The following is a 70,162-nucleotide window of genomic DNA, read 5'->3' on the forward strand; positions in this document are numbered from 1 at the left end:
CAACCCCGCCAGCAGAGCTGAGGGCCCCTTTGAAACACAATCTAAGAGCCTTTATCTTAGAGTAATGGTTCACAGGTTTTTGGATTTTATAAGTCTGTACAGTTTTTTAAAAATTGGTAGAAGGCTGACGGAGCATCTTCCACTTCGTTGATGCTCCAAGTGAGGGTGTGAACGAGAAACGCCTGCTGTCTGCTTCCTCATCCAGAAGGACAAGGGGCTTTTCACCCCGGAGACACCGTGGGGAGCACAGTGTCTCCCACTGAAGGCTGGTTCCCCCGTTGAGTGGCTGTCCCTTTCTGATCCCTGATACGCGACTCTCCCTTCCTGAGCCTGGCGAAGCCTGCGGCCCTGCACTCAGCCAGGGCTGAGCCCCGGGGCTCTGTGCCCACTTTTCCTCACGCCAACTGCGAGCAGGTCACACTCTCCTGACACGCGCTGGCTCTGACGGTGCGTCGGGCTGGGTGTGTTTGGAGCAGCTTCGCTGACGAGGAGAAGGGAGGGTCCGTCGAGACTTACAGTTGGAAGCAGCGGTGTTCTTCGCGTGGCGCCGGGACATTTCCCACGTGTCGGCATCTGTCTTCCGTCTCCCAGGAAACCAAGCGCTTTGTTGCTCTAACTGACTCGCTTTGACCTTTTGCGGTTTTGTGTTTTCTCTGAAAGGTGGCCATCGCAGTTTGTAAGCTGATTTAAAAATGTGAGCCAGTCCTGGTCCCTTTAAATTACTGTCGATCCATCTGAGGGGTGAGTCCTTGAAGGTTCTGTGGATCAGCTCTCTAGCCCTCTCGACACCCACGTGATCAGATGTGCTCTAAAGGAGGCTGCTCGCAGGGTCCTTGTATGCGCCCCAGGAGGGCACCTAAATGAATCGTTTTTAACCACCCCCCCCACCGCTGAACGGGGGGCCCTAGCCCCCAGGACCTGGTGGAAGTGAGGAGACGAACATTTATTGAGCACCTGCTCTGTGGTAGGTTCTGGGCTTTGCTGGGATCATCGATCCCATGGAAGCCCGTGAGGTTCTGTCATCGCCCCGTTTGACAGATGAGGACGCCGAGGCTTGGAGAAGTGAAATCCCTGGGAGTCTGGGGGTGGTCGTGCTCCCTCCCGGCCGCCTCCCCAGGGGAGCTCTTGGTCTCCTGGGGGGAGGGGAGTTGAACTGGAACACCAGGTGCTGGTTGCTGCCCTTCAGAGGGAGGGGCTTGCGAGTTTACCGGCTGCTGACCTCCCCGAGGCTGTGAGCGGGAAGGTGCGGGACCCTGGAAACTCCCCAGCTCAGAGCTCGTGGTCATGCCTGGAGCTCTCTCCTGTCTGGTTCTGTCTGCTCCTGGGTCAGACCTGCGGGGGAGCGGTGGGCCTGCTAGTTGTCAGATGCTGGGCCATGGGCCTGGGGCGGAGGCCTCCCTGCAAGCTCAGTACACACCTGAGGTCGAGAAGCGCTGATGGGGCCAGGTGGGTAAATGTCGTTCAGCGTGGTGAGGATGTTAGTCACTGGCTTCTGAGCGCAGGCACACCCCGCATGCCGCTGCCTTAAGGTGAGCGGCAGCGTCGTCACGCAAGCTGAGCCCATTTTGCACAAGGGACTAAAAGTCTTTATTTCTGTGTTTTTCAGCAAAAAATTGAAGGTCTTAGAATCGCTGATTGGAATGATTCAGAAATTCCCTTATGATGACCCTACTTACGATAAACTTCACGAAGACTTAGACAAAATTAGAGGAAAATTTAAGCAGGTTGGTGTCCTGTGTGTTTCTTTTTGCTGGGGCGCCGTTCTCAGACATGGCTGGGCCAGCCCCTGGGGCTCACTTTGCTCATGGTTTTGGGGCTGCATGTGCTGTATGGATGGTCAGTAAAAGCAAGTTGTTTTACATCTTGATGTAAGAAAACCCATGATGGTCTGTGGAACAGGTGTTAGAACTACTTTAAGGGTCAGTGACCTGGACAAGGAAAGCTGCAGCAAGAGAGAGAGTTATGTTCTAGTTCTAAAAACCATCCTTTTGCTTTTGTGTCTTCAGCTTTGTTCATTGCTAAATGTTCAGCCGGACTTTAAAATTAGTGCAGAAGGTTCTGGACTTTCGTTCTGAGGATGACAGATGAACAAAGACGAACATCAAGGAACAGATGTCCGTATGTTAAGTGTTTCAAAATGTGATTAAAGGCAAGACAATGACGGGGTATTCATTGTTTTGCGGGGAGGGTTCCAGCTTGGCCAGTGAAAGGGCTTCCTTCCCCCAGGGTCTGCCTGTGTCGCCTGGGCGCCCCCCACGGGGCCTGTCTGCACAAGCCTGTCCTTTGTTGGGCCCTGTCTGCCCCGTGGTCTGAATGCGGCCCCGGCAGAGCGCTTGCTGGGCTGCTCACTTCTGGTCCGGAGTCCAGCCCGCCGGCCTCAGGGGTTCTTGGCACCTGGCGGCCTGGCTGGACCTAGACTGGGCTTGGCTCTGGACGTGATCACTGCCGGAGCCTCAGGCAGTGCGCAGAAGAACGATTTTAAAACCAAGAGCGGCAGAGTCGACATGAAGTAAGTTACCGGAAGTGGTGGCGAGAAGTGTGACGTCTGGCCAACCCTCACGCGCCGGCGCTGGTGACGTGCTTGCTGCCTGCTGTTCAGTCCTTCAGGACCCCCGAGGTGGGTGTCACTACCGCTTTATAGATGGGGACATCGGGGCCCAAGAGACTGCCTTGCCCGAGGGCGGCGGCAGCAGAGATGGGACTCTGACCCCAGTGCCCGCCTCTCACCACTGTCTGGAGCTGCCTGTTCTGGAAGCCACAAACTTGGGGTCTCTGCCCGCAGGTCCCCGCTGTGCTCCCTGGAGTGTCCCTTGTGGCCAGCTGACAGGGAGAGAGGCCAGCGGGTCCCAAGGGAGCCGGGACATGCTCTTGCTGTCTCCAGGCGGGTGGGGCTTGGCAGCATTGAAAACGGTTGAGGGGAGGATGTTTTAAACTGGACCCTGAACATGGGCTGCAGTCTACCTGCAGAAGCTTTGGGAGCCAGGATGCTGCATTCTCCTGAGTGTGAGTCCTTCTGTCTTCTATCTTCTGCTCGTACTTAAAAGGCGTCATCTCTACACGGTGAGGCACAGGCTGGGGAGCGGGTTTCCCCATCAGGTCAGTCTGTGCTGCCATGATGGGTGCGTGATCATTTCTCTGCACGTGACGGCCCATGTCCAGGCCCCAGGACTCTCCCCATTCACCTGCTCCCAGCCCAGGGAGCAGATCTGGCAGCGATGGGTGAGATTAACGAGGGGTTGCTGTGGATCTGCTCCAGATTGCAGAATCATCGCATCTGAGTGAGCTGTGTTTCCCCGGTGTGCGGCAGGGTCTGAGGCCTGGCTGGTGTCCTCGCCCGGTGCCAAGATAGAAATGGCTTTTAGCTGTTGAAGGACAGGCCCTGGCCTCTGTCCTGCTCAGCGATTTTCCGTGTGGGTTGCTGGATGTCCGGTCTGCGGCTGCACCTCAGTCTTGGGGAGCCCAGGGCTGCGTCCACGGCCTCAGAGGCGCCTTCGTCACAGAGACCGACAGCCTGTGGGATCCGGGGCCTTCTGTTGTGGTTTTCCTTGGTGGGTTTTTGTGTTTTCCAAGCTACCTGTTCTGATAATGTATTCTTTTTATAATTGGAGAAAAAAATAAATAGCGTATTTTAAAGTGAAAGGCTGTCTGGGACCATTTATGATGCCACGTCCCGCGAATTCATTCCTCAGTCGTGGGATTTGGGATTGAGGTACAAGGAGGGCCCTTGGCAGGCCAGCACCAGGCATCCTCCTGTGTGTTTTCTTAGCCCGTGGAGAAACAGCTACTGTGAGAAAGTGATGCCCCTGATGTGCAGGAAAGGCTCAGATCCTGCTCCCCATGGCTGGCGCCCTGCCCGCGTGTATTACTCATCTCTCCTGCCCCAAACCTCGCTCTCTCCCCACCTCTGCCCGCCCCAAGCTCAGCCTCTCCCATGCCAGGTGTTACCAGGAGCAGCCGGCAGCTCCTTTCTCCTCTCCCTGTCACCTGGGACCAGGCTGCCTCCTTGGTCTTCAGGGTCCCTGGACACCGGACTTGACCTGTGCTGGCCCAGCTCCTTCTTGGAGGGCGAGACCCAGTTTCCAGGAACCCTTGGTGGCCTGAGAAGATGTCCTGGGTTACAGTATAGACAGAGCCTGCCTTCCTGTCTCTCCCACGCTGTCCCAGGGAATGCCACCTGTGGCGACGGGGTCAGGAGAGCTTGCTGGCTGATGAGATGATGGAGGAAGTCCTGTATCCTGGGAGCTTCTGGGAAAGGTTGCATGACTCTCTCCTGAGAAGGTATCTCTTTTGGAAGTTGTCCCACAGGGATGTGACACCTGGAGATACGACAGGCACCTTGCAGCTGGCTCAAGACGGAGCCACACCTGGGCATGGCCGAGCCAGGCTGCAGGGCGCCCGGCGGCGATGACGGCGTGGAGCAGCTGTGCTGACCAGCCCCGTGTGTGAGCTGGGGAGTGCGCTGGCTCAGGGCCGCTTGGGTAGGGCGTCCGTTGTGGGCCGCACAGGCCTCCTGCTTGCCCCCTCCCCCAGCCCACTCCCTCCCATCCCTTCCTGTCCACCTGGACCGTCGGGTATAACCTTTTCCAGATGGGCCTGGAGTGCAGGAGCTCGCTGGTTGGGTTTCATCCCTTTTGGGGGGCTCGTGGGTTTCCCAGGGCTTCGGCCTGCTCGCTCTTGCCTGTTGGAAACTCCAGGAGTTTTGTGTCAGGCCAGGCGGTTGTAACAGATGCCACACGCTGGGCGCCTTAAACAGCAGATACTTTCTCACTATTCTGGAGGCTGTGATCCAGGGGTGGGCAGGGCTGGCGCCTCCCTAGGCCTCTCCTCGGCGTGGAGACGGCCATCTCCCCCCGTGACCTCACGTGGTCGTCCCTCGGCGTGTGTCTGTCCTCTTAAGGACCCCGTTCTGTTGGATGAAGGCCCACCCCAACTGCCTCTTCAAAGGCTCCATCTCCAAGTACAGTCTCGTTCTCAGGGCTCCAGTGTGCATTTGTGGGGCGGGGACACAGTTCAGCCCATAGTAGCCGCCCTGTCTGGCTGCCTGGGCAGACTGTTAACTTGGGAGAGAAAAAAGCCATTTCACTTAAAAGTTGAAGTTCATTTTCTTTTTCCTAGAACATTAGTCATTGGGAATAAACAGACTAATCAGCTCTTCACCTAAGCGTCCCACTTTGGGACTGCACTCTCTGGGGCACCGTGGTGGCCGAAGGGAACACCAGCCTCAGGCCAGTTGCAGTCCGGGACACTCACTGTTTTTTATTTTTTTTTAAGTTGAAGTATAGTTGATTTACATTGCTGTGTTAGTTTCTGGTGTACAGTGTAGTGATTCAGATATATATATATATATATATATATATATCCTGTTCCGTTTTCTTTTTCATTGTCAGTTATTACAAGATATTGAATATAGTTCCCTGTGCTGTACAGTAGGACCTTCTTGTTTATTGGACGCTTGCTTTTTATTTATTTTACATTCCGTCCATTGTTTTTCCCCACCCGGTGGTGAGAAAAAAATGAAATGATTTGGAGGAAGAGATAAGAAGCCTTATTTACCGAGTGGCTGCTCAGGGCCGCCTTGACCTCCCTCAGACACTAACCCTGGGAGGCAGGGCTGCTGCCCCCACCTCACAGATGGAGGCTCGGGGCCCCCAGTCGACTTGAGTGACATGCCGACGGTCGAGGGTCGCAGTAAGTGGCTGACCTCAGGCCTCACTAAGCACAGCGGGGGATCTAGCAGTTTGCCTAAATTATCCTTAGCCAGAACAGAGCCTCATTTTTCTGATGATGTGCAGCCTGTCTTTGTGACCAGTCTTGCATCTAGCGGATCGAGGTGGAGACAGATGGATTTATGGGAAGGGCCCCTGGCTGGCTGCAGTAGGAGAGGCAGGGACTGAATGGGCTCACTGAGGGCTGGATGGGGCACCTGGGGAGCCTGGAGGTGTGTGCGTGGTGTGGGGTGCTCAGCTCTGCCTGGGGAAAAAGGGAGTGGGAAGGTGGGTGGGGAGACTTCCTGGAGGAGGTGACCTTGGCATGACTGGCTTTGTGAGCTTTCATCTGAGCTCAGCACCACAGAGGATCTCTCTCCTGCCCTACCTGAAACTCTGTGACTCAGAGAGATCGAAACCTGTAAGTAACAGGTGAGGCCATCCCAGCTCCACAGTTACTCCAGTCCCTGAGGAATGAGGTGAGGAACTGGCCTGCGGCTCAAGAAACTGGAATCACCAAACAAGTACGATCGATCTGAGAAAAGCAGGCAATGTGTTCAAGAGTCTTGCAGTTGCTGGTTAAGCCCCCAGAGGGGTAGAGGCCTGTCCAAGCCGCCAAGACTAGGGGGCTCAGCTGGGGCTTCCCTGTTCCGAGAAGGAAAGTCACTCCTTGCCCGTGAACTTCTCCATCGCTCTTTCTTCGGGGCTGATTGAATTCCGCACCTGACATCCAGGCCCTTGCTGGCCTGTCCCTCGGGGGCCCCCGTGGGGACAGCACTTCGGCCACACCTCCCTGGTGCCCTTCGCCAGGTCAGCAGGGCCTCGGGCCCCTGGGGTTGCAGGGACACTGAATGCGATCTCATTTCCACCCGCTCGGGCGTGTGATGGGCCGGGGGCTCCGAGCGCCCGACAAATGGCCATTGAACTGAAGACTTAGGTGTGTGGGCTGTTTCCATCTTTTCTGCAAGGACTGATCAAGCTTCCGTTGTTGTCAGTGGGTGTGGGCCCTGAAGTCACGGGGCCTCGGGAGCGTGCTCCCTGGCTCTGAGGGTTCAGACACCTTGGGGTGGGGTGCTGATCGTGTCCTCTGAGGGGTCTGATGAAGTCCTGGCCCCTGGTGCTGTGAATGTGTCCTTATTTAGAAATGGAGTATTTGCAGGTGTGGCCCAGGGGCAGTTAAGGGGGGTTGTACTAGCGGTGGGTGGCCCCTCAGCTCGCTGCCCGTGCCCTTGAGGAGGAGAAGGCCACATGAAGACAGGTACACAGGAAACACAGCCATGCTCGGGCAGAGGCCAAGACCAGAGGGACACGGCTCCAAGCCAAGGAATGCCAGGGGTTGCCGGCAGCCAGCAGAGCCGAAGGGGGCAGAGGGCCCTGCCGATGCCTTGCCTTCAGTCTTCTGGCCTCCAGGACTCTGAGAGAATCAATTCCTGTTGTTTTAGCCACCCAGGCAGTGGTCACTTGTTCCGGCACCCCCAGGACACTGATGCGAGGTCTAGGCTGTCATTTGCCCGTCTGCAGAGCGAAGATACTGGACAGGTGATGTCCAGACCCTTCTTCCTCGCCTGACTTGGGGATTGATGTTGGGGCTTCCCCAGGGGATTTGCCTCAGCTTCCTTGTCTCGGGTGCTCTAAGGAGCCAGTGGCAGGTGGCACCCACACCCCAGAAAGACGCTGTTGTCTCAAGGCACAGGAGCCCCCTTGGTTCCATTCCCCTGAGAGGCTGCTGCCTTTGGGGGGGCTCTGATGATTCTGTATGGGGGCTGACATGGGGTCCGCCAGTGAAGGCTGGCTTGAACCTCTCCCCCGGTCTCAGCCCCTGCAGGGCCCCGGACCCCGCTGTTTATATCAGTAAGACGTACTTAACCTAGAAAAGGGAGAAAACCCGCACGCGGTGTAACAGTTAAGAGGCTTTGAAAACCAGATGTCAGGAAGTCTATGTCAAAGGGACTTGAACAGCGAGGAACAGTAATGGCTCCTGGAACAAAAGGGAGGCCTGAGCCAGCAACTTGTCTGGGGGTCTGGTACCCCCCATCTCCTTGCATGACCGGCCTCACACTCAGGCTCCACCCTGTGGCCGTGGCACCCTGGGCGCCCCTCTCAGGACAGCAGAAGAGCCGTGCCAGCCCCCAGGAGTCCTCAGGAACAGAGGGGAATGCTACCTGTTCCAGAAGCTCCAGAAAATACCTCTCCGAATCTCGGTGGCTGTTAGACTTCACATCCACCCTTGAACCTGCCGCTCTGTCCCAGGAGGCGGGTGTGCTGTTGGCTTTGAGCCCATTGGCATCTGTCCTGGAGCTGGGGGTGGGGTCAGTCCCACCCAAGCCACATAGCTGAGAATGGTGGGCTCTGCCGAGCAAAAGCTGGGTGCTGTCAACACCAGGAGAGGGGTTGGCGCTGGCACGGAGTCCAGGATGGCCAGCTCTATGAGCTGGAAGGGGAAAAGGAAGATGGCCTTGATGCCACCACCTGGGGGACCATGTTTGCATGTTGGGGCCTTTTTCTATGCCTGGATGATGCACGAGATGATGGTGCTGGTCCCACTGAAGAGACGGTGACATTGAGTGATAACTGTGTACAGGTGCTGCGTGCTTCATGAACATCAAGCCCCCAGTCCTTCCGTCACCCCAGGAGGCGTTCACTGAGCAGAGGTGGACAGAGCCCCGCTTCCGTGCTGGGCACATCATGGGTACCAGGCTGCCCTCCCTGGAGCTTCTGTTCTTATAGACATGTCTGTCCCCGTTTTATGGGTGAGAAAATTGAGTCTCGGAAGGTGAGTTCCTGGCTGTGGGATCCTGGCTCAGTCACATCACCTCTCTGGGCCCCAGTTTACTCGCCCACAACAGGGGTCAGCTACTTGCCCCCCTCAGCCCGGATCCAGCCCACTGCCCATCTTGGTGGATGAGTCCTGACCAGCGCATGGCTGTGCCCCGTCCTGTCCTGCCCTCTGTGGCCACCCTGGCTCCACACGGTGGAGTCGAGGCGTTGGGTGGAGACTGCTGGGGCCAGCAAAACCCAGAGCACTTGCGATCTGGCCTTTTGTGCTAGAGCCTGCTGGCCCTTGACCTAGAAGAGGAAGATAATTGTACCTGCATGAGCGAACGTGGGCTCCACGAGGCCCTGTCCCCAGGGTGTCCCCTGCCTGTCGCCAACCCCTTGGGTTTGTTTCAGGATCCAGGGAGAAATGGTGTGTTTGACACTTAGCACAAAGCCTGGTACCCTATACGGGCTCCTTGAACTTGAGCTATTATCCTCCTGCTATGGGACGAGGGAGGGCGGGCCTGGGGTCCAGAATGTGGGACGACCCTCCACCCAGGTCAGTGTGCTCTGGAGACCGACCGCCCTGGGGAGGCCATCTCAGCTGCTGGGAGCTGAAACTTGAAAGGATTAGCAGACGCTGCCGTCTTGGTAGGCTCAGGGTTGATGGCAGTCTTCAGCGGAGAGCTTCCCTGTCCCCCGGTGAGCCCCTGTGAGTGGCGGTGACAGCAACCCCCGGATGTGGGCCTCAGGCCTGCGGCCCCAGAGCTGCCCGCCCACCGGCCGCGGCTATTGTCTGCCTGCCGCGGTGTGGCTCAGGGCAGGGGCCTGTGGGCAGGGGGACTGTGGGAACGGATTAGAGGCCAGGGGCTTGCGTCCCCCCTGCATAAACTCCTGATCAAAGGCATTCCTGGGATGACAGAGCCTGTGTGCTGCAGAGGCCAGGCCAGGCCAGGCCAGCCCAGCGTGCAGGACACACGCCCTGCATAGCCGCCCCCCCGGGAGCCCATCCTGCAGTGCCAATGGCTGGGATTGGCCTCGTGGTGGGATGGCTGTCCCCCACCACATGCAGAGCCAGCCGCGGCTTCCAGGAGGGACAGGCTGGGGGGTGGTCGCCCACCTCTGCAAGCGTGCCACTGCCTCTCATCTGTGGACCTGGCAGGGAACTGACTGGCCTTAGCTCCCACGCTGTGTCCTGGGGCCTACTGGGCCCTGTCAGACAATGAGATGCTGCCTGGCCCCCGGGGAGCCTCCCAGTCCCAGATTCCTCACAGCCGAGGGCCCGCCCCCTGCACTCGGGTCAGGCAGGGCCTGGCCTCTGCGACTCACAAAGCCTGGAGTTCCTCCGCACAGCTCCACTCCTGAGCACCCACTGTGCGCAGGCTGGGAGCGGGGGCGGGGAGGGGTGGAGAGCGGGTAGGGGGAGTTGGAGGCTGGCAGAGAAGGATCAGTGAGACTGGCTGTCTTCAAGGGCTTATGAAACACGTGTGATGGTTCCGGGACCACCCGAATCCACCTGTCTGGGGCCAGGGTAGGGACTGCCTGTAGAAGACCTCACGTGAGCCTGAGGGAGAGCAGAGGGGGAGGGACTTCAGGCACCGCACTGGAGGTTGGAAGTGGTCTGGGGTGAGGCTGGGGGAGACAGGCCAGATCCCAGGACCCTGGATGGAGCTGGAGGGAGCTAAAAGCCCCAGGAGGGTCTGGCAGAGGCTGCCTGGGAGGCAGGAAGACCCCGGTGAACCAGCGGGCCCGAGAGGGAACAGGCGTTCAGGCTCCCGGGAGTGGGCAGTGGAGGGTGCTGCTGGAAGCTTTTGTCTCAGAGGTCCCTCAAAAGCCAGCTTTTATATTTGCCGTATGCATGGGGCAGTCCCGTCCCCCCACCCCCGCCACCACGGGACAAGGCCTTGGCTGCCACCCCACAAGGGGACACAGCTGCCCAAGGTAATGTCTGTGGTCTGAGAGGTCAGTGCCCACGGCATAACCAAGAGGCGCCCACTGACCCCTCCTCATGGGGGCTTCACAGGTGGAGAGATGGCCCTGGGGGACTTGGGACCCTCCTCACTCAGCCCAAACCCTCTGTGTACTTACGGCCACGCATCTTATCCCATCCTGGCTTCCTCCCTCTGCACCCCCTGCCCTGCCACCCCTCGTCCCCTCTGCACCCTCACTCCCTCTTCCTTCCCACTGTCTGACCCCCCAGCCTACAAATAGGTCTTCCATCTGAAACATCAGAAACCGTAAAACAGCCCCACGGGCCTGGCCTCCTGTGTGTAGAGCGGGCGGCTCTCCTGCCTCCTCTGCCTGGATTCTTGCTTGAATTTAATACAACCAGAATATTACTCCTGCTCCTCCTGAAACTGCTCCTCAGGGTACCCCGAGGCCACCGCTTGGGCCCTGCTACACGCATGTGGTCTGGGGAGACAGACCATCGATGTCACCGGGCACCCCCGGTTCTCCCCATGATGACACAGATGGTGTGTCCCTGGGACTGCACCGCCGCAATGCTGCAGTCATCGGGGACCTGGCCTTCAGGGCGCCTCCTGCGGCTCCGACTGTCCCCGGTCTCCTGCTGTATGGGACTCCTTTCTGAGCACCCTGCAGGCTCCAGGGCAGGGTCCTGGCCTCACATCCCATCTGCCCTGCCTGGGGCTGGCGCCCTGACCTCATGGGTTCCCCCCAGACAGGTGGCACTTCCTAAAGGCTGGAGTGAACTGACCTGACAAGGAGGGACATCCTTGGCATGTGACCTGGCCCGCCTCCTGGCTCCCGCCTCCTGGCTCCCGAGCTCTCGCTGAATTCTCAGCGAGGGCTGGAGGGTGCATCAGGGAACCCCAGGCCCTGGGAAGAGGCCTCAGCCCCACAGAGCTGGAACCAAGGTTCACTCTCTGCTCCCCACCGCCACCCGGAGTTGGAAATGTGGCAGATGTCCAGAGGTGGGCGTCACAGGTGTCCACTCAGCCTCCCAGGTTGCTGGGTCCGTGTGAAAGGCCACTGGACCACGCCCCGACACTTGAGTTGCTCTCCCTGAGCTTGGGGCACCTCAGGGCCATGATTGCACCAGAAGAGAGTTAACGAATGTAGACTTTATTTTCCTATCTGCAGGTAACCTGGGAGGGTGATCTGGCCAGACGTGGTCTGGTCACCAGGCAATGGTGTGGTCACATTATGGAGGCCAGAAGCCGTTGTCTGAGATGGTCGGGGCTGCCTGCACATGCCTCCCCAGTATCTTCTCAGTGGCCTCCCTCCTGGGGATCCACAGGGCCCTCCCACCACATACCCAGCCGGGAGGGCATCTTATGCTCCTGGTCACCTGGGGACAGCTGGCTATGTCCAGAGACATCTTTGGTTGTCATCTAGTGGGTGGAGGCCAGAGAGGCAGCTAAACACCCCACAGTGCACAGGACAGCCCCCGATGGTGGATGACCTGGCCCTAGATGTCAGCGATGCCAAGGAGGGGCCCCAGCCTGTCCACCACCCCCACCCAAGGAACTGGCAGCTTGGGGCCTCCAGCCCCGACTCCCTGCCCACCCCAGAAACAGGCAGGCACTGCACTGGGGTTTTACCAATTTTATTTCTAGGCTTTTCACGTTTGTCTTGTTTCCTGCTGGAAACGTGCTGGTTACATGTCTGTGCTGGGAAACACCGTGGTGTGCGACGAAAAACACACAGACCCGAAGCACCTGCCTGCCGGGACCCTCAGACTCGCCGGTCACGGGACAGACTCCCTGCGCTCCCGGACCCCCCACCGGCCTTTGAGCACATACATGTCCACCCCCCACCACGGACAGACGGTCCCTCAGAGACCCCCGTTTGGTTCAGACAGAGATGCCGCAGGCAGAATGGTTGAGGTAAGCGGAAGCCGTGTTCCCGCAGGCGCGGGTAGGGTGGGCGGGCCTGCCCATGGCCTTGGCGCTCACGGGCTGGCAGACCAGCCGGTGCAACTCCTTTTGGTTCGGCAGCGTGCTAGGCGGCTCTTGGGGGCACAGCTCTGTGAGCTGGCTCCATGGAGATCTGTAGTCTTTTTAAATTAGCATTTTGCTGTAATGAACAGAACAAGACAGAGAACACTAGTCCGTGATAACAGACTCAACACACCCCGAACAGTAACACCCCGAACAGTAACACATCACAGAAGCTATTCCAATCACCCCAGGGACTGAGTCCTCAAGCACAGCACCACGGTGGCACGTGAAGGCGCACTTGTTACAATAATAATAATAATGATGATGATGCAACTTTTCATAGCTATACGCACAGGACGACACAGGTGTCAAAACCACTATGATGGGACATCCGAGGTCAGACGGAGAGTCCAGCGTAACAGGCACAGGGCAAAGGAAAGGTCACAGCCTGTCTTCCGAGACGCCCGGGGTCCCCGGCTGGGGGACCCACCATGCCCCTTCTTGGGATCGCGTCTGCATGTCTGTTTGCCGAAGCGGGAGGCCGTGGGTCAGCCGGAGCCTGGCCGCCTGGCCTGCACATGGCTAAGTGAAGCATGAGGTACTGTGAAACAGGGACCTTTTTGGAATAGAGCAGTAATCACATTAAGTCAAAACTGATCACATAAAACAAAAAAACAAAAACAAAACCTACCAAAAAAAGGCCTCTGTCATACATTTTTCTATGAGAAAATCAAAACGAGAACATGGTAGTTATCCGACATTGTAAAACAAACAAACCAAAAAAAACAAAAACAAAAACAAAAAACCGATCCTCCAATAGCAGCAAAACAATGTGAAAGAGACACAGAAGCGACATGAATCTGTTTCCAAACCGGTCTGGGAAGTCATCGGTAGCAGCGAATAAGAAAACAAAGACAGCGGAGCTGCAGCCTGTCCCAAGCGTGGTCCCACCCGCCTCCCTCCCCACACTCCTCCCTCACCTCCTCTCTCCCTCCAAACGCCCCCTACATAATAATTACGAAAAGGTACATAGCCAAGATGTGCAAATCGTCTGTCGGTTGCTGTATTTTCCTTTGAAAGGAGGGGACGGGGGCAAGAATGCATTGGAACTGAACTTGTTTCAAGCATCCTAATGGTCCTTGGGACTCCGACGCCCTCGGACTGCGTCACTCCGGGAACGAAAACACGCCAGATCAGCCGAATCAATGTCTGTTTTTTTTTCCCTTGGGACTTAATTTTTTTTTCCTCTCCTATAAAAGGACCTAACTTTTATAAACTGTACTACACCTGCAACATCTAAGGCAGAAAGTGTGTGTGTGTGTGTGTGTGTGTGTGTGTATGTGTGTGTAAATCAAGGGGGAGACTGCATTACTTTATAAAATCATACTGGCCTTACGAACATCCTCTGCAATAAATATTCTTTTTAGCCTTAACTATAAATTATATATTTTAGTGTTTAAAACCCTTCCATTGTAAAACATCTAAAGATAACCCTGAAACTGTTGGCTCTCTAGGTAAACCTTTAAGGCCCCTACTTTCAAACACCAGTTGGCACCAAAGGATTCCTAAAACTTCAACTGCTCTACAGAAAAGGAAAGGAACACACCATCCTGGCAATGTGAGAATGCACATTTTCTTCTTGACCGGAACCTAGCCTTCCAAAACATCCCCCTTTCGCTCACACCATAGTGACATGCACTTGCCCTGTAATCCTGTCTGCACACAAGCACTGGAATATTCCCAAACCATTCCATTAAGAAACTGCTCCGCCCCCCCACCCCCCGCCCCCCTCCACACACGTCAGCAGAGATCGCCTAGAACTACGGGATTGAAAGTGCTTTGAAACGGAACGGTTTTGGAATATTGAGAAGGAAAAAAAAAAAAAAGCTGTGGCTTTCACCTGGACGTGAGCAGGCTGCAGGTCTGTTGGGTGAAAAACCAGCATTTCATAAACAGGTAACTACAAAAATAGGAAGATTATAAAAATAGAATATATTAGGTCACTATCGCGGTTTCTCTCTGCGGTAGCGGACGCTGGGAGTCGGAGGTGGCTTTCCGTCCCTGCTACGCTGGCCGGCGCCCGACAAACCGCTCAGGTGGTCGGTCCACAGGAAGAAAGAGGATTAGCCCTCGAGGATGCTGAACTCTACGCTACGCCAGCCGAGAGGTTACATCAACCATGGGCAAGGGGAAGGTTACACGCCTACCTACGAAATAAAATAAACACGCACAAATGACTTATAAAGTGACTACATGCATAAAAGCAAGATACAGGATGCCTAGAACCGCTTTAAAGCTGTGCTCTGAGGAGAAGCACACAGGTACATTTCTCTATCTAAAACCCTCTTCTACTTTAAAAACGGGCTGTGGACTTTTTTTCTATTTTTTTTTTAAACCGTTTTTATGCTTTTTTTGTTTGTTTCTTTTAAACACATAAAGAATCAAACCTACTCCTCCCCTGTAGACTTGCTCCTTGTGTTAATAATGCCTATCCTTACAACAGAGACACGAACACATTAATATAAAAACTAGTTGATTATGGGGTATAAAATCCTCTATTTTTGTAGCACAACCCCCCTCCTGCCAGCTCAGGGTTACGCAAATACTATTTTTTTCTCTCCTTTTTTTTCTTTAAAGACCGGCTTTCGGGTACTTTTTTTTTTTCTTCTGCTTAAGTCAGAGACGGAAGGGAGAAAGAGGAAAGAGAAAACCAGCAGTGAGGGGCGGGCCGCTCTCCCTCAGGTCGTGGCCAGGACTGAGCGGCTCTGTCCCCGGAGCGAGCACCCTCAAATGTTCACGTCCCGCACGTCGGTGGGCGTGCAGGCCAGGTCGACCTCCTCCTCTTCCTCCTCCTCCTCTGCGGCCTTGGGGTCCAGGTTCTGCTGCTGGGCCTGGCGCAGGCTGGACTCCAGGAGGGCTTCGATCTGCTCCTGGCACGCACGGAGGCAGTCCTGGCGAGATGGGGGTCCTCAGAAGGGGGCCTGCAGTGAGGGGTCCCTCCCTGATGCTAACCTAAAACACCGCCTCCCCCAGACCCAGGGAAGGAAGACATGGAAGCTGCGGCCCAGGCTCCAGGACTGACAGTGTGGGCCCATTTGGCCACCAGCTGTCCCCCGAGGGGACCCCACATCAACCAGGCAGTGGTGAACCCACTCAGGATGGAAGGTCTCCCGAGGACGCAGCTGCTCGCTGCCCGCCTGCCTTGCCTGCCCCGAGTCCCTAGCAGGGCCCAGGCCCCTCGCTGGAATTCCTCCCCAGGGCTCTGCTCTCCAGCTCCAGGTTCCCACCAGCCCCACCGCTGCCCCCAGCCAATTCAGCACCATCTGATCCAGGGCAGGGAGGCCCTCTGAGCCCTGCTTTTCGGACTTAACCTCTGCCACATCAGCCCTCGTGGTGAACCCAGCCGGCCGTGATGAATGGCCGTCAAAAGCGTTTGGCCGTGCATGACCGAGAATGAATGCTGGGTGGCCCCGGGGGGGACCCGGACCCTTTATTCCCCATCCTCTCCTGCTCAGGCCCGCGTCCTGGGAGATGCACTGGCCTTGCACATCTCCCACCCGCTGCAGACTTCCCCCCAAGGCGACCACCCTGCACTTTCAATGGGGAGGCGGAACCACGGAGTCCAGGGGGCTCTCCTGGTCTCACTGGGGGCCGATCTCCCAGCAGCTCGAAGGCGCCTCTTGCAGCCCAGGCAGCCTCGGCTCCCAGGTCTGAATGGGGAGGCCGCCCCAACCGCCGGAAGGCCACCCTCTACTCTACTACACCTCAACTCTAGAACCAGGTAAAGTCTCCTGTGCAGCGTGGGAAACAGACCCACGCCTTTCTCACAGGCATGGGGATCAGCCGCAGGCCCCCACGGGGAAGGGGCTGCTAACTTCCACCTAGCCAGGGCTGGAAACAGGTGGCCCCTAAGAGGTGGAGCCAGGCAGGAGGGCTTCTGAATCCCTGGGGATCTCCTACGTGTACAGGGCTCTGTGCCTTCCAGGTTGGGGGGGGGGGCTTTCCTCTCCACTCTCTGGAAATCCATCATGGCAAATAAGGAAGGCAGGGAAGGTGCAAATGGTCCTTCAGAAGAGGAAAGTGAGGCCCAGGAGGTCTGGTGTGGAACCCAAGACTCCTGATGGGCACCCCAGGCTCTGATCCAAACCCCCACGGCAGCCTCAGGGGAGATGGCTTACTTGCCCCTGGAACTCAGGGGGCTGCGGGGTGGAGCTGAGAGCAGAGAAGGGCAGGAAGGGCCAGCTTATACTTGGGCTCCCTGGCCACGACCTGGGGCCTCCAATGCCTAGGGTTTCCTGCGTCTGAGCTCAGTTGCATCTGTGCTCCAGGCTAATGAATTTTAGCCTCAACCGACTTCTCCTCCACCCATCAGCCGTGAGGCACTTTTGTTTCAGATCTAATTAAAACAATATTCAAATGAGGGTTCACAAGACGATGTCCTACAACTGTCTGTGGACAGCACACTGTTGGTGGCGTTTCCAGGAGGCTGACCTCCGGCAAGGATGCACCATCCCTCAGGTGGCCACAGAGGCCGAGAGGGGAGGCGTCCCGCCTCCAGGAGCTGCCTGCGCCTGTGGACAAGGACGCTTCTGCCTCCGGGGGGGACACACAGGAGGCAGCCAGGTGCCGTCGGCAGAGGACAGGCAGGCCTCCACCTGGCACCTACCTTTCCTTCCTCGAGCCTTCTGGACACTCGAGGGGGGACTACCAGGAGGCGGCCTGAGCCAGAGCTGACCTGGACTGGGGCCAAGGCGGTCACTCGCTCCCACCCTGCACACCAGCGGGGTCGCTGCTGACCTGTCTCCCCCTCACCCCCGAAACCTCGCTGGTCTAATTCGGTAAATGCCGCGAACCCTTGTAATTCTTATTTTAATTCTTTAAGAAAAAAAGACTTGGGAATAAGACAATGGCATTTTTAAGAAGAAAAGATACAACCGACTGTGGCTTTAACTGCCGCGGCCCCTCACAGGGCCGTAAAGACGAGCCGCCCGAGCTGGGACGGCTGCGGGCTGCAGACCTCGCGGGGCCCTTGTAACGCGCCCACTTACTGGGCATCCACGTTGTCGCCGGACAACGTGAGACCGTGCCCCGCCCCGCCCACCGTTAGGGCGTAGGTCATTGACCCAGACTGCCTTGTGGCCCCTCTTCCTGGAGGGCTCCCCCTGGGAGGGGTTCATGCTCCTGGGAGCCCTGGGGACACCCAGAGTCTGTGAGGACCCGCCCGCCCCCAGACAGCCTGGGCGGAGCCGTGGCCGGGTCTCTGCCTCTGCATGCAGGTGGCTGCCTGTCCCCACGTGGCCCTGGCCCCTGCCGTTTCCCTCCAGCCACCTGCAGCTTCCCAGCCCGCCAACCCCAGGGCACTCGATGCTTCCAGTACCCAGAGCTGGCAGGTCCCCCCACCCCCAGCCAGTGCGAGAGCAGTCACTTACCGGGTCACACCTGATCACTTTGGAAAGGAACCGCGTGAGGCGGTGGTAAGACAGGAAGCTGCTGGAGCCTCCCAGGTGCAGGCCTTGCACCGCGGCCACCACACTCCCAGCAGCCACCATGGAGGGCGGGTTGGAAATGAACTTCACGTCTACAGCAGAGGGAGAGAGGCAGAGGGGTTGTGAGTGGGATGCTGCGGGATCCCAGTGATCTGGGAACCCCTGAGCCCCTGGTCTGCAAACAGCCGATTTCGAGGGGGCCGTCAGGAAGTGGGCGAGGCTCCCCACACCCCAGCCTCAGTTGGTCATCATCCTGGGCACCAGTGAGGGCAGAAGCCAGGCTCGGACGAGAGCTTGTGATGCTCAATTAAAAACAGCAGACGAGCGAACGAGAAACAGCCGTGGGAAGACACAATGGGCGGAGGCCTCCGGGTGGGTGGGGGGTGTCCTTCCCTTCCTCCCTCTAGCCCAAGAGTTCTTACAAAAATAAAAGCCCGGAGAAAAACGGGGAGGAGAACTCAGAAGGAAGCAGGAGTCCCCTCTACAGCACTGACCCCAAGTCCCTGCACAGCCAGGTCATAGGGACTTAGCCTACAGGCCTCACCCCGGGGCAAAGCTACTCCCCAGACCCCTCGGGCGCACCGGGGTGGCCCCTCGCTGCAGCGAGCTGCGCGCCCCCACTTTACCTGCCTCCAGGGAGGCCGTAAGGGTGTAGTGATACCCCATTACTTTCGTCCACCCCCGTCAGCACCTCTTCAACTGCAGTGAAACCCTCCACCTCCAGGGGGGCCCTGGTTCCCTGGGTGGCGCCAGGCCAGGGCCACCTCCTGGCAGTTCCCTGACATGGGAACGTTTTGCCTCCTGCGGGAAGCCTGTGGCCCCTCCACACCCGTTATGGAGATGGGGAAGCCATAAGGACACTGAAGTGGCCACACAGCGCCCATGGGCTGCCTTTCTCTTGCTCCCAGTGAGGAAGCAGCATCTGAACCAGGGGACCTGTTGGCCTGGAGCCCTACCCCATAAGGGCCAAGCGTGGCACCTGGCATCTGTCAGCCCCCATCACCTCCTCCTGCGCCACTGAGCACCCAGAAAAGGGGCCAGTGAGGTGAATGGGAGGTGATCAGGCACAGAGTGGGTGGGGCCCCCTCGGGCTGAGATGTCATCCCGGAATCAACAGCCTGGGCCTTGTTAAAGGGGGCGGGTGCCATTGGTGGGGCTGAAGAAGAAAGGCAGCCACCCCGATGGGGTGGAAAAGCAGCTGCTGGGCGCTCCGACTGCTTAAAAGGAAGCTCTTCCCAAGGCCACCTCTCCCCTTCAGATGAGAGCCACGAATGGAAGCTCTCCATCGAGGCCAACCAGGCCTGCACAGAAATGGCCAGAGCACAGGTTCTGACCTGCTGCACCTCCAGACCCCAGTCTAACTGGGGCGGAGCGGCAGGAGCGGGCTGTGTGCCCACGCGCCTTGGGGGGCTCGTCTGCTTACACCAGGCGCGTGTAGATTTCAACGCCAAAGCTCCAGCAGGGGTTCCTACTCGCTGCCCCGCTGCTCAGCCCAGTGGGCCACAGTCAGAGCGGGCATCGGAGCCGCGTGGCTTTGCTGCCCACACTCAGACCCACTCATTAAGCTTGGTCCATGCCAGCTTCAAAAAGCACTGTTAATTCTTCGCCTCGCCCGCTGCAACAGGAGGCTCTACTGCGGGTACACGTACGCACGCGTGCTAAAAGAGCAAAACCCAGCCAAGTGTGTGGGTGACATGCCCCCCGCCGCCCCGTGCACATTCGTGAACCCAGGTCTGCAGGGTGCACAGAGTGGGGAAGCAGAGCCTGCCCCCGACAGCCCCTTTAAAAGGGACCCTTGCCATGTGGAGGGCAAAATATCTCCCAGGACTTTTGCTCACGCCTCCACTTCACAAAACCGGTTTGTTTCTAGGCTGTAATATGTCACTCTCATCCTGAGGCCCCGTGGTGACTAAGGACACAGCTGCATGTCAGCTGCGTTCAAACGGTGCAGGACCAGGACCTGGGGGGCGGGTGTTGCTCCCCTCCCCTGATCTGCCTGTCCCCCGATGGGGCCCCACTCTGGAGTAAATGCATGCGAAAAGCTGGGGTTGCCCCCAGCCATCCCTCCACCTTCACCCCAGGTGTGCCCAGGTGTCGATTCCTCGGGCCGCAGCCCCAGGCCAGGAGTGCTTGCTGGGCCCAGGCTTAGCTGCTGGAGCTGGCACCAAGCACATTAACAGCCTCTGCACCAGGCTTCTGAGCTGCCAGCACCCCATGAAGGCTACACAACCCGCTCCCCAGGGGCCCTGGGAGACGGGGAGCTCCGGGCCGCCCTGGGGGGAGGCTGTGCAAGAACTGTTCCTCGCATTATCTACAGGAAACTTCGCTGTTTCTCTGCACAGCTTTCAGCTCCATAAAAGGCTGCCTGGAAGTCTCCGGAGGCCTCTCTTCTCGGAGGCGTCCCAGCCAGAGAATGCCTCCCTGCCCGCTTGCTGGGCTGGCCCCTGGAGGCCGAAGGGACGTGGGTGAGAGGCTCCCCACCCCCGCCCAAGGGCCTGTGCTGCGGGGCAGGAAAGCCTGGGGAGAGGGCGCCCTGAGCCCTCAGACCCAAAGAGGCCAAAGAAGTTTTTGGTCTCTTGTCTGCCCCTCCCCCAAAATGGCTCACTTGGAGGGACCCAGAGAAGGGGTTCGTGCCTTGAGCAGCAGAAGAGGGTAGAGGGGCCAGCAGAATCTTCCCAAGACTTCTGACCCATAAGTACCAGCCCCCCAGAGCTCTCGCGTATTAGGAAGGCACAACAAGATGTCAGGCTGGGGGGGGGGGTCTGTCCCTTCTGGGGAGGAGGTAGATGTCAACCCCCCTCTTTGGTGCTGTGGGGCCCTCAGGTCGCCCAGAGTGAGCCCCAAACAGATTTGACAGGCTGAGGCCTGACCAGGGTGGCGGTGGCCCACAGCAGGGCTGGCGGGATGGGGGCATGGGCCCTCTGGTCAGGGTCTCCAGGTGTCCTGGGCCTGGCTCATTGGATCAGAGGGGAGGACGAGGTTGCAGGGGGGTCAGAGGCAGGGCTGGCAGAAGCAGGAAGCAACACTGTGGTCTGCGCTGGGTTCTGAAGACTGGTTGCCTGGGGGGCTGGGGACAGGGCAGAGCCAGGGAGGGGCCCCCAGGGACAGTCCAGAGCAGTGCCCGGGAAGGGAGGGAGGAACCCCTGCCGCCAACCGCAGCAGCCCCAGCCCAGGCCCCTCTGGAGCCACTCCCAGGGCAGTGAGCGGAGCGGGCCTGCGGCGCCCCTGGCGGGGCCTCAGGCGGCCCAGCGCCTCTGTTGGCCGCCCCCGCACAAGGGCCGCTGCCGGCCGCCCAGAGCACGTGGTGCAGGCCCTGCCGGAGGCGCTCCCCACCCCTGTAGGCGCCCCTGGCAGGTGGCCCAGCCCGGGAGAGGCCAGGAGGGGGCCCCCGCAGCTCAGGCTCCTTGAGGACATGGGAAGGACTTGGTGGGGGCAGGAGGCAGGCTGACCGGCCAAGGTAAACGCCTTTCAGCATGGAGTGACCCCCGCCTGGTGTAGGGAGCAGAAGCCACAACATGGCTGGACACAGGCAGGCCACTGGCCACCCCTATCCCCATGGTGGCAGTGGCCAGGCTCAGCTGCCCCGCCCTAGGAGACAACACCCCCCGCCCTCCCCGGAGCCCCAAAGAACAGCCCAGATCTCTGCTACCCAGAAAGGGACAGAGGAGCACTTTTGAGAGTGGGAGGCGCCAGGGGCCAGCTCCTCAGATGGGGAAACCGAGGCAGAGGGCCAGAAGCTGCTTCCGGGGCGCAGGGGCGCGCGGGAGGCGGGGCCAGCACCCTACCTGTGGCACAAAGGGCGACGAAGGTCTGCGCGTGTTTGCGGATGATCTGTTTGTTCTCCTCAGCCACCGGCATTTTGGAGAGGAAGTGCTCGATGAAGTCGTGCGGGGTCATGGCCGCCAGGTTCCACTTGAGTTTGTTCACCAGGAGCAACTCCATTTGCTGCGGAAATCGGGGGCCAAGCATAAAGAGGCGCACGCAGGCGCAGCTCGCAGACGACCCCAGTGGGACCGGGTTGGGGGAGAAGGGACAGGGGTGTTGAGGGTCCTGGAAGTGGCGGCCAACGCGCGATCCCACATCAAAACTGAGAGGGTGCCGCTTAGTCTCCCGCTCTGAATTAAGCCGATCCTTCGCCAGTGGAGACCACAAGACCGCCCACACCTGGAACGCGAGGGCTGGTAATTCGTGCGGGCCCCGCGCGGCCGCCGCTAGAGGGCGCGCGCCGCCTACTTTTCGCGGCGCCAGGGGCGTAGAGGTGGTGGGAGTCGGAAAGAAAGTGTGAGGTGAGGCAGCGGGGATGGGGGACGGCGGGGGTCCTGCCCGCTCCTCGAGAGGGGCCCCACCAGTGTGGCCGCCCTCCCTGGGGCCATAAGGTCTGTCGGCGGCCCGCCGGGCCTCCTTGCTCTCTGCACCTCCCCCACTCCCGGGGTCCTGCGACTAATGGGGCGTCCGGGGGCGGTGGGGGTCCCGGGGTTACCAGCAGCTCGTCGGGCCGGATGGAGTTGTCAGTGTAGATGCACAACTTCTCGGCCGTCAGGGGGATGGTCTCCTTCATCTTCGAGGCCACGAACATGCAGGTGGCCCCCAGCAGCTGCAGGCGGCTCTTTTTCACGGGCTCCAGCGACAGGAAGCGGTCCAGGTAGTTCATGGCCAGCGGGAAGACCTCCTCCTCGCACTTCTGCTCCTCGCAGACCTGCCGGGGCACCGGGGGCCGTGACCGCCGCCGCCGCCGGGAGTGCCGAGCCCCCTCTGCGGAGACCTCGCGCCCCCCACCCGGATCCCGCCAGGGCTGCGGGTCCCCGAGCGCGTGGAGAATCGGGAAAGGGGGCTGGCAGGAGCTTCTGCTGATGCGACCCCTCCGAGAGCCCCCAATACCCACCCACCCCGAAACTGAAAGGGAAAGTCCCTGCGAGGCTGGCACAGTGGGGGCGGGAGCCGGCACGGCTGGGCGGCGTGCCGCGCGCGGGCTGCGGACCCTGGAGACCCCGGCCCGCGTGGGTGCTTCGAGACCCGCCAGGCCTGGGGTCGGCACCAAATGGGGTGCACGGCCACGGGGCGGGCCGCGGGGCTGGGCGCCGCGCTCACAGAGCCTGCGAGACACAAAGGTGGCGTCCCAGGCCGCCGCGCCGCATTTCCCCAGACGTCATCTTTTCAAAAAATATTTAAAAATATAAAAAAATTAACTAGGTACATAAAAAACCCCTGAAAATGACCCTCAGGCGGCCCTTTACCCAGCCTGGGGGTCAGGAGCTCGTTAAGGGCTCAGGGGAGAGCCCCAGGAAATCAAACTCGGGGGCCCCCCTTCCCCCTGGGCGCGGGCGCCGTTTCCCTCTCGCAAGGGCACCACGCCGCACTTTCAAAAATTATTTTAAAATACTTGCGGTGCCCCCAGGATCCCACTGAAGACCTGAAAAAGTGCCCCGGGTCCCCGACTCGCTCTAGACAGGTTCCCCAAGCTGAGACCCTGCAGATGAGGGTCAATCCCCAGCGTCTTGGGGGCCACGCGACCTTGCAGCCCGGCGTGCTGTCCGGCCCAAGCTGGCCGTGCGGGGCGCCCCGGGACTCACTGCTTGAACAAAGGGGCCCCCTTTCCCGAGCGGGGTCCCCCAAAACTGCCTGAGCTCTATCCCCGCGCCCCTCCCGCCGGTTCCCGGTGGCCGCGCGGCCCCTCGCGGCGGCCCCAAGCGCCTCGCCGGCCGCTCCCCGCCCCCACCCTGCCCCCAATTATTAATAAACACTTTTGCTTTGCAATAAAAGAACAAAGATGGCGCATAATACTGGCACGAGCGGCCCTTGCATACGTGTCCATGGATATTAATTTAAAAATCAAATCTATGCCCCCTCCCCCTGGAGCTGGCGGCTCAGCGGCCGCGCGGCCGGGAGAGGAGGCGCAGCGGGCTCGGGCGCAGGCGGGGGCTGCGCGGTGGCGGTCCAGGCGGGGGCCACAAAGGGCGCTCAGCCTGCCGGCCTGCACCCTGAAACCAGTTGGGGTGCTCCTGGCAATGGCTTTCCCCGGAGGTATCCTTCCTCGACCGCCCCCCCCCAAGGGAATGTCTAATGACCCCACCCCCACCCCCTCCTCGTTCAAAAAATACCCGCAATATCTATATATTTTGGTATTACGATTCCCAGCAACACTCCTGCAAACTTCAAAGTTGGGGTGGGAGAGAAGGGAGGGAGATGAGTGGCAAAGAAATGTGGGTTTGCGCAACAAGTCGCAGCAAAGTGTTAACAGAGCCGCCCGAAGCCCCGCACCTCCAGCATCCAGGTGGCCACGATCTTCCGCATGGACGGCAGGATCTCCTTCTGCACACACTTGAAGTAGGACACGGAGGGCGCACAGGTCTCCTCCGCCTTGAGCATGGCCCGCAGCACCCGGTCGTTGAGGAGGTTGGCATCGGGGTACGCCCGGCGGATGGTCTCCACTTCGCAGCACAGGAGCTGGTGTGCCATGGCTGGGGCTCTGCGAGGCGACCTGGGGCGGCGTGGGTCCGGGGCTGGGTCCGCGCTCGGCTCTAGCTCCTGCTGCCCCGCGCTCCCTCGAGCTCTTCTGCCCCTCGCCGGAGCGCGCGGACGCTGCTGCTCGCTGCTACTGCGCCGACAGCCCTCTGGAGGCTCTAGGACTTTGCAACTTCCAACAAAACTCCCCTGTAGTCCGTGTGACGTTACTGTTGTTAAGCAGAGATCAAAGCGGGGCAGAGAATGGGAGCGGGAAGGGGGGGGGCGGGCGCAGGGGGAGGGGGCGCGGGCGCCGAGCGCCGGGGAGCGGCGAGGGGCAGAGCCCAAAAGCCATCCCGGAGGCGCCGCGCAGAGCAGGCGCGGATTTGCCCCCGAAGCCCGGTTTTCATAGAAATGCAAATCGCCCCGAGGCTGCCTTTCTCCCCGCCGGCGAAGAGGGGTGCAGGGGGGCCTGTGCTCCCCGAGTGGGTCTCTCAGGATTTGGGGGGTTGGGTGAAGGTGGCTGTGCAGAGGGGGACAGCTAGGAGGGCGGGCAGGCCACACGCAGCCAGGGGAGACCGCCTGGAGGGGGGAATCTGGAGTTCGGTGACACCCTGTATCTGAACCGGGAGAATGGGCGCATTTCCGAGAACGCCACGAGGGCACCCACGGGCGGAGAGGCAGCCAAGGAATCTTAGCTTCTACATCTTCTTTCATTTTCATTAACACGTGTAAATTTCAGGAACCATTTAACATTCAGGGACGCAGGGCAGAGCCGGCAACTCTGGTGGAGGCTTCATTCCGGCACACAGGGGGGTCGTTGCAAATGCCCGAAGGGGTAACCCTAAACATTACAGAGATTTCAGCCTAACATGAGCTCGCTCAAAAAATAAAATAGAATAAATGCCCGAAAATTCCAGCAGCAGCCCAAGATGGTGGCCAGCATTTCCTCCATCCTGTCCTCCTCGCCTGGGGGGATCTGAGGGCTGTCTTCCTACCTTGGTTAGTCCATTCTTGGGGGGGTCCCTAATCCCCCCCAACCCCGCCCTATCCTGGCAATTTAATAGTTAGAAAAACATTCTGCAAGGAAGGCTGCAAAATAGTGGTCTCTGTCCTGTCTCATTTTTTTTAAATTAAAAATTAAATCGCTGGAAATATTAGTCGCCTCTTCGCCGGGGACAAGACCACCGGAAGCTTCCTAATTGGTTTTGTTGGGGGTATGGACCTCTCTTCACCTTTAGAATTTGCCCTGGGGCTGCATTCGTAAGCCTGAGGAGGATGGCTGGGGCTGGCAAAAATCAGAACAATTACAAGTTAGGAAATGGGTGTATTGATCTGATGACTTTAAACAAAATCTATGTATGTTCACGGTTATACTAGAGAGCCCCAATATTATCGCAAACTTATAGGACATATAAAATAACATATAAAGTTTTTTAAAATTAAAGATCCAGTCTCTTTGGTACTTACTTTTTTAAAAATAAAGGACATTTTACCCAGTCTTAATTTTTTTTAGTTTTTATACTACCTGTCCCAAATTAATAAAACTGTTCATTTATTTCCCTTTGAATATAGTTTTGTGTCATTAAACCACCACATACCCTAAAGTTAAAGGCTCAAAGAAAACGGTTTAAAAAGCCCCCTCCCCTTCTCAAGGGCGCACGCAACAAGACCCCCCTCCCCTTTTGAGGGCTGATTCGTCCCGCGCCCCTCCCCCCGCCGAGAATTAGGGTTACTAATATTGCGGGTCCAGGAAGGGTAATTACCCCTGGCTCACTACTCGGAAGCGGTGGGTGGCCCGACCAGGGAGCACCCACCGCGGTGTCCCCTTCCCAGGGCACCCACGCTCCCGCTGGCCCCCGGCACGCAGGAGCCTCGGAGCATCTGCCCGCGCACGAGGGCGGGCGGGCTGCTTTTTCATTCATAAAATCCCGACCGGGCGGCCGCCCGGATGATTTATGGGGCTGAGCGCTACCACCGGGCTGCTTCTGTCCCGGGGGGCGAGGGGGTCCGAGCCCGGCGTGCGCTCCGGCCGGGCCCGAGGCGGGCTGGCGACGGCAAGGGGCAGCGGGTCATAAAGAGGATCGCCCACTCAGGCAATACGGGCTCCGGGTCCAGGAGGGAGCTTCCCCCTAACCCAGGAGAAAGACAGAGGAAACTGGAATTAGCATGAGCCAATGGGGGCGCGGCGCTGTTACTAGGCGGACCAGGCAGATCTCGACGAGGAACTTCGTTGATTTCCCCGCTCAGGGACGGGCGCAAAAGTGCAAGCCCGGCCGACGAGCGTGAAGGGCCGTCCAGGAACCCGCGGGGGAGGCGTTGGAATTTGGGGTCCAGCGGGGAGCTCCAGCCTCCCAGCCCCCACCCCCGGGAGCCCAGATCTGCGTTCTGCGGACACCTCGAGGGGCCAAAAGCCTCGGGCCCTTGAGAGTGGCTGTTTCTAGGGGAGCAGGGGACACGATTTTATTTAATTTTTTTTTTCAAAGAGAAAAGCAACCTTTAAACAACTTTCCTGTTAAAGTTTTAATTTTGCACTGCCTTTAAAAAACCCACCATGAAGCAGGAACTGCGAATTCTGGGCTCATTTGAAGTGCTCTGAGCTATTTCTCGGTGACTCTTTGGAACAAAGAGCCATTGGCCCAATCGGAAAGGAAACCACGTTGATTGGAAAGAAAATCCAAAAGTAATTTAAATCACCTTCCTGCTTTCCTAGTCCCCTGGCCCCCCTCCGAGGTGACCGCGGCCGAGGAAGAACGCCGGCACCGAGAGGGCGAATTCCGCTGCGGCGCGTTTGCCACCGTCCCTGGCTGTGGGAACCTTCATTCAAGGCGGGGGAAGGGAGCGCGTTCATTCAGGAACCCGCGCTCCGCGGCGCCGACCCCGGGACGCACCGCGGCTGCGCACCGCGCGGCCGGGGGCTTTGAGGAGGGGGTGCAGGGCCCAGCGGAGACCTTGCCGGGCGTCAACCTCCCGCACCCGCCCTCCCCGGAGAGGACTGAGCGGCGGGCGGGCGGGCGCTTGCAGGTGGGGTCACCTGCCGCCGCATACCTGGCGGCAACTTCAAAGGACTTGGCTTCAGCTCCGCGAGTTTTCCATTGTTAAGCCCTTAAGTCTCTCTGGAAAACGCTTCCGAATGCGGACCGCGGGGTTCCGGGGGGCGTTCGGGCTCCACTCCACCCCTCACACTGTTCGCTTTCGGGGCGCGTATGATGGTCCACGTGCTGAGGTAGCTCCGCCTTAGCTACGCGGTACCCCAAAGCTGCGGGAAGCGCCAAGGCAAACTCTGGTCCCGGCGCCCTCCCGGGACAGTAACACGATGGGAGCAGGGCGGCTGCACCTCCCACCGCCCCAAGCCACTGACGTGCGTTTCCGCCTCTGATAAATTAATTTTAGCCGCACAGACTGATCTCTTCTGCGTCCCAGTATTCAGGCAGGCAGTGGGGACAGGATCCCCGCCTCACTCTTAAGGCCTTGGGCAAGGTGTGTGCAGGAGTTAAAAACAAACCCCAACAGGTGGTGGTGGTTGGAGGGGGGCTGGATCCCACAACGCCTGGCCTCTAGGATCCCTCGGGAGATGGTGCACTCTTGGGGATGAAAGATTCTAACTCCTTGACCTCCGCCCCTCAAAACGCATCGCCTGCTGCCCTGAGCAATATGGAGCCCCAAAGTCCTGTAGGAATTCCCTGGTCTCTTGGCTCAGGCCCCTGGCCAGTCTCTGACCAAGGGCCGTGTAGTAGGCGCCCAGGCTGATTACATAGATGACCACCTCCAACCAAAGCGAGGGAATCCAGAGAGAGGTGGGGGTAATCACTTAGGAGGCCATGCCCCTCCCGCGTCTCCCATGGCCAAGCCTGTACATGGCTGAGCAGAACCCCCGCCTCGGCCAAGGGAGCTGGGCGCAGCTGAGGCGACCCGCGGGACCTCGGAAACTTTCCGCGGCCACTCGCAGGAGCGGGACCATACGGGAGGAGGGCCCGCCCTAAGACCCTCGTTGGCTCCCGGGGCACCCCCTCCGTCGCCTCCAGGACTTGTCATTTGCTCCCCATCCCCGCCCTTTGCCGACTGTCTGCGGGGAGGACCCCGCATCCTCGTGTTTTCCAGCCAGCTTCCTTGTGCCTTTGAAATGCCTGAAAGTGTTCTCGTCCTTCGTGTTGGCCCTGTGGGTGGGTGGCGAGACGGTCGGGGTCTTCATTACGCGCAGTCTACGAGTTCTAGGGCCCCTGAGTCTTGCCATGGCAGGGTGGCGGGGGGGTGGGGGGTGGGGCGGAGCCGCGAGAGGGAATTTCTTTTCTAGGTGCGGGAGTGGGGTTGCACCCCTTCCCTTGGGTCCCTCGGCCTCGCGCCGTCGGGGCTGGTGTAGGGATACGGGTTTGGACCTGCAGGGGAGTTCTGGGCGTGCGGGGATCCAGGGGCCCGATAGGCCGTGCACTGTCCCCACCCCCGCGGGGGTGCTCGCGCAGGGATCGCCTGCCCTAGGGGTCCCTGGAGACGGGGCGGGGGGCTGGGGGTGCGGTCCCGCTAGCGAGGGAGGAGAGGCGTGAGCGCGCGCCGCCGAAACCTGGGCCTTGGCTCGGGAGCCGCGCGGGGCCGCGCCGCGCATTCCACGCATTCCCGCCCGGCCTCGGTTCCGCCGCCACGTGGTCGCTGTGTGCGCCGCTCTTACCGTAAAAGTCTGAGGAGGCGCGCACACCCAGCTTCGGAGCGGGCGCGGACCTCCCAGGGTGCGGAACGCGGATGCACGGTTCAGCCCCTGCACCTGACCTGCCCACTCCTGGTGCCTAGACAGGGGTTGCTTTTTTACGTAACGAGGACAGTTGTACCGCTGGAGTAATGATACATTCATTTGTAAAGACAGGCAGGAAGTGTGCTCAGACCCCACTGGTTTCTGCAACAGGGCGACTGTCCATCTGAGGAGCGTGACGGAACCGGACCGATGACCATATGCCTTTCCAGCAGGGACAGCGTAGAGGAGGAACTGCATCCGTCTGATGGTTTTATTCTTCTTTTTCTGATTATTCAAAATCAGTCGGTGGCTCAGTCCAGTATCCTGCGAGACTGGGAAACAATCCGCTTAGCACATAGGAAACGTCCATAAAGACGGCCATACTAATTTTTAAAAAAAATCCTGGGGGATCTTTTTTCTGAGGATCAGTTCAGGATAAGGCATCGAACAGCTGGTGAGCAGCTGACTTTAACCAACAGGATGCCTGCCTCCTGGGGCCACTGAGTTGGGCGGCGATCCCGTCCCCCAGGCTTGGATGGGTGAGAGGAGTTATTCCCCACACCGCCAGCTCTCCGAATCCCTACGTGGATGGAGGTCTTGCCCCACAATCACGCGGAGGTGGGGATGGGGATGCAGGGGTGTCTGCTACAAACACACCTCTAGCCCCCAGTCTAAGGGAAGCATGTCTGTTTGCTCTGAAACTGTCTCCTGTAGGGTTTGGAGAAAAAGCCTTCATTCAAGTACCCGTCCTCATCTCCTTACTTCTGCAAAGTGTCTTCCCCTTTGTCACTGTCATGCACTTAACTTTCAAAACAACCACCCGGAAATGCACTTAGTGGGTCAGTTACTTTGCCCAGGGTCACACTGTTGGCCGCCGTGATGACCTGACTTCTGAGCCCACACTCTGAACCATCAGGCTGCATCTCCTTTGGTGTCATGGGCAGTCAGAACAACTCCTGAAGCTGGTCAGGATAACAATCTACTTGCCCCCCAGAATTTATGTAAAAGCAAACCACTTTTTCAAGATGCCAGGAAGTTTGCAAGCGTGTCTGTGAAGCTGCACAAGAGTGTCACACACAGACCTTTAACTGTGTAACCTTGCGCAAATCTCTCTCCTGTCTGTAAAAGGGGGTATGAGTGTCCACTTCTGAAGGCTGTGGAGACGAGTAATTATGGTAATGTGTGTGCGGGGCTAGCACAGGGCCTGGCACATATCAATGCCTGTTAGATTTATTCATTCACGTATTTGTTCTTGTGCAGAATGAAGGCCGTGTGATGCATGCTTATGTGGAATTAATTATAAACATTTTCGGTTTATAAAAATGGCTTTATAGTCTATAAACTTGCTTTTATTTGCTCACTCCTCCTGAGTTATCTGTGAGATTTAAATCCTAGAATATGCATTTAAATAAAAAAATAAATTTAACCACATTCATCTTCCCTTCTTACTTCTCATCCTGTAAAAGGAGTAAAAAAGCTGATAAAAAAATGGACACACATTAATTAAGGGCACAACAATCAACGCAAGACGGGGGTCGGACAAAAAGGGAAGGATCTGGAGGGGCGGGAGAGGGGGTTAAAGTGGGCAGACAGCGTAAGGCCCTGCCCAGATCTCTGGATGGGTGGGGCCCAGTGCCTGTCACCCCATTCACAAAAGGGAACCCTCCGCACCAGCGGAAGACGGGAGGCGGTCACAAATGAAACTGACCAAAGGTGCGGGTCAGCGACACTGGTGGAGGCAAAGAAGCAGAAGTGTCCAAAAGCTGTCGAGGCTGAAGGCACTGACGTGTCAGCCCATGGCCAGAGCACAGGCTGCCTTCAGTGTCCTGCTGCATGGAGGGAAGGAGAGGGGAGGCTGGTTCAGACATTTAGCTACAGCTGGAGCCTGCATCCCAGTGCCCCCGGGACTCTGGTCATCCATTCTCTTTCGCTCCTTTGGACCAGGTTTTCTAGATACCTTCTAACCCGAAGATGCATCAGCTGGAAAGCTTCCGGGCAAGATGCAACCTCAGTGCCAGCAGCTGGGCCAACAGGAAAATATTGTCCCATGAGCCCTTGTGGAGTGAGATGGGTGACCTGAGTGGTCACCTCTCCAACATGAGCCTCAACCCTCCTTTGGCTGGGGTGACTCAGGCAGTGTGTGAGTTTCCCAAGGCTCCTGTAACTGAAGACCACATACTGGGTCCTTAATAGAAATGCATTCTCTCACAGTTCTGGAGGCCAGAGTCCGAAATCAAGAAGTTGGCAGGGCCCTGCTCCCTCTGCAGGTTCTAGGGGAGAATCCTTCCTGTGTCTTTCAGCTTCTGGGGGCTCCAATGTCCCTTGGCTTGTGGCCACATCTCTCCAGTGTCAGCCCTTGTCATCCCGTGACCTCTTCTCTGTGTGTCTTGTCCTCTTCTGTCTCTTATAAGAACACCTGCCATTGGATTTAGGGCCCAACTGGATAATCTAAGAAGAGCCTTAACCCGATTATACCTGCAAAGACCCTATTTCTGAATCTGGTCATATTCACAGGCTCTGGTGGTCAGGAGGCAAACCAGGAGGTCTTTTGGGGACCACTCACTACAGGTAGAGAAAGGAGAAAGATGGGGACAGGGTTTGCAGCAGCAGCTTAAAATACGCAAGCCAGTCCTTGTGTTTGATCAGGACTTGGCTTGTGTCAGGCCTCGTTAGCTATTTAGGGGCAGGGGAACGGGGCCCAAACTTGTCTCAGTTACAGTCTGTTTTCCAGGACTTTCCATGGGGGCCCTGAGAAATGATGCATGGAAACTTTTTTTTTTTTTATGCAAGTTCAAGGCCAAATTGACAGGTGCCTTCTGCAGGCAACCACTACACATGTCCTGCTCACTCTGTCCCAGAGGTAGACAGGGGACAGTCTCGAGCAGGTCCATTGCAATTAGAACTCTGAGGAGGGGTAGAGACAAAGTCTTCACCCAAGAGTGCAGAAGGGCAGAAACTGAACAGGCAGAGAAGGAGGAGGGACTGTCCTGGATGTGCGAACAACACAAGTGAAACCCCAAAAGGAGAAAGTGCAGGGTGTGCCCTTGGCTAAGAAGCAAAGAGCCTCTGACCCCTTTAAAGCAGCATCGGGTGGAGCTCTGCCCCTTAGTCGTTGCCGTTGCCTGACAAATTCATGTTTTTGTTTTGGAACTTTCTGGATTTTAATTTTTTTGGAATACTTTTTGATCCATGAGTGGCTGAATCTGAGATGTGGAACCCATGGATACGGAGGGCCAGCTGTAAGGAGAGTATTGATATCACAGGGTGTTCACAGAGACCAAAAGAGTTAGTGTAGGCAAATCTGGGCACACAGCATGGGCTGCCATTATTAGCCAAGATTCACAATAAATCCCACCCTCTGAAAACTGTAGGCATGCAAAGCGGGCGGCAGTGGCTGAGGCCACAGGGTCTGGTGACAGGATCCGGGCCATGGCACTCGTCCTGTGGGTCCGGTGCTGGTGGCGGGTGGTTCGGGCTCCTTCTGAGACAGCATCAGGGCATGGTCTGGTGGGGATGCAGGCTGCCTTCCCTCCCTTATTCCTGCCTGTTTTCTCCACCTGGTTTTCCTTCGCTGCTGAAATCCACCAGCATTGGTTTTGGTCGCCTGCAAGCAAAAACTTGGAAGAGGAGGGCAAGTCTGCAACTTGCATGAAGACCTATGACCTCACTGCCAAATACTATACTATACTTACAAGAGTCACCCGGGAAATGATCTCATGTCCAATAATAGGGGATGGCAGATTATGGTCTTGTCAGAGGGTGGAAGAACAATAAGTGAAAAAAACCAAGACACAGAGGTACACGTACTCAGCTATGGGACAGACGTAGTGGGTCCCAAGGTCATGGCATGGAAGTTGCTGAGCCTTGTGGGCTGACAGGAGCGATTTTCTCCTTTCTCCTCTGCTCCATCATGTGCTTTCCATGTACTGTATTCTCTTATGAACAAATATAATTTTTAAAACCAGAATAAAAAAATCCAACCAGAAACAATTCCAAAAGATAGGCCTCCAGGCCCCCTGGCTCCCTCGGAACCCCTGAACCAGACCCCCTGTGGCTCACGGGTAACAGCCACGCGGGGCTCTGCCCATCAGGGAGATGCAGCCCAGCTCGGCCCCAGGTACAGTTAGTTAATGGAGAGCTTGTCCATGTTCATAGGCAGGAAGACTCAGTCCTGCCAAGACGCCAGTTCTTCCCAGCTTGAGCTGTAGATTCAATGCCATCCAGTCAAAATCCCACCAAGTTATTTTGTGGATATTGACAAACTGATTCTAAAGTTTATATGGGGAAGCAAAAGCCCACACAACATGAAAGGAGAAGGACAGAGCTGGAGGACGGACACCACCCGACTTCAGGACTTACTATGGGGTGGGTGTAGCGCAGCGGTAGAGCGCGTGCTTAGCATGCCCAAGGTCCTGTGGTCAATCCCCGGCACCTCCATTAAAGATAAATAAATAAAAAAACTAATTGCCTGCCTGCCCCCCTCCACCCCCCGTCAAAAAAAAAAAAAAAAAAGAAAAAAAGAAAAAAAAAGAGTTACTATAGAGCTGCGCTGTCAAGTGGAAGCAAGCTGTTCAGTGTTACCGCGCTCGCCAGCTGGCTTGGAGGCAGGACTATTACTCTGCTCTGGATGTAACTGCTCCTCTTTCCCACTCATCTCATGTGCAGCACCTGAAAACTCTATCTCATGATGCCACAGGTACCCTCAGCTGCTCCCCAAGGCCCCCGAAGATACTCTAAAACCACTGGTCTGGGCTCCAAGGCCCTCTTTGCTCAAGTCAACTTGTCCTCCCTTGTCTCCCACTCCCCCATCAAACCCTCAAACATCCGCCACTCCCCTGTCCTTGGCATTCAACTTCCCTTTGCAATGGTATCCCCGCCCCCAAGTGCATTACACGTTGACCTTCACACAAGACCCCGCTGCCATCCAACCCCTTCACAAAGCCCGCTCCACCTGTTTCTTCGGAAGTCTTCGGAGTTTGGGAAACCCACTCTGACTTTTGGTGCGGGGAGGCAGGGGGTCTGCCCGTGAAGGTGGCTCTTTGGAAATCATGACAACCCAGAGAGCTCATGGCCTGCCTGCGCCACGTGGTGGTCAGATGCCGGGCACGTGGGGGCGGAGCTGGCAGGAGGCCTCTCGGGATGCTGGCTGGGTGGGCGGCCCTCTGGTGCGCTCAGCTGGGGCGTCTTGTCATTGCTGCTGTTCTGTTTGCCACAGGACTCTGGCTCGCCATGCCCACAGCGTCCTCAGAAGAACACGAACCAGGAAAATTAGAGGGAGGCTGCGGCAGAACTCTGCAAAATTGGAAAAATGAGTGCGCGCCCCGTTGCAGAGGGCCTGGGCCGGCCTCCCGGGCCTGATTAAGGGGGGTCGGTGTTTGTGGGGGCCGTTCAGCGAGAGGCCTCTGATTGGGAGGCAGTTTTGTGGCTTTGGCCTGTAATTTGGATTCGGGGGATCAGGCACAGTTAATGTGATAAACTCGCAAACCTCCGATTGTGACCAGACTGGGAGTGCGGCCCCCATGGTGCACACGCGGGGCTCCTGTGGCCGGGCCTGGAGGGCTGGGCCCCTGTAGGCCATGGAGAAGCCCTTTTGCGGCTGGCTTTGGAAGTCTGGAAATACAAGTCATTCGTCTGATTTGCCACCTCGTTCTAAACACACACTGCTGACAGGCTTCATTTTTGTGGGACCCTGGCGTCTGAGGTTATCCGTGTCCTAGACAACGAACTTCCAGAGACAGGAGGGGAAGCAAACGTCCCCTGTCCTGGGTCAGTGGCACAGTGGGGCTTTACAGGAGGGATGCACGGGATGCAGGCCTTTGGCTTGAAGAGTGATGGCCTTCAGGGCATTTCAGGTTTGTGTTTGCCCCAAGAGGTCTTCTGGATGGCCAGGGACATTGTGTAGCTGAGCAGGACCCTGTGGGGCCTTCCTGGGGTAGCCTCCTCTCCTGTATCCTCAGCTGTAGCTCCTCCCTGAAGTACCAGGCCATAGTATCTCATGTACATTTCCCGAGTATTTCAGATGCTACAAACCGCCACCGAAGGGAAGGAGGTAATTACTTGATGACCAAGGGCACGTGGCCCCAGCCCTTCTGGCGCCTAGGGGTTGATAGTGTTGACCACCCTATTCCCTCCACACCAACCAGAGAATTGTGCCCGAGCTGATCACGCACCCCCGGCCCACCCTCCCTTACCTGGCCTTTAAAGATGCTTTGCTGAAAACTTCTGGGGAGTTTGTGGTTTTCCTGGACATGAGCCACCCCGTCCTCCTTGCTTGGCCCTGCAATCAACCTTTCCGTGGCCCAAACTCCGATGTTTCTGTTTGTCTGGCCTCACGGTGCGTTGGGTACATGAACTTGCATCCGGCAACAATCTGATTGTCACCTGGAACACAGGGGTTCTTTTTGGCTAGTGACCACTTTAGTACATTTCTCTTGCTTCGTAAATCACCAAGAGCAGGCTACTGAGAAGCCAGACAAACTCTAAGTGTGTATGAGTGTGTGTGTGTGTGTGTGTGTGTGTGTGTGTGTGTTTTAAATGTTGTGGGAAAGCTGAGAGGGATGGTGTGGAAGTGGTGGGATGGGGTGAGGGCAGAATGGAGGGGGTGGGGGAATCAATTTCCACAGCGGTGCGTCCCCGCCCTCTCTGTCTCTACAGGGCCCCCGGGCCTGCGTTCACCACCACTGCCCTTGTGATCATGTCATACTGGGATGTGTTCATGTAGTCGTCGATGCTCTGGTTTTACACTTATATTTCTTTGGTTCAGCTGTCCCTGCCACCCCCTGCCACCACTGGTGACCAAAGTAGGGTGAATTCCTTCTTCCCCAACACTTGGCTGGCAGAAGATTGGAAATTTTCAAACAAGAATGCTTTCTAGGGAACTGAAGGCAGACTATGAGACGGACTAAGACATGGTGTGTTTCAGTGCTAATTTCCCTTTTTTCTCTCACCGGGTTTTGTGAGAATCCTCCTATATTTCAAAGTGAGAGACACTTTGGCAGAGTTCAGCAGGTGCTCTGTGCGACTCAGCGGGTTTGTAGATGTCATTCTTGGTGTATTTCCTGGAGAGGGCGAGCTGGGAGTCTCTCTCCTCTGCAGCCTTGGCCCTGGTCCCGGGGCTAATTTCTGATCCTAACTCGAACTAAGATCTAATCAGGGGTCAGTTGGCTGAGCTATCATGGAGGCCTCCATTTCTTCCCTTTTCTAAAGGTTAACAAAGATACGCACACAGTGAGCGAGAAGTATACTTTCTGGCTTGCCTGCCACGGGGCATGTGATTTTTGATAACATCTCTGGACGAGATGATAATGGAGTCTGCTTGGTTTTTCCAATGAAACAGGGACCCCTGAGCAATGGGAGCCTAGGAAATGGGGGTCTAGTGACAAGCCACAGGCCTCTATTCCTGTGTACCTCTTCCTTAATGACTTTAGTCAGAGGTCAAAACAGCATGCTCATCTACCTGGCAGACGAGAGAAACTTACACTCAAAGGATTTCTTACTAAAAACAGCTGAATTGGACACCCTTTCCTATGCTGGGGTAAATTCAGCTTGTTTCAAGGTTTTCACTTTTATAAATAACATCTTTCTACAAAATACTTCTCTTATCCTCAATCTGATCACGAGTGGCCTCGTGATCTATGAGATGTTAATATAGTTACCATAAAAAAAGATTCCAAGGGCCAATCACTTGGGGAAACGCTGCACACTCTTGGAGGTTTGCAGCGCACACACTGTGTAAAGGCACTGAAAAGTCCTGCAACAAAGAAACATGCTCATTTGTGACCAGACACTCTTTTTACGTCATAGCTATTGACATCCTTCGGCAGGGTCCCAGGAACGTTCCTGGGAAACCCTGCTGCAGAACGTGTTTTCTGACATGATATAAAAGAATATTTTAAATAAAGTTTTTATCTTTTTCTCAATAAGACAAAAAAGGCCGTCAGAATACTTGCCAGACACAACCAGATTCTGGAAGGCCCAACCAGCAATGTGGAGATGAGGAAAGATTTTCCCCTCAGTTCCCCCGACACAGGGTCTTGTCGTTTTGTGTCTTTCAGCTGGATTCACGGAGGTCTAACAATGCCTTGCCGCTGTTTAGAATTTTATTTCTTTAACTGCTAGTGAGGAAGTTTTGCACTTTCCCACGTGACAGCGTGTTATCTGAATTTTCTGGCATACGAATTTTACTTTCTTCTTCTCTGGTTAATTATTAAGTCAATGTTGGATATTGATCTTGTGTATGTTATGGCAATAACTCATATATGTGGTGAGTTAACCTTTTATTTGTTTATTACACATTTTCCCAGTGGCGTCGCTCTTTTTAAAATTTGATCATGCGTATGGTTAAATGAGAGGTTTACAATTTTTTAAAAATGTTTTTAAACTTCTCCGTCTTGTCTGCAAGAAGCTGTTTCCATTTCTTTAGTCAGAATTTGTTTCCTTTAAACAGATGGGAAAAAATGCTGTTCTATTTTCTCCTAGCTTGTTTAAACAAATCTGAAAAAAAAAAGTGTCTTCTCATCATACAAGCAATATGTGTTTGTTACGGAAAATAAAAATAAACAAACATAGGAAGAAAAATAAGCACCTGTACTCTCACCACCCAGAGAGCACTGGTAATATTTTTTGTAGACCTTTTCAGACTTTTCTGTGTGTATCTACAGGTTTTTTCAGCTTTAATTTTTGAGGTGTGGACACCTATGCACACACGTGTACGTCAATGCACACGTGCAAACAGGTGCACACACGCTCTTCAGCAGGAATTTTGGAATTGCACAATTTGTTTATCGCATTGCTAAGAGATCCAACAAAAGCCTTCGGCCTTTGATCAGATTTGATGGTGTGCGGGAAACAGGCTGTCCGGGAGGAAAAGCCCTGATTCGTGGCTCGGCCGACTTGGATTTCAAGCTCTCCGAGATCTGACAGATGGCTGGTGAATTTTCTGAGTATTTAGCACGTGGTTCTTGCCCTCTGGCCCATCAGCTCTACTGCGTTTCTGTTTCCTGAGGAGCAGAATAAAGTTCTGCTTTTTGCCTTCTTTTGTTCTGTTAAGGTCTTACCACGTGTTTTGTGCTCCCAAGCAAATGGATACTCAATTATTTGTTTATCTTTTAAACAAAATTGCTCTTAAAATCTCTTTTATTTTACAGGCGTTTTCTAGTTGCTTGATAGTATATAAGATGCAGTTGGTAAACATTTTTTCTTTTCTTTTCTTTTCTCTTTTTTCTTAGGGGAGGTACTGGGGATTGAACCCAGGACCTTGTGCATGCTAAACGCTGAGCTATGCCCAGTATGTTTTTCAGTCCCAGTATTTTTCCTTCTGTACCGTGTCCCCCAGAGTTCATTTATAGCACTGCTGGTTGGTCGCTGTCCTGGGCTCATGGTTGCGACTGCAAGAGCTGATACTTGTATGTCTTCTAGCCCTACATTTATATGTTTGATTTCTTTTTCTGATTAGACAGCTTTCACTGGTTATTTCTAGCTTTATTTTAAACTAGGCTTGATCACTGGACAGGACGCATCACAGGACGATTCTGATTTTTAAGGCGAATGATTTATCGCCTAAGTAATATTAGCTTTTGGTTTTAAATCCACAATCGTCATCATGTTTAGAGTAAAAACTTCATTTAGTTACATGAATTTTTATATAGCGATTTTTTTCAAATGGCTCCTTGACACCTATTGAGATAATGAAGTGATCTTTTACCATTTCTTATGCTAATATGAAAAATAATTTTCCCACTTTATTCTTGACATAAACCCTACTTGGTTGCTGTAGATGCTTTTTAAAAAAAACATTGGGAGTCTCCGCTTGTATTTGGAATTTAAAAGATGCACGTTTTGTTTAGGAATAATTTAGATAGCACAGGGGGCTTCCATACATCCCTCGGGAGGCATTCCTGTTGTTAGCATCTTACATGACCACAGCACGCGCGTCGAAGCTGAGAAACCTACGTCAGGGCATCGCTGGTAACTGGACTCCAGGCTTGATTGGATTTTGCTGGTTTTCCTTAGTGTCTGGGTTTCTGGGTCAGTGTTTATGATTGATGTTAGCCTGTATGTGTTCACTGTTCTTTCCAGTTTGCTTCAAAACTCTATGTGTGTCATGCTTCTCTGGTGTACCCCATACATTTTTTATATATATATAAAATATATATACTTATTTATTTATAATAGTTTATTGATGCAAGAATTATTTATTCCTTGAAGGATATGAATTTTCCACGATTCAGGCCTGTGGACAAACATGTGGAAGGTTAACGTGTTGTGTTAGTAATCTGTGCTCTTGCTGCTCAGAAGAAGCCAAGGCACGAGAGAGTCCTTTCCTCTTCGTCCAGAAGGCGAGCACATCCTCGAGACAGGGAGCCAGGGGCTTCTCCGCCCGCAGGGAAGGGCTGATTCACTCTGGCTTTATTTATTTATTTATTTACATTGAAATATAGTCATTTTACAACGTTGGGCCAGTTCCTGGTGTACGGCATAACTTTTCAGTCATATGTGTACGTACATATATTTGTTTTAATGTGCTTTTTTATTATAGGTTACTACAAGGTACTGAATTGTATAGTTCCTTGTCCTGTACAGAAGAACTTGTATATCTGCTTTATATATGGTAGTTAGTATCTGCAAATCTTGAACTCCCAGTGTATCCCTTTTCACCCCTTTTCCCTCCTGGTAACCATAAGTTTATCTTCTGTGTGAGTCTGTTTCTGTTTTGTAAATAAGTTTATGTGTCTCTCTCTTTTTTGATTGCACATCTAAGTGATATCATATGGCATTTTTCTTTCTCTTTCTGGCTTACTTCACTTACAATGACAATCCCCAGGTCCCTCCATGTTCCTGCAAATGATATTATTGTGTTCTTTTTTTATAGCTGAATAATATTCTATTGTATATATATACCACATCTTCTTTATCCAGTCCTCTGTCGATGGACAATTCACTCTGGCTTTATTTATTTATTATTTTTTTAACAATATAACATTTTTTATTGATCTATAATCATTTTACAATGTTGTGTCAAATTCCAGTGTAGAGCACAATTTTTCAGTTATACATGAACATACATATATTCATTGTCACATTTTTTTCTACCATAAGATCTTGTATATATTTCCCTGTGCTATACAGTATAATCTTGTTTATCTATTCTACAATTTTGAAATCCTGTCTATCCCTTCCCACCTTCTGTCCCCTTGGCAACCACAAGTTTGTATTCTGTGTCTATGAATCTGTTTCTGTTTGTATTTATGCTTTGTTTGTTTTCGTTCCTGTTTGTTTTAGATTCCACATATGAGCGATCTCATATGGTATTTTTCTTTCTCTTTCTGACTTACTTCACTTAGAATGACATTCTCCAGGAGCGTCCATGTTGCTGCAAATGGCGTTATGTTGTCGGCTTTTATGGCTGAGTAGTATTCCATTGTATAAATATACCACCTCTTCTTTATCCAGTCATCCGTTGATGGACATTTAGGCTGTCTCCATGTCTTGGCTATTGTAAATAGTGCTGCTATGAACATTGGGGTGCAGGTGTCATCCTGAAGTAGGGATCCTTCTGGATATATGCCCAGGAGCGGGATTCCTGGGTCATATAGTAAGTCTATTCCTAGTCTTTTGAGGAATCTCCATACTGTTTTCCACAGTGGCTGCACCAAACTGCATTCCCACCAGCAGTGCAGGAGGGGTCCCTTTTCTCCACAGCCTCTCCAGCATTTGTCATTTGTGAATTTTTGAATGATGGCCATTCTGACTGGTGTGAGGTGATGCCTCATTGTAGTTTTGATTTGCATTTCTCTGATAATTAGTGATACTGAGCATTTTTTCATGTGCCTATTGATCATTTGTATGTCTTCCTTGAAGAATTGCTTGTTTAGGTCTTCTGCCCATTTTGGGATGGGGTTGTTTGGTTGTTTCTTATTAAGTCGTATAAGCTGCTTATATATTCTGGAGATCAAGCCTTTGTCGGTTTCACTTGCAAAAATATTCTCCCATTCCGTGGGTTGTCCACTCTGGTTTTAGAACAGTGCTGACATGGCACAAGGGCTGGGGAGGCCAGGGTCTGCATTAGGGGAGAGAAACAGTGGTCAGAGCTGCAGGCAGCTGGACCTGGTAGGCAAGATGGGGCTGTAAGTAAAGGGGGAGTATTTAGAGAGCAGGAAAGCCCCTTGCCCTGTTTCCCCACAGCATCCAGAACAGTGGCAGCTCCTCTGGCACAGTGGCACCTGGATGCAGGGCTGGGGACAGAGGAGAGGGTTTTGGGGGTGTACTTGGGGCAGAGCATCCCTGTGCCTACGCCTTCACCACAGGGTGCAGCTCTGCCTTCAAATGGCCAGTGAGGGCTCGTTGGCGACACGGATGACCCAAAGACTGGTGGCCTCTCTCCCATCCCAGAACTGTGTAACCCCCCGAAACACTCTCTCGTGCGACGTGGATGATGCTGACTTCATCTCCCTGGAAGGTCCCTGCATCCTGTCTTTCTTCTGTGGATGCCCACTCCCTCTGCGATTCACCCCGGCTCAGGGCTGTAAATGCCGTCGCGATGCTGATCTGTGCGGCCGGATCGCCTGCTGGGATCTCCACATTCATTTATGGGGCTGCTCTTTGACACCTGCCCTGGCCACTGGCACATGTCCCAGGCCAGCATTCCTGCAGCATCTCAAATGTGTCCACAACTCCTGGCTCCCCCTCCGCCTCCCCCGCCTCCTCACCCGAGTCTTCCTGGTCTCGGTGGGTGGAAGTTCCATCCGTCCAGTTGCTGGAGCCAAAAGCTTTGGACCCAACCTGGACTCACACTTTCCCGCCCATCCCTCGTCCAGCCCGTCAGCAAGTCCCCCTAGCTTTACTTCCAAATATCCTGGGACCCTGCGCTGCGTCAGCATCTCTGCTGCTATTTCTCTTGTCTGAGCCGCTGTCATCTCCCGTCGGGACGGTCCCGATGCCCGCCAGCCGGCTCCTCAATGCCTCATTCAGGCTGGGTTGTGCTGTGGACACAGAACCGTCACCAGCCTCAGTGCTGAAAACAAGCAAGGCTTCTTCCTCACCCACCTGGGCACCTGCTGTGAGTCTGCAAAGGGCTGGGCTCATGGAAGTCCCTCAGGTACCCAGAACACCCAGACCAGGCAGGTCCCCAGGCGGAGAGGGCACAGGCTCCGGTTCTGAAAGTATCCATTCAGGAGGGACATCCCTTTTGCTGGCATTTCACTGGCCTTCACGTGGGGAGAAAGTGCCTGGAAGGAGGCAGAGCTGGAGCACTGGTGGTGGGTTCCAGTGCCCTTCTGGCCTCTCCCCACTTCACTCAGAGAATAGCCAAGGTCCTTTCAATGCCCCCCGTGTCCTGCGCTGCTTCTCCCCTCCCAGATGAACCCTCCCCACTCTCTCTTCCTCCCCTACAGTTTCCTGTAGCCCCACCGGCCTCTTTGCTGGTCCTCTGACAATCAGACACGGTCCCAAGACCTTGGACGGGAGGGGCTGTGTCTGCTGCCCCCTCTCGCCCGTTCTGGGGGTCCTCCTGATGCTTCTGCTCCTCTCCCGTCTCTTCTGTGCCCTCTGCTGTGGTCCCCCAGCACCCTGGGTTCAGGCACTCACCTGAGAGCTACTGGGCATCTTTCTTGGTCCTGGGCTAGGTGGGGCACCGCCTGCTTTCCCCCACCCAGAGTGTCTAACCAGGTGGGCACTTGAACCCTAACACAAACCATCACCAAACAATGGACAACAAACAGAAGACAGAGGGGGCACACAGAGGAGAGGGCGGTCAGGTTTCAGGGCGTGGGGATGTTCCCGTGAGCGAGGGCAGCTGGAACTTATGGGAGGGTGGCGTTCCCCAGAGGGAAAGGTGGGGAAAGCAGGAAGGGTGATTTCAAGGAGCGGGCAGGACCAAGGTAGGGCGGCAGGGAGCCAGGCCAGGGGGCTTGGGGCTTATCTCAGGGATGCTGAGGGGGTGCCCGAGGCTCTGGTACCTCGTCCACTGTGCCGCCTGACCAGCCCTGCCCAGGCCCGCTTGGCAGAGTGATGCCGAGGGCCCTGGTCTCTTAACAGAGATTTTCTGTTTCTGACTTCGTTTCTGGTTCCTTTGAAGCAAGGTGGTCTCCCTGAGTGAACTTCGAGGAAGTGACCCTGCTCGGGCTCCGGGTGCCCACCTAGTGCTCAGCTGGCAGGGAGCATGAACACCTCGGTGACGCTCTGGGAAAATGACCGCCATGGTCAGGGCTTGCAGAGCCCTGAAGCACCCTTGCCACTGTCCTTTATGTCCCGACTTTGGAGAATTTGGTGAGGCTGGGGGTCGGGGAGAGACAGGAAATCCACTGCTCTACGGACATTGAAAGGTGAAGTTGCCCGGCTTTCCAGGCTGCGCCGCCACCGCCTCCCTTCTTTGGGGTGTTGTCTGGTCTCCCACCTTGCGCCCCATCCCAGTGCCACCTGGACCCCCTGAGGTTCCCAGACCCCTCGCGGTCCCCCAGATCCTTCTGATTTCTCTCAGTAAAACAGTGGTCCCACAGCCCTTCAGACACCCTGAGGCCTCCCAGACTCCCCGAGGCCCCCAGACTCCCTGAGGCCCCCAGCAGACCACTGAGGCCCCAGATCCCTGAGGGCCCCCAGACCCTCCAAAGCCACCCCCAGCTGCCCTGCTCCCAGAGCAGGGAAACGGCGGGCTCCTGCCTCTCCCTTCCCTCCTGGGACAGTGGGCAGAGAATTCCCAACTTCCCTCCTGCCCCCGATGAACGAATACTTTTCTTATCAGAATGTTCCTTTCAGCAAATTGTACCGTCAAAGAGGAGAATCCTACAGAATGCAGAAGAAGAAGAGGAAGAGAAAAAAGCTGTGTCTACACTCTAGAAAACCACCACAGCATAAAGGCAACCTTCCTCGCCCTGGAGGCTGGAGTGTGGTCCTAATGATCCGCGATGAGCCCGCTGACTCGACGGGCATCTTCCTTGCACAACCCTGGACCTCACCTGAGTGATTCTTCAGGTAACCGGGGGCCTGTTTGGGCTGGTGGTCCCAGATTCTCAGAACAAAATTTGGGGGTACTGTCTAGTAGGCAGAACTGGAGGTTTGGAATAAGGGTGACTCCCGTGTGAATTTTAAAACTTTCAGTGGTGGGGAGGGTACAGCTTGGTGGTAAAGTGCATGCTTAGCATGCATGAGGCCCTGGATGTCATCTCCAGTCCCTTCGTTAAAAATAAAAAAATATAAATAAAGAAAACTCCCACCGGCTTGCAGTATGTTCTAGATCTCAGGGACTTTGTGTTACGGGCGGCACGTTGTCCAGCCGCGTTGACTTCTGGGTACCAGCGCCGCGGAGGCTGGGCTTGGCGTGGGAGCGTGTCGTGAGATCCAGTCACACTCACACACGGGCTCCGACTTCTCGATCTTCTCCTCAAAGTCTGGGAACAGAGGTGACCCTCAACTCTGTCACATTATTATCTGCTTAAACGTCAGTCCCTGAATTTAAAATCCAGGCAACTGTCTTAGTTTATTGCTTCATAGTTAAGATGTGACCACCATCATGATTTATCTATTTAACCAGCTGAGCCTCAAACAGATGCCTATTGTTTGAAAGGCCTTGAATGGGCTTCCCCCTCGCCGGCTGTGTTCCCCGTCCGTGTTCCCCATCCATTACCCTTGCTCACTGGGTCTCACTTCCCAATAAAGAACTTGCAGGTGGGCCATTGTTTTGGACTTTGCTAAGAGCATCTGGCCAAGGTGGTAGGTACCCAGTAGTCTCTGAAAGCACAGCCCCAGGATGGGATTTTGCTGTTAGATTGCTCACCAGTCGGGCGGCTACGAGGACCCCGTTCCTGGAGGTAAACCGGGTGGTGACAGTCCTAGAACACCATTGCCAAGGCTCTCACTTGTGGTAGAGCTGCGGTGAGGTCCACCAGGAGAGGGAGGCGCTGGGTTGTGCAGACCGTGGCCCCTGAATAGCATGGAGTCAGTGGCCTTTTGTTAAATAGCTCTGGGAGCCTTGAAAAAGAATGTGATAGGCTTACTTCACTTAGAAGCAGGCCAGACAGAGAAAGAAAAATACCATATGATGTCACTTATACGTGGAATCCAAAAAAATGAGACAAATGTACTTATTTACAAAACAGAAACAAATTCAAAGACATAGAAAACAAACCTGTGGTTACCAGGGGGGAAGGGGAGGGGCTGGAGGGGTAAATTGGGAGGTTTGGATTTGCAGATACTAACTACTATATATAAAGTAGGTAAAAACAAGATCTTACTGTGCAGCACAGGGAACTATATTCAGTACCTTGTAACAGCCTATAATGAAGAAAAACATGAGAAGGAACATGTATGTGTATGTATGACTGAATCACCATGCTCTACACCAGAAATTAACACAACATGTAAACCAACTATACTTCAACTGAAAAAAAAAAAGAGTGATAAGTTTGGGGCAACCGGCTGTCAATGCAAGTCACGCCGTGGAAGCCAGAGGGCTTCTGGCAGCACTTAGAGATGCTTATCTCCTGCAGGGCAGACTGTATCAAAAGTCAGACCCAGGACCTGATTGGACGAGTGGCAGACGTCTTTAGTAAGGAGACGGGGTAGCCTTGGTCCAAGCCACGGCCCTAATGGGAAAAGAGGGGGACTCTGAGGTGCAGGATGAGAACCCTGCGGTGAGGAGCCTGAAGCCGTCGCACCTCCGGGTTCTCCCAGGCCGTCCACATCAGCAGAAGCAATCTCCTTGTCCTTGACAGCGGATAGACATCCCCTTTGCCTAGAGATTCCGAAGAGCCTCCCTCAAGGCACTAGACACTGTGTCCCCCCTGCTCCCCAGCACCTCGAGGCTGATGAGGCTGGTAACCGGGGCCAGCCCTCAGCATGGTCCAACGGGCAAGGACATTCCCGCCTCCAGAGGGAAGAGCTCAGGCGGCGAGGAAGGCAGCAGCTGGCAGCGCGTGCCCACGGGGACCAGGGACACAGACGTGGTGGGGGGTCCAGCTCAGTTTGCATACCCACACTCCACTGATTAATTAATGAGAAGGAAAGTTGGGGGTCCCCTTGAGGAAGGATCCTGTAATGTCACTGCCAGCTTATGCAGTAATCTTTTCCCCAGTCCTTCCCCAGAGTGGCTATTTACCAGGCTACCTGTGAATTGAGAAAAGAGGGGTAACCAGACATTCAGGGGTCATTAGATGTAGGGTCTGACATCAGGAGACCTGAAACTCCATCGCTGTCCCCTGGTTACAGTGGGGGCTTGTGGAAGCCAGGTGATAAATGGAGTTCTTGCCCAAGTCCATATCACAGTGGATCCAGAGGCTCACCCTGTGATCACTTTCTTGGTCCCTTATTGTGTAACTGGGGTAGCTGTTCTTCAGAGTTGGCAGGACACTGGCTTTGATTCTGTGACGTGTAGAAAACAACCCATTTGGTGGGAGGAGCCAAATGGAATCCCCCAAAAGTCTCCCCTCTTGACTAAGACAGCAAGTCAGAAGCAATGCCACCCTAGGAGGAATTGCCAAGACTGAGTGCCCCACAAACCCTTAAGGGTACAGGTGCTGCCTCGTCATAGCCCCATTTAACTCACCTGTCTGGTCCCTGAAAAATCCAGGTGGATCACATGCACGATGTTATTGTAACCTGCGCTAGACAGGGTGTATTTACTGGAGGAGATTGACACAACCTCTGACATTGGTACGTGGTTATTAACTCACAAATTTACTGGTTCAGGCACTTTTCATTCCTTCCTGTAGACTCTTGTTTCCAATTGGTTAAACTTCAGCCTGAAGAACACCTGGTAGTGTAGATCTGCTGTCATTAAATTTTCTTAGGTGTTACTGATGTGAAAATGCGTCTATTTCAACTCTTGGTTTTGATGGGGTTTGACCCTGAGTATAACATTCTGAGTTGATGGGTCTTTTCTTTTAACACTTTAATTATTTCTTTCCACTGTCTCCTGGTCTCTATTGTTTCTGATGAGATATCAGCCGTCATTGTTGGGTTGTTGCCCTGTTTGTTTTGTGCTTTCTTCTCTGGCTGCTTTCAAGATTTATCTTTGGTTTTCAGTAGTACTATGATGTGTGTATGTGTGGTTTTGAGGGTGGTTTGTTTTGTTTTGTAATTATCCTGTTTGGGGTTCATTGAGTTTCTTGGAATGGTAAGTAGTTTTTTCCCCCCCTATTATCTGGAAATCATCAACTCTGGTAATTTTTTGCTTTGTTTCTTCAATTTTTTTCCTGCCTCATTTTTACTCTCTTTTACTTCTGGGACTGCAATTACACATATTCCAGGCCATTTGATTTTGTTCCAAAGGTCTTTGAGCATTTGTTAATTTTCTTTCAATTTTTAAAATCTCTGTTTTTTTTTTTTTAAAGATAGGCTAGTTTCTATTGATCTGCCTTCAGATAATTTCTTCTGTCATTTCTCATCTTCTTTTAAGTAAATCTACTTTTCCACTTATCATGCTTTTGATTTCTAGAATTTCAATTTAGTTCTCTTTTCAAGTTCTAATTTCTCTGCTGAGATTCCTTATTCATTCACTCATTTGGGCCATATTTTCTTTTAATTCCTTGAACATATTTGTAATTATAGCCTGAAAGTCTACGTCTGCTAAGTCCAACATCTGGGCCATCTCAGGGTCAGTTTCAACTGACTACTTTTTTATGGGGTCTGAGGCACATTTTCCTGGTGCTTTGCATGTCTAGAATTTTTCCTATCATTTGGAACTTCATATTGAATATGACATTGCATATGACACATCATAGAGATTTGGGATTCTGATATTTGCCTCTGAGCAGTGTTGGTTTTTATTCTTGCAGTGGTTGGATCCCTGGCTGATAACTTGAACTTGCATAGACTTGGATCTGGTGTTTCCCAAGCCATTGTAAGTTGATTTGGCTCATCCTCTGAATTCTGCCTGCTAGTCACATGAAAGGTCCTTGTCAAGACTTGGTTTAAGGCTCTGATAGAGTGCAGACTAGACTTTACTCTAGGTTATGGTCTTTACTCCTAAGGCATAACTTTTCTGATGTCTCTTGTGTCTAGAATAGAAATAAAATCTCTCCTTTCAGGCTGGCCAGGAACTTCAGTATGTCTCAGCAATGGCTGGCCTCTCAACCTCACAGCAGCTGCTCTCACGTAATTCTTGTGCAGTCTTTCCCTGTGTATGCACAGCCCCACCCTTGGCCAAGGACTTGCAAGTGATTTCTGCACAAGTGTCTGAGGCGCTGCTGCTTGGTGCAGCTCCCTCCTTGCTGGTACCCTGACTACAGACTTGACTCACTTTGTCAGCCTCTTCAGCTCAATAAGATTGCCCTGCCCTGTCCTGCCCCAGCCCCCTGCACACAGTCAGGAAATTTTCCTTAGGCAGAGGGAAGTTAATGGGATTGCCTCATGAATTTCCCTTCTCTCGGGGATCACAGTCTTTAATGCCTGTGGTCCATTGCCCAAACGCAATTGCTTTGTGTTTTTTTCTCCCAATTTCATGGTTGTTTATGGCAGGAAGGTTAGTCTGGCAGTTACCTCTCCGTCTTGGAGCCAGAAATGGAAGTTGAATGATATACATCCATTGACACAGGAACGTGTTCTTCTTCAGCTCCATCAGTGAAGAGGGTAAAAAGTGGTCTGTCACATACAGCAAAGATCGCAGTAGGCATTTACCATCGTGCTCCAAATCTGTGTTAACTTTCCTGTTCCCCAGTCAAGGCAGCTCACCGGGACCAGCGTCATCTTGATATTCTATAGCTCATGCCGACCTGCTAAACTGATAACATGTGTCCACCGGATGTGGGGAGAGGCAGGTACCAGAAAGCGGGAGACAGACTCATGGCTGTTCCAGGGGCTGCCCGTCCGTGAAGTGAGTAGGGCCCCAGTGTCCGGGGCGCGCTGGGACAGCCCCTCCGAGGCAAAGGACAATTTGTGGCCCCTCCTGCGTCTCCTACTACTAAGAAAGAAGCATCCACTGAATTTTTTTAGATTTAGGGGGGCAGTATACGCCACTCTTGGACATTTGGTTTTAATCAGTTTACTGAGTTGACAGGCTTTCTGTTTCAAGTGAGACCCGGAGCAGGACAGGGCTCTGCAGCAGGTCGAGGCCGTAGGGATGTGCGATGGATCAGACACGGTGCTGAAGCGCCCACAGGGAGAGCGTGCAGAAAGCCTCTGCAGGCACATCGCAGCGGGGACCTGCAGCGTTCTGGAGCGAAGGCGCGCTCTTTACAACAGGACCTGCTTGCCATTTGAAGGACAGCTCACGGCCTGCATTCGGGCTCCAGTAGAGGTGAAGTGCTTGGCCAGGGGGTGCTGGGTGGCTATGCAGCTGAGGCTGTCCCTCGTGAGCCAGCTAGATCTCCCTGAGTCCAACGTTCAAACAGGCAGAGCGGTGATACTTGTGGTAGACATGGTGCCCAGGGGCCGGGTGTCAGCAGGTCTGGGAGGCGTGAGTAAATGACATGACCAGGTACCCAAACTCCATGCTGCCACCTCGTCCTCTCCCTCAGCTCATGCCTCTGATCTTACGAGGATGAGCTTTGCACCCGACGTTCGGAAGAGGGAGGAACTGAGACCTGGTCCCAGAGGGCTGGCACGATGCGTTGCTGAGAGCTCAAGGCCGGCATCCCCGCCGAGGGGCAGCCCTGGACGTGGGTGGGCGGGGAGCTCCTCGGGCAGCACGCTGCGTCCACTTTGCACAGAAAGAAAAGTGCCCAGAAGCGAGAATATCCACAGATCCCTGGACATAGGCAAACGGCTGGGTTGATTGGACAGGAGCTTGGAAGGAACAAAATTAGAAGACTGGGGACAAGTGAACCTGGAGATGGACCTACAGGAGGAGGCAAAAAGTGTGTGGACCTCTAGTGCCCATGGGAGGGCCCGTCCCACAGAGCAGGCTCTCGGGGACCAGGTGGGTAGGACGATGTGTCCTGGGGGTGACAGCCAGTCTTTCTACTTTGTTAGTCACAAAAGAATAAATAAAAGATGTCGAACCCAAGACCTCTCCTTGGCTGCTCATCGAGAAAGACCACTGTGATTTGGAGCTATCCAAGCCAGGTGCAGTGGGTACCACAGCCATCCCCAGACGATGCTGATGGCGGAGGAATGAACGAGAACCCACAGGAGACAGCGAAGATGTGTTTTCCGTCCTGGGAGTGATGTTGCTAAGGAGCGTTTTCAGAACTAAGGACCATTGTCTTGGGGTGTATTAAGTGGCCCACAGAAATCCAAGGGCTTTAAAGGGGTTCTGAAGCAGGTGTGGTGGGAAGAGGAGCATCACAGGAGGTGGCACTGCCGGAAGGGACAAAGTTCAGATGATGCCCACGACATTTTATCACAGAAAGGAAGGCGTCCGATTGGATTGTGTAATAACGCTCTGTGTCTGTGGTCTACTATCCTCTGAGGCTCTGAAAACATCTTCAAGCATTAATTAAACTTCACAAAGATCAGATGCAGTGGGTGTAATTAGACCCATTTCTTTGCTAGGTCATCTGAGGCTCATGAAGATGCACTGACTTGTGAGGAGGGAGAAATTAGGAGTTAGGGATTCATAGACACACGTGACTATGTATAAAATAGATAAGCAACAAGGACCTACTGTAGAGCTCAGGGAACTGTATGTTCAATTTCTAGTAATAACATATAACGGAAAAGAATCTGAAAAGAAAAAAGACATATGTATGTATATGTATACATGAATTGCTTTGCTGTACACCTGAAACCAACATTGTAAATCAACTACACTTCAATAAAAAAAAAATATAATATAAAAAAAAAGATGAGCTGACTTACTTAGACCTTCAGTTCCAACGTTCCTGTCTTCCACTCTGACTGGCCCATTTCGTTTTAATGTCACAAAATCAGACAGGGACAGGAAAATTTAAGCAGGTCTACTCAGAAAACCAGTTCCTTAAGGAATTCTTGGGCAAACCCTCCACGGGTCTTCGTAACCACCTTGCCCTCACTTTCTTTCCTTGCAAGCAATTAACCGTGGTGTTTTTTTACATGCCTCTGTGGAAAGATGTCGTATGGGAATATTGGAACGCAGGAGGTTGGTCCCCAGGAGCAAATGTGCCCGTTTCGCATGGCCTGAAACAGACTCCCTCCCAGGCTGCAGGAGCCGCAGGTGTACCGCGGATTTCCCACCATTCTGCCGGGAGGCTATAAAATGTCTTTCCATCTTAAGTTGCATAAGTATCCAAGAAGGCTGTTATTACAAAGGCTACCACACAGGGGAAATAAAAAGGGGGGGGGTCCTCGTTTATTCTGAATATCTGTGCGACACACTTTTGATGTCCTTTAAGGGGCTCCTCGGCACACAGAAGGAGAAAAATGCACAAAAGTCCTTTTTAAAAATGCAACCTGGCCGGGGCCGATGTTGGGTCTGGCGAGAAATCTATTGTCCAGAAGGCAGGGGCTGCGCGGTCATAATCCATCCGATGATATTTGCATCCGCTCCCCCTTCTGCCCGACAAGCGGCTTATGCAAAACAGCTCTTAGTCTTCTTCTGGGGCGTGGGGGCGGGGAGGGGGCCGGCCCATTTTCTTCAGAAGTTCGTCTGTGGACAATGAAGGACGTTTGCCGTGAACACGCCGTGCTCTGGAGGGCCCCTCCCCGCCCCGGCTTCGGGGAAACAGATGGGCAGTTTCTCTGACGGTGAAATGTATAGGTAACTGAAGGAAGTGTGTAGTGAAAGGGTAGACTCCCCGTTTTTAATGTTCCCCCTGTAATCAGGGGCCCCTTTCACCGAGGTACCCCACTGCATCCATCCTTCCACATCCTTTCCCCTTCAGTGACTCTCAAAAGATCCATTTCCACGAGGAAGGAGAAAACCCCCGCGTCTGGGATGATGGCTGCTGATTCTGACACACAGATTCGCTGTCTGTCCAGCAGACAGCTTTGGCTCAGCCCTGTGGGACAACTGACCTCTGCGGGAGCCGCCTCGGGGCAGCCTCGCTCCTGCAGGGGTTGTTGGTGGGGAGGGGGTACGTGGGGAGCCAGCCCTGTAGATTAGGGGCCCTGGGGAACCAAGACGGATTCAGACGCTTGGTTTCATCTGTCATCTTTTCAGTGAGGTGTGTTCAGTCGGTGACTTCCTAGGGAGCTTTTGGCTGGGTGGAAGGAAATTTAAGTTCCCAGCCTCTGTCCCCAGGGCCACCTGAATGGAGCCGCTGTTTGAGAGCCGGCGGTGATCCCGGCCTGCGCCGTGCCAGTTTGCGATAGCATCTGAGGTGCCCCTGCCCTGGGTCGGCTGGGGAAGGGCTCGGTGGGCTGCCTGGGGAGTCAAGGAATTTAATCCCGGACCATTTCAGCTTGACAAACATGGATGGAGAACTGACTAGGTCCCCTGTGGAATGCGAGGACGAATACATTACAGAACACAGTCTCCACTGGGAGGGACAGGAATGTGTGTGACTCACGGAAGGCAAGTGAGGATGACTTACATATATAGATATAAAGAGAAGCACCAGAATGTTCCAGATAAATGGTTCGTTCTGTCTCGGAGAGCCCGGGACGACAGTCCTGCTGGGCTTTGAAGGATGAGTGAATGTCTGTGAGAGGAGGGCTCCATAAATTTGCTCAGGCTGTCGTCCCAAAGCACCACAGCCTGAGGGCCTCAAACATTCACCGTCCCCCGTCCTGGAGGCCGGAGCCCCAGACCCAGGCATGGGCGGGGCCGGCTCCCCAGGGGCCTCTCTCCTCGGCGTGCGGACGGCCGCCTTCTCCCCGCGTCCTCACACGGCCGTCCCCCTGCGTGTGTCTGTGTCCTGATCTCCTCTTGTAAGGACACCAGGCCTACGGGGTTACGGCCCACCCCAGTGACCTCATTTTACCTTAAGCATCCCTTTAAAGGCCCAGCTCCAGATACAGCCACATCTTGAGGTCCTGGGCTTTAGGAATTTGATGCATTTGGGGGCACATTTCAGCCCGTAACAAGGGGAAGGCGGTCTTTCTACTGAGGAGACAGAGGCAGCAAATCCAGAGACACCCAAGGGCGGGGTGTTAGGCCAGTTTTCCTGGAAGCAGAGCCAGAGGCAAGGGTTGGGGGCCACGTGGTTTATTGAGCGAGGGCCCCTAAGAGAAAGGAAAGAAGAGATGCAAGATGGGGCGGGGGAAGCGCTCAGCAAGGTGGGCTCTGAGTCAGAGACTGGCCTCAGCCTGACCCCTCAGGGAGCCCTGGGGTGTCAAATGTACACAGACCTGGTCCCGTCTTGAGGCCGCCATGGGGGCCTTTGGTACCCCTGCTTAGTCAGGCCCTGGCTGTGGTCTCCCAGGCTGAGGCCTGAGGTTCTAGGCCAGGGCTCCCACGAAGTTGAGGGAGCTCCCTGGACCAGGAGGTGCCAACTTCAGAGGCGAGGGGTGCTCCTGGTGCCTGAGCCCCTAGGGAGGACCTGGGTGGGTGGCCACATACTTCCCAGAGGCACAGTAAGCTTGGGTTGACCACAGGGGCCTCAAGGGCAGGGACGGTGGGGTAATCAGGCAGAGCTGGAGAGCCTGGGACACCAGGCCAGGAATCTGGACTTGAACCGTAGGAAGGGCATGTCTGTCTGACCTGTGTCGGCCCTCCTGTGTCTGGTGTCCCCCTCATAAACACACGAATCTGCCTGCCCTGGCTGAGGCAGGAACAGGACACAGCACACCCCCACTTCAGACTTTCCCTCTGCCAGAGCAGCCCACGAAACCAGGGATGGAGCTGTGACGCTGCCCTCTCTGCCCTGCGCCTCTGCCCAGGGGCCTTGTAAAAGCGGTTGACAGAAAACATGTGTGGACCAGCCACACCCCAGCCTCTGCATCCCGGGAGCCACTTCCATCGTCATCCTTTGGGCTCTTATTAAAAAGAGGTGATTTACAAAACTGCAGTGAGATATCCCCTCACATCAGTCAGAATGGCCATCATTCAAAGTCCACAAACGATAAGTGCTGGAGGGGGTGTGGAGAACAAGGAACCCTCCTACACTGCTGGTGGGAATGTAGTTTGTTGCAGCCGTTATGGAAAACAGTAAGGAAGTTCCTTAAAAAACTAAAAATAGACTTACCCTATGATCCGGCAATCCCACTCCTGGGCATGTATCCAGAGAAAACCAATTCAAAGAGACACACGCACCCCAATGTTCACAGCAGCACTACTTACAACAGCCAAGACAGGAGTGCAACCTTAATGTTCATTGACAGATGACTGGATAAAGAAGTGGCGGTGTATTTATACAATGGAATACTACTCAGCCTTAAAAAAGAATGAAATACTGCCATTTGTAGCAACATGGATAGACTTGGAGATCATCATTCTAAGTGAGTAAGCCAGAAAGAAAAAGAAAAATACCATATGGCATCACTCATATCTGGAATCTAAAAAAATGAGACAAATGAACTTATTTACAAAACAGAAACAGACTCACAGACACAGAAAACTATCTCATGGTTACCAAAGTGGGAAGGGATAAATTGAGAGTTTGAGATTTGCATATACTAATTACTATATATAAAATAGATGAACAGTAAGCTTCTTCTGTACAGCGCAGGGAACTATATTCAGTGTCTTGTAATGACCTATAATGGAAAAGAATATGAAAAGGAGTCTATGTATGTACACGTATGACTGAAACATGACGCTGTGCTCCAGAAATTGATGCAATGTCGTAAACTGACTACACTTCAATAAAAATGATTTAAATTAAAGAAAAAGAGGTGATTTAAATTTGATGAATAAATCAAAGTGGATTGAATACATCAGTGGATCTGAGTATGTCTGCAGAGGACCCCGATGCCCTGGGGGAGGGTACAGGGTCCCTCTTCCTAAGAGGGACGGGGGAGGGCCTCTTGGGGTGCAGGGCCCAGGAGTATTCAGAGCTAGGAGGAGTGATAAATATCGGCGGGCTTGTTTCTGCCCCCGCTTTGTCAGTGGTGGCTCTGTCCACACATGCACGGTCAGCTCCATCCACTGCGGGCTGGAAGGAAGCCTTCCTGGTTCGGTCACCATCATCACCACGTGCTGGGAAATGGCGATGCACTGGAGTTTCCCAAGCAGGCAGGAGTTTCGCCGGGTCCGAGTTCAGCACCGCCTGCAGGCAGGGAGAGGTTAGTGCGGGGAGAGCCACGCCAACGCTGGTGCTGTTCAACACTCTCTGTGAGATGCAGGCGGGCCCTGGGTCACTCTTTAAGACGCCATGTGACCGACTGGTTAATGAAGGCAGCTCATTAGAGCCACCCAACTGATCATCCCACTGCACCTGTCCAGGGTTTGGAGCTGGGGAGGCTGCCCCAGCTTCAATCATGCCCCTGTTTTGATTGGGTTTTGATGAAGGAAGGAGAAGGACCCCAGGAAAGCCCCCTCACCCACACCCACAGGTCAGTGGAGGGAAGTAGTCCCATTTTTCTCATATCAGACTGTTCCTTTTGGAAACAGCTGCCCGTTATAAAAAGGGACAATGTCCTACAAAGAGGAAGACCCCCTTGTGTTAGAAAGAAAGAGTCTTGAGCCCCTCTGTGTTGGCTCCTTACAGAAGAGGTGCTCCTTTCCCCTTCCCCCGAGACCCTGATGACCCAGTGGGGGGCAGGTGCGTCTGCAGATGCAGGTGGAGCTCAGCTCCTGGTGGACCTGGGTGAGCGAGTGTGTGGTGGCCTGGCGCCCCGAGGGACTGCTGAGCTGCCAACATTCTGGTCCCTTAATTTTAGGAAAATATGCTGTTTATTTTTAAAACAGAGAAGCGTAAAGACAGACAAAGAAGGAAAAGGAGAAATGCTAATTTAACTCGAGCTGATTATCTTTTTTTAAAAGTCGACTTGAAGACCCGACCGAAGTCTGGAAAAGATAAAGCCACAAGTTCAAATGTATAGAGCTTACTTTTCCTTCGCGTCAAAGCAAACCAAACATTGAGAAAGCCCGTAAGCAGAGCTGAGACACTCAGTCGACACTTTTCTCCCCCCGGCACTGACTGCTGGGGGGTGTGGATGCCTTGGCCTCTTAAGTAACGCTCGGAACAGCAGGCCGATTGTGCGGCAGGGCCGGCGCTGCCCTGGGTAGCCGATGACTTCCCGTGTTGAAATGACGACCTGGAGATTTCATCCTGATATCCCTGCTCACCAGGAAATATCATCTTACCGACCTGCCCTTTCTTAAAGTAATCGGTGAGAATGCCATTAAAGTCAACGTCTTAGTGAAGAGAAGCTTTAGCCAAGGAATTACAGGCATGTGAAGGCTTAGCTGTCCCGTGGGATCCAGTTTCACGAGGCAGAGGTATGTGAAGGGCTGGGAACTCCAAGGGAGACGGCTGCCGCTGCCCTGGACCGCCTCAGCGAGGCTGCCCAGGAAGCTGCAGGATGCGCGAGGTGGTCTGAGCCCAAAATCCTCTTTGCGTCTCCGGCTTCTCTAATCTGTGTTCGCTGCCTCCGCTCAGCTCTTCCTTTGCACAGATGCCTGGAGCTGGATGCTGTGGGTGTGGTGCCCCACCCTGATGCTCCATCTTGAGTCCTGCATTTGAGGGAAACTGAGGCCAAACAGAGGGAGCCCAGGCCCTGGGTCGCTAGGGAAAGATGTGCCCAGGACAGAAGTCGATTCTGCTCCGCGCCCACCCCACCACTCCCACCACCCTTCTACTGCGCCAAGACCTCCAGGAACACCCGGGGGTTCCATCCGGAATAGCCCTGCCTCTGCCTCTGGCCTCTAGCCACTTATTTAACTGCTCTCTTCTCAGTGTTCAACTCTGGAGAAGATGGGATTTGGTTCTCGGGTGCCCAGCTGGAGGGAGCCAGCGTCTTAGGAAAAGCTGGCTGTAAAATATAACTTTGTATCAGAAACAGTGCTAAGCCAGGGGTCTGGGACCTGGGTCCTGGGCTAGCCCTCCTGCCGGGAATCACCCAGTCTGGCGGTCAGTGAAGGGGGAGCTGCTGCTCCCTGTGTCGCTCTGGCCATGCTGGTCCAGAACCACTTTTGCCTTGCTTTGGACTCTGGTTCCTAACCTCTGGCTTACGCTGGGGACCTTGGCTGTTGGTGCCCACCTCCTGGCTAGGCCCCTGGGCTGTACACCTGAACTTGTCTCCAAGCCTCCAGACCTCTCCCCTGGATCCTGAAGTCGTGAACCTTGCTGCATGTATCAGTTACCTAGTGCTGCATAAAAAATTACCCCCCCCCAAACTGGATGCCTGGGGATTAGGAATCTGGGAGCAGCTCAAGATGTGTGGCCTGGGCTCAGGGTCTCTCACGAGGTTGTAGTCAAGGCGCTGGCTGGCTCCCTCATGTGAAGGCTTGACTGGGGTTGCAAGATCTGCTGCCAGGAGCCCCAGCTCCTCTCCCTGTGGACCCATCCAAGGCTGCTTAAGCATCTTCATAACATGGCACCCGGCTTCCCCAGAGCAAGAGGTCCTGGAGAGGGTGGCCTTTTACAACCCAGAGTTGGAAGTCACACTCCAGATCTCCACAGCATCCTGCACCGCACGGGAGGGACGTACACAAGGGCGTGGATGCCAAGTGATGAGGAGACCACTGGGCATCTCGGAGGCTGGTGGCCAGCCTGCCTTCTCCACCACACCAGGGCCTTCCTCTTCTCCAGCTCCAGGAGACCGACTCCTGGGCCCTTTTCCTCCTCAGCAGGGGGACACACAGCAGCCTTACAGAGACGGCAACCCCAGCTGGGCTGGGGAGGCCCTGGGGCCATTGTGTGACTGGCCAGTCCTGAAGGACTCTGGCTCCTGGGCCTGGAGTCCGGGAGGTGGTCTCAGCTCCCTGGGCAGTGGGCAACGCTCTACAATTTCCCCTTGTTTCTGGTGAGTTCTAGGAGAGTCCAGAGGTGCCGATGCTCGTCTGCGTGCTTTGACCAGGTGGGTGCAGGTGTCTTCCTCAAGCCCCTGCCTCCTGGTCTCTAATACCTTGCTCCTTTCCCTCCACCCGGTGGGGCTAAACCACAGGGACAAACTCTACCTGTGAACACCTCCCTGGTCGGCCAGTGGCCCTCTGAGGGGACGACTAACCACCGGCCAGATGTTCCCAGGCTTGACGTCGGGGTTGCCAGCTGGAGCCCTTGGTCCCCGAGACTCACACAGGAGCGAGGAGGGCTATGTTGCTGGGGACACAGTCCCACTTTCTGAAGCTCCTTGCTGGGGTTGGAGGAGGTCGTCAAAGTTGTGGGACTGTGGGACTCAGGCGACGTGTGGAGCAGGAAGGGGTTCCAGCCCCCTGGTCGCGTCCCCTGGGGAAGCCTGGACTCAGCGGGCGTGTGCACATCACATCAGGTGCCGGTGCCGGGTGCTCCCACTTGGAGGGCACCTGGAGTCACACCAGGCCTCGGCAGTTACAGTAGCTCAGGGTTGTTTCTTTTCCAAATAGAGCTCTCCCACTTGGCATCCTGCTGCATCGGCCTGGGGCCACTGGAGGACGAGAGGAAGCAACCTACATGACTCCTTCACCTCCGTGAGCACAAGCCCTGGAGAGCTCAGAGCTCGGGGAGCATCTCCGTGGGGTCTGTGCCTCATGCTGCTTTTCCCGGGGGGGGCCAATGTCTCTCCCGGCCGGAGATGGGGGCAGCTGGGGTCCATCTCCCTTATCCCGTGTTACAGACTGAATTGGGTCCCCTCACAAGTTGCTGGAGCCCAAAGCCCCAGGACCTGTGACTGTGCCCTCATTTGAAACAGCGTCTTTGCATACGGCCAAGTTAAGATGAGGCCACGGGGGTGGGTCCTAATCCCGCAGGACTGATGTCCGTCTAAGAAGAGGAGACCAGGACACAGGCACACACAGAGGGACGACTGTGTGAGGACGCGGGGAGAAGGCGGCCGTCTCCAGGCCGAGGGGAGAGGCCTCGGGAGAAGCCGGCCCCGCCCACACCTCAGGTTTGGATTCCAGCCTCCAGGATGGGAGACACAAATGCTGTTCTGGCCGCCCGGTTTGTGGGACTTGCTGTCACCACAGCCAAGCAGACTGATGCATCCTGCGACCCGTGTTCATCCTGCTCCCGGCGTCTGCAGGGATGCTGCCCCGGGGACCGAGGCGGGGTGGCCAAGGCCATCCACGCTGGCGTTTGCTGCTGCTTGAGCCCTGTCATCTGTATGCGCTTCTCTGCACGTGTGAGTGTGTGCAGGTGTCTGTGCACTTGTGTGCGTCTATGTGTGTGTAAATGTGTGATGTGTACCCAAGAGGCTTCCGGGAATGAGTGGCACCAGCTTGGACCCCGCAGGAGAAGAGAGGGAGGAGGCAGAGACTGGGGGGAGGGGGCGGGGCGGGCACGCAGGCGGAGGACACAGGCGAGCAAAGGTGTGGAGGCAAGAAATGTGGCTGTTCCCTCAGCATCTCGACGCTCCCTCCCAGCAGTGGAGATGCTTCCAGCAGGACAGAGGGATGTGGGACCGAAATGCCCAGTCGATAAAGCACCAGTGAGGGGAACCTGGGCTTCTGCTGATGGCGGGTCAGCCCGCATTTCCTCGGTGGTCGGGCCGTCAGCCAGCACAGTTCTGACGACCATAGTTGCAGGTGACTGTCACGGGTTTACCTGGCTCTATGCCAAGTTTTGCCTGCGTTCTCCCGTTCACCCCTTGACAGTCACCTGCAGTGATGCCACCCTCCTTTCTACGAACTTGATGGCTCTCCGAGGTCTCTGGGACCAGCAGAGACCTCCGTCCTCACTCCGACCCTGGTGACTGCTTTCCTGTGCTGTCCCCTGGTGTGGCCTCTGGACGGAACCCCGAGGAGGACCAATGGCTTGGAGACACGGTCCCTACCTTTGGGAGTCTACATCCAGCTGGGGAGATAAAGGGTTAAAAGTCCAGCTTAGAGGGGTTCCCAGTGGCCCCCACGTAGGCTGGGGCAGGAGTGGGGGCCTTGGAGGCAACCCCAGAAGCGAGAAGGAGGCTCCCCTTCGGCCTCCTGTGGGCCCCATGCCCGCCCCGTGTGGGGGCCACGGGGAGAACGGGAGGGCTGGTCTGGAGGATGGTGCCTTTGGCCGCTTTCCCACGGCTGCCTGCACCGCAGGCATCGAAGCCGTCCCTGCCCGCGACTCCATCACGCACGCAGCGTGTGCGCTGCGCTGAGCGGCACAGGCAGCCGTCACCTGGCTGCCAGGTAGGTGCACCCGGGGCAGCTTTGAGAGAAGGTGCTAGGCCACCTGCTGGCTTATTGGCCACACCCATTAAGGTTTGCTTAAAGCTTCCAGGTGATTCTAAGATGCACCCACATTTGAGAAGCTCTGGGCCAGACACTAGGTAGAGTTTCTCAGACTAGGATTGGGGGCTGTGTCCTCTGAGTGATGGGTCCCGCAGCCCCAGGGAGACGCTGAGGTCCCTGCCTTGTTTACCATCTAGACATGGAAACACCATGGTCGCAGTGCCACCAAGAAGCAACACCGGGGCAGCTAAGCCCCTCCAGGCCCTGGGTGGTGGGAGCGGGCAGGTCCCCCGCAGCCCCTCCCTCGGCAGCGGGACCGGTCTCAGCGGGTGACGAGATGAAAAATTGTTTGGCCCGATTGAGCATTTTTCTCGATTTTGAGTGTTCTGACAATGAAACAGAACGGGATGCAGGGAGCAGGAGACTGTCTGAATTCATTTGTGGCCGCCCAAATGTGATTCAAGGCAAAAACGGCCTAGATGGGCCTATAAAAGGAACACCAAAAATCCCCTTAGACAGATAGAAAGCATTCTGATGATTTCAGTATAAATAAATCCGGAACATAAGGATTACATTTCTCTCAAAATACTTGAGCATCTAAAACGGTGCAAGGAAGCAAAGGCAGAGTGAAAACATGACTGCTTTTGGAGAGTTTTTCCAGGGGGAAAGCGTGGCTGGTTAAAGCCGCCGGGGAACGAGTCCTTCCTGGTTCCCAGCGTCTGGGGTACTGAGACGGGTCCCGGAAGGAGCCCTGCCCGTCTCTAGGGATTTAGGGCCCGTCCCAGGACCTCATTTTACCTTAACTACCCCTTAAAGGACCCCATCTCCACATCCAGCTCCGTTCTGGAGCGCTGGGGGTCAGCACCTGGAAATAGGAATTTCAGCAGGTGAGGGGGACCCAGTTCAGCCCTCAACACTTTCCACCAGTGGATTTTTAATGTTTCTCCTAAAATTCCAAGACCCTTTCACGATCTTATGAAAATTAATCGTTTAATTAAAATATATCTCATAGAGGAAGTGAAATTCTCATTTTACTGTGTGAGGAGGTGGTGGGGAGAGATAAATGGGACTCCAGTCTCATCTCTCAGAGCAAGAAATGATGTGGGAACGGGACAAAACCAGGCGCGACATTTTGTGAGACGCCTATATTCATGTGGTAAACTTCATGCAGTTGAATTTTTTAATCCTTTTTATATTTTTAGTCATAATGAAAAGGCCTTCCCTGTTGTATAGTTGTAAAGGAAACCTACCACGCTTTTTTCCTAGCACTTTTATGACCCCCCCCCCAATTTCATATAATCCCACAATAACCGTTTTTTCCCTTCCCTCTTCCCCTCTCCCCACTGGTAACCACTAGTTTGTTCTCTAAATCTGAATCAGCTTCTTTTCTGTTTTATTCACGAGCCTGTTGTATTTTTTCGATTCCACATAGAAGCGATATCATACAGTATTTTTCTCCATCTGACTTATTTCACTCAGCAGAAGGCCCTCTGAGTCCATCTGTGTTGCTGCAGATGGCAAAATTTCATTCTTTTTTATGGCTGAGTAATATTCCACTATATAAATATACACCATATCTTCTTTACCCAGTCATCTGTCAATGGACACTTAGGTTGTTTCCATGTCTTGGCTGTTGTAAATAGAGCTGCTATGAACGTTGGGGTGTATGCATCTTTTCAAATGAATTTTTTTGTTTTGTTTTGTTTTGGATATATACCCAGGGTCATATGGCAGTTCCATTTTCAGCTTTTTGAGAAAACTTCACACTGTTTTCTACAGTAGGTGCACCAATGTAAATTCCCACCAGCAGCATCCAAGGGTTCCCTTTTCTCCACATGTTCCCCAACACTTGTTATTTGTGTTCTTTTTGGTGATAGCTGTTCTGACAGGCGGGAGGTGATGCCTCGCTGGGGTTCTGATTTGCATTTCCCTGGTGATTAGTGATGTTGAGCATCTTTTCATATGCCTGCTGGCCATCTGCATTTCCTTTTTGGAAAAATGTCTATGTCGTTTTTCTGCCCATGTTTTAATTGGGTTTTTTTTTTTTTTTTTTTGATGCTGAGTTGTATGAGCTGTCTGTATGCACGGAATGATTTTTTTCCCTTTCCTTTTCTCATGTGAATTTTTGATCCATTTGCAGTTCATCCTGGCATCTGTGGTGAGCGGCCTGGCTGTCCCTGCACCACTGGTTGGCCGTCTTCTCCTGGCTGGTTTGAGATGCCTTCTCTTTCCTGCACTAAAGCTCCACGTGCGTCCTTGTCTGGATCTTCTTCACCACGCCTTCAGTGCCACATCTTAGTCCAGCTTGTTTCATTCCTTGTCCCACACTGCTTTAATGGTCAGTGCTCTACAATATGGTTTAATACCTGGAGGGAGAAACTCTCTTTATTCCTCTTTTTTTTTTTTCAGGGCTTTCCTGGTTATCTTATTGATTTTTCCACATGAATTTTAGCATCACCTTGTCTGGTCAAAGGAACAGAAGCCATATGTATTTTCACTGGCATCGAGTTTATAAATTATAAATTAGAGCACATCGGTGTCTAGAACTTTCCAGTTGTCATCTTTTGTGTTCTTTAATAGTTTAAAAAGTTTTTTTCCATATAGATCTTTAACATTCTCATTATGCTCATTTCTAGTATTTTAGCTTTTTAAAAAATTTGAGAATCAGTTTTTTTTCTTCCAATATAGCTTTGGTGTCGTGTGTGTGTGTGTGTGTGTGTAATCTATCCATTTTTAAGTATGGTCTGTTCCCTTGCTCTTTTATTTTATACCCATAATAGCTTTTAAAAGAGTCATTTGGAGTTTTCTAGGAATAAAATTATGTTACCTGCACAGAGTAAGACTGTCTTCTTTTCCGGGTTTATACTTCTAATTTCTTTTCTAATTGTATTTGCTAGTGATTCTGGAACAAATAAACAGGATGGAGATGATGCCTGTTGCTGACTTTAGTGGGGAGACCTTTTGTGATTCCCTGTTAAGCCTGAGGCTGGCTCAGGTGGATCTATTTGGTCATCATAGTGATATTTCCATCTATTCTTATTTTATTGAATGAGTTATTGAGAATTTTATCCAACGCTTTTCCAACCATGGAAAGAACCATTTAACTCCCCTGCAGGTCAATTAATGTGATCAAGTATGTTAACACGTTTCCTAGTATTGTGCTAGGCTTGGTCTTCATGCACTTCTGTTTTAATGTGCCTCTAAATTCTGTTTGTTTATATTTTATTTTGGACTTTCCCCATGGTATTTCTAAGAGATATTTGTCGAAAGCTTTCAGCAAATTTTGGAATCAATGCTATGCTTGCTTTATGAATATAACTGGAAAATTTTCTTTCCTGTTCTCTTCTCGAGAGCGTTTTAAACAGCATTAGAAGGAAAGGTTTAGGAGTGTTTCCCTGTGAAAGCATATGGGCTTGGTCCTTTTTTTTGGGGTAGGAGGGTTGTTGATAAAATTTGCTTTTAAGAAGAGTGCCACAGTGAATAGCCTCTTATATCCACCTTCGTACACTTATGTATATTCTTAGGTTAGATTAATTCCTAGATGAGGAATTGCTATCAGAAAATATCCAGTTTAAGGTTTGATTAATAGTTCCACATAGCCCCCACTTCTCCCATGAAGGCTGGACCAATCTACACTCCCACCAACAGTCAGTGATACTGGATACTGCCAACTTTGTTTGTCTTTGGCAATTTGATAGAAACAAAACAAAAGCAAAAGCCCTTATATTACTTATATTATTTCAATTTCCATTGCTTTAACTAATAGTGAGTTGGATGCTTTTCATTTTTGTCCTGGCAATCAGATTGCTTTTCCTGTGCATTGCCTGCTCATGTCTTTCCTACATTTTCCAATAGGCTGTCCCTCTTTTTCTCATTGATTTTTAAGCGCTCTTTATAAATTTGGGATTCTTAATCCTCCCAGGGTGTATGTTATCCTAGGTCAGCAGGGAGTCTTCCTGGTGAATGCACTTTGTCACAAAAATTATGTATCCGCAGTATCTAAGTTCCCTCTCCTGGACTGAGGCCACAGTGATTCAGTCTTGGGTCATGTGGAGAACTTGAACTTGTTGATTGAACACTCAGAACTAACTTGAGGAACTTGACTCAACTCTTCTGTGTCCAGTTCCAACAAGTTCTTACAGGACTGGAAAAAAATCCCCCCAAAACCAAAGAATAACAACAACAACAAAAAACACCAGCTGCTAGAAAACTCCCATTGCTCGGAAACATACCACAGACACATGTCATTCTAGTCGTCAAAATTCATGTCCTGAGTGCGATCCGAGGAAACACAGGTCTGTCCCTGGTGCACATTCCAAGCAGGGAAAGGAGCCATGGGTAAGTTTTAAAAGTCAGAATTCGGCAGGTTTCCTATGCAGTTGTGTTTACCGTGTGCTGTCATCGATTTCTGGAGGAAAACATCAACACATGACTAAGACGCAAAAGAATTTTCATGACGTTGCGTGTTGGCTCTCTCCCCAGGCTGCGGCCAGGAATCCTAGCAAGTGCCAGCTCCTGGCTGATCACCGCAAGGGGCGGGGCGGACGGCCAGTCATCTGTAGGGGGACCTGCCACGAACCACTCGGTGTGGTTCGCAAACAACTTTTAAGACAAAGCAAACCAGCGGGCCACCACCATTCCAGACCCATCTCTTTGGAAGCCACATCTTTTGCCTCAAACTTCAGTCCTGGCAGGAAGGAGCATATGGATAAGTCAAAGGATGAGTGAAAAACGTCAGGTACCACGATGTGGGGAGAACATGGCTCAACCCTGTGCCGGGCACAGCTGTGGCTCCAGGAGACAGAGGTGAGGAGGGTAACAGGGATACAATCACAGTGACAGCAAAAAGCAAACCTTCATTTTCTGTTATGGGCTCTGTGGGGAAGCCTGGTACAAAGGCTCTCATTTTGTCTGAAAGACGAGGCAAGTGAGGTGGACGGACACCCTACTTTGTGGGTGAGGCAAGCAGGGGTGGAGAGGGCGAGTGACCTTCCCAGGGCTGCATGTCCGGGGGTTCTGAGCCCAAGCCCGTGTTCTGTGCCACATACTTCCCAGGACAATCCATGAATCTGTCCTCCAAAGTTGTAGCGCCATTATGTTGTGGAGAACATGAGATGATGCCTGAGGGCACCTGCAGGATGGGGACCTGATCCTGACGTGGGCCAGAGATGGACCCACTGAGCCTGCCAGGAGGTGTCAGGGAAGACTGCGGACCTGATGGATGAGCTGGATTTTGCCAGGATGAGGACGAGGAGGGTAGAGGGAGGGTGAGCCTTCCAGGTGGATGGGCCAGGCTGTGGGATGGAGCAGAGACATTGGAAGGACAAATGATACCCAAGAACAGTAATGAGAGCTTGTGGGTATAACAAAGCTGGCCCCGGTGGGTAGCCTGCGGAGGCTGGGGGGCCATGGCATGAAGGATCTCCTGGGCTACAATAGTCTGGCCTCGGTGCCCAGCAGTGGGAAACAATGCGGTTTCTTATTTAAAATTATTTTAAATTTTTAATTGAAGTATAGTTGATTTATAATGTTTCAGGTGTACAGCAAAGTGATTCAGTTACATGTGTGTGTGTGTGTGTGTGTGTATACATTTATATATATATATATATATAAAAATATAAAAATTTATTCTTTTTCAGATTCTTTTCCATTACAGGTTATTATAAAATATTGAATGGAGTTCTCTGTGCTGTACAGTAGGACCTTGTTGGTTATCTATTTTATAAATGTTAATCCCAAGCTCAATTTATCCTCCCCCCACCTTTTCCTCTTATGGTAACCATAAGTTTGTTTTCTATGTCTGTGAGTCTGTTTCTGTTTTGTTAATAAGTTCATTTGCATCATTTTTTTGGATTCCACATATTAGTGATATATGATGTTTGTCTTTCTCTGTCTGGCTTACTTCACTTAGTATACTCATCTCTAGGTCCATCCATGTTGCTGCAAATGGCATTATTTCATTCTTTTTTATGGCTGAGTAGTATTTCAATATATATATCTCTCACATCTTTTTCATCCAGTCATCTGTTGATGGGCATTTAGGTTGCTTCCATGTCTCGGCTGTTGTGAATGGTGCTGCCAACACTACAGTTTCTTAAGCAGAGAAAGGAATGATTAGATTCCCGTGTTAGGAAGTCCACGATGACTGCAGCCAGGAAGGAAAAGCTGGGAGTCCTCAATGTTTTCGGTGAAATGCACCACCTAGAGTCCCACTTGGAAAGGTCTGGGCTAGGAGAGTTACTGGTGCGAGGTGACCTCCTGACTAGCCCAAGGGTGTGCGTGTCTGCTGAATGAATAAGGTTTAGTGGCAGCAATGTCACAACGGTATAGACGTGCAGGCTGACACCAGCCCTAGTGTGCAGTAACTAGCGGCATCAGCCGTCAGAGAGCTGTGTGCTGAGCTTTTCTCAACAAAGAACGCTACCAAGCATCTCATCTGTCTCATGATATCAGACTTTTGATATGTGAACATTATTTTTAAAGCTAAAACCTAATGTCATGATGATCAGAGTGTTTGCTGGGTACATCACTCCTATTGCTGTAAGGGAAGTTTGATCATTATTAGGCTGGGAGAGCAAATGTTCTGTGTGTCTAGATGAAGTTACCTGCCTTAAGCTTTGGTTAATGGTTTCTCTGTGCCTCATTCACCATCATCATTTTATGTTGAAATTTCAGGACACTACGTGTATGACTCATAAGAACCAAACTTCACATGGGACATGATGGGGCATGAGTTAGTGGGAGATGAGTTAGCTCACTGGTACAGATAGAAACTAGAGATCATTCTTTTCTAAGTTCTAGGAATATGCCCCCAAAGACACTGAAAACATGAAAAACCACAGAAAGCAGAAAGAGACAGACTGATGTCAAAGCTGGCAGAGAACTGCCAAAAATCCAACCCTGCAGAGCAGAGTGAAGTTCTGGGTGAAGATCTGCCAAAGAAACTGGGAGTTGGGCTGGGAACTGAGCCCTTGATTTGCTTTCCTGTTGAGATCTCAGAAAGGGAATCCAACAAGCAGGACCGATTGGCCTGTTCACTTAAACACATGGCACCTGAACAAATTTCGCCGTGTTCAGAGACTTAAAAAGCAATCAAACGCAGAAGCCAAAAAGAACAAACTCATCCATATGGGACAAACAGGAGAAATGGGACAGTAACCAGAGGATGAAGAATCCTGACAATGATCTGCTGTAGAATCCAAAAGAAAAAAAAATAGTCAGGAAATGGATCAACATGGACAAAGCAGCAAAAGAGAAGAAAATGGCTGTATATCAGATTGAACCCTATAAAACCCCATACAATTCCCATATCTGATTAGTATATTTCCTATATGCCAACTTAGTATATAGCTTATATACCAAGACAGAAACAAAATAAATGACAAGAAATGTATGCACGCAATTGTAGAATAGGGTGACAGAAATAGGACTGACTATGTTGATGACAATAATAAACGTAAATGTAATAGATTCTCTTATTAAGAAGACTCTAAAATTGGATAAAATAATGCAAATATATGCCATTTCTGGGCAGTGCACTTAAAAATAGTTTTCAAAAGGTAGAAAGTAAATATATACTAAAGAAATACAAATAAAAGAAAGCAGGGGTCCCAACAATAAAACTGGCTCAAGTAAAGAAGGTAATTTTATTTTGCTAACTGGTATAACTCACAATAAAGACATATGGACTTGAGCCTTTTGGCTACAGATAACTATTCCCCAAAATATGTAATGCAAAAATTGTTAGAAATATAAGGAGAAAGGGACAGAAACCCACCAAGGCCCACCATCTCTTTGCCATGCATTTGAATTGCCCTGTAACTATGAAAGGCAAAACTTCTTCATAAACCTGAGGCTAAATAGGCAGAACTCACACGAGGTGAGGTTATGTACAGTTTTATCTCACTCAGTGTGGATATTTGTGTATTTCACTGAAGAAATATCGTTGGAGCCAATCTCTCAGAGTTTTGTATAAAATGCTGTGTATTATCCTTCTAAACAGTTAAAAAAAATCTGAATTCTGAATCAAAGCCTACTCCATTGGATTTCGATAAGTGTTTGTGGACCTATAGGAAAGAAATCTATGAAATGGGCAAAAAATAGAGTATACAATATAATCACAGATAATGAACATTTTTAGTGAGCATGAGTGTGAGTATATAGACATATACATAAAATACAAATAGAGAATGAACGTTTTCCAGCTCTTATGTCATGTTTGCATAAATCACATGCTATGATTACAAAGCAATAAAACTAGAAATCTAAAATGCAGCCACATAGTTTTTTAAAACATTCTTCTAAATTAGGTCAAAGCAGAAGTAAAAACTGAAATTACAGCCATATTGACATTTATGGGAATGTGGTCAAGGCTGCTTTTAGAGACAGATTAAATGCTTTCATCAGTAAGGTTTAAAAAAGAGAACACATAAGAATGAGAAGGGGGCATGGCCACAGAGATGGGGATAATCCACACAATTATAGAAAAGGTTTTGTGAGCCTCGCTATTAATAAATCACTTACATTTACTGGGAGGTCATGATGTGCCTGCTGCTATCTAGAAAAATGCAAATGGCACAATGATTGAATTAAGAAGGGGTTGACAACCTGAGAAGACAAACACCCATGGGAGAAACTGAAAAGTTACCCAAGAAATGTCTTCCAAAAAAGTCGTGTTCCATCAAACCCTCCATGGTCATCCCTATCCAATTTGGGCTATTCTTACTAATAATGATTAAAAAAGGATGAAAAGTCTCCCTCTTTACTCAGAACAAAACTACAAACATACCTACACTCTAAACATAACATTCAGAAATTCACAAAGGAAGATTCCAAACAAAATAATGGCAAATTGAGTCCAACTGAACTTTTAAAAGCATATCGCCTAACCAGGCAGGTTTACTCAAAGAAGGAAGAAGGGTTTGGTATTTGAAAACCTATTAACATAATTCTACACATTAATGAGTCAAAAGGAAGAAAAATCTCTATAATTTTCTGGATGATTTTCAACCTTTGTGCGCAATGGCTAAGCACTAGACACTTTTCAACTGAAGTTCCAGGCAGGGCAGAAGGCTCTAGCACTGCTGGTGCGCCTTCATATTGTTCCAAAAGTCCCTGCAGAGGCGTAGTTTTGATAAGGAAAAGACAATATATGCTTATTTTATATGATATAATTGTCTAGCTACGAATCCTGAAATATTCATAAAATGAACATTGGAGAATTTGGAAGGTGGCTGGTTAGAAACTAATTACACAAAAATGAATAGCTGTCTTTATGCAGACAGTAGCTAGGAAGGAAGGAGAAAGCCATGTTTTAATAAAAGCCTTATTCACCTTAGCAGCTCAATTCGTAAAATCTCTAGTGATAAACAGAGAACACTCAGGAAGAATGCCAAGAAAGAAGGAAGCTATAGAACTTCACTGAGGGGCAGAAAAGAAGAGCAACAGAGAGACCGCATTTCTATTAATAGACAAGGCTAGCTATGACTTTGGCTGATGTCGATTCTCTCCTCAAATAATCCACATATTTAACACAATTCAAATAAAGTTCCACTAGGCAATTTGAAAGAAGCTGACAAGGAGAATTGAAAAGTCGTTTAGAAATACAGGTATGTGTGTGCATGACGGGGACGTTGTGCTGGACACCAGAAACTGGCACATTGTAACTGGTGGTACTTCAATTAAAAAAAAAGTCATCTAGAAGAATCAATGTTCAAGAAAAGTGAAGAAAATCTTAACGAAAGCACAGGACAGATGAAGAAATAGTATATGACACACTATAGGAACAGGCTTACAAATTAGTAGAGTGACACAGGAAATTGAGGAACAGGCCTGAAGCATGTCGAATATAGTTTGTATTTCAAATCAATAGAGAGTGGGTGGAAAAAATATAAACTTAGATCCATATTCATACCCTACACCAAAATAAATTCCAGATGACTAGGAATCATTCGATGGAAAAAACAAAAGGAACAAAAAAACCCAGACCAGGAAAGCTGTACAGGAAGCTTTCAGGTGAAGAAGCGAGGGAATCTTGGGGTGAAACCACCTTGCTAAACTGACAGCATAATGAAGCTTAACCCCGTGCCCTGCCCTGGATGGAGACGTGTGGCTGTTTTCCC

At 52.9% G+C, this 70,162-nt stretch overlaps 2 protein-coding genes across 3 annotated transcripts in view; one reads left to right on the forward strand and one right to left on the reverse strand.

Annotated features, from left to right (window-relative positions):
- LTO1 (LTO1 maturation factor of ABCE1) overlaps positions 1–3,639 on the forward strand; it is a 7,628-nt gene extending 3,989 nt beyond the window's left edge. The window contains exons 4-5 of the mRNA XM_074371558.1: positions 1,607–1,724; positions 2,007–3,639. Of these exons, the coding sequence (XP_074227659.1) occupies positions 1,607–1,724; positions 2,007–2,075 (187 nt within the window). The 3' untranslated portion in view covers positions 2,076–3,639. The remainder of the gene's footprint in view (positions 1–1,606; positions 1,725–2,006) is intronic.
- Positions 3,640–12,014: 8,375 nt separating this feature from the next.
- CCND1 (cyclin D1) lies at positions 12,015–24,510 on the reverse strand. Of its 2 annotated transcripts, XR_012509493.1 has the most exons (6): positions 24,109–24,510; positions 22,331–22,546; positions 21,636–21,795; positions 17,794–17,942; positions 14,265–15,315; positions 12,015–12,980 (listed from the first exon to the last, which is right to left on the reverse strand). XR_012509493.1 is itself a non-coding variant. In XM_074371559.1 (5 exons), the coding sequence occupies exons 1-5, from the start codon at positions 24,304–24,306 to the stop codon at positions 15,151–15,153; spliced, it is 888 nt and encodes a 295-aa protein (XP_074227660.1). In that variant the 5' UTR covers positions 24,307–24,507; the 3' UTR covers positions 12,015–15,150. The 2 variants fall into 2 exon arrangements, 1 of the variants encoding a protein (XP_074227660.1); XM_074371559.1 differs by having other exon boundaries at positions 12,015–15,315; positions 24,109–24,507.
- Between the last annotated feature and the right edge of the window lie 45,652 nt (positions 24,511–70,162).

Source organism: Camelus bactrianus, chromosome 10, assembly GCF_048773025.1.
Source record: "Camelus bactrianus isolate YW-2024 breed Bactrian camel chromosome 10, ASM4877302v1, whole genome shotgun sequence".
In the NCBI taxonomy this organism is placed as follows: domain Eukaryota; kingdom Metazoa; phylum Chordata; class Mammalia; order Artiodactyla; family Camelidae; genus Camelus; species Camelus bactrianus.

Coding starts and splice junctions, on each gene's coding strand:
- CCND1 (XM_074371559.1), bottom strand. CDS start 24,306: ATGGCACACCAGCTCCTGTGCTGCGAAGTGGAGACCATCCGCCGGGCG. Junction 21,796..22,330: donor TCCGGCCCGACGAGCTGCTG/GTAACCCCGGGA, acceptor CGATTTCCGCAG/CAAATGGAGTTGCTCCTGGT. Junction 17,943..21,635: donor CGTCGCCCTTTGTGCCACAG/GTAGGGTGCTGG, acceptor CCTCTGCTGTAG/ACGTGAAGTTCATTTCCAAC.